General features: G+C 33.2%; 5 protein-coding genes across 5 annotated transcripts; 2 read left to right on the top strand and 3 right to left on the bottom strand.

The window, feature by feature from the left end:
* The first annotated feature begins 3,046 nt into the window (after nucleotides 1-3,046).
* On the top strand, nucleotides 3,047-3,708 carry LOC113511466 (40S ribosomal protein S24). The gene is made up of 2 exons (XM_026895091.3): nucleotides 3,047-3,204; nucleotides 3,314-3,708. The coding sequence occupies exons 1-2, from the start codon at nucleotides 3,155-3,157 to the stop codon at nucleotides 3,660-3,662; spliced, it is 399 nt and encodes a 132-aa protein (XP_026750892.1). The 5' UTR covers nucleotides 3,047-3,154; the 3' UTR covers nucleotides 3,663-3,708.
* A 1,636-nt stretch (nucleotides 3,709-5,344) lies between these two features.
* On the bottom strand, nucleotides 5,345-10,628 carry LOC113511469 (zinc finger protein 679-like). The gene is made up of 8 exons (XM_026895092.3): nucleotides 10,302-10,628; nucleotides 10,089-10,227; nucleotides 9,272-9,398; nucleotides 8,422-8,552; nucleotides 8,137-8,246; nucleotides 6,900-7,131; nucleotides 6,016-6,098; nucleotides 5,345-5,528 (listed from the first exon to the last, which is right to left on the bottom strand). The coding sequence occupies exons 1-8, from the start codon at nucleotides 10,415-10,417 to the stop codon at nucleotides 5,432-5,434; spliced, it is 1,035 nt and encodes a 344-aa protein (XP_026750893.2). The 5' UTR covers nucleotides 10,418-10,628; the 3' UTR covers nucleotides 5,345-5,431.
* Nucleotides 10,629-11,718: 1,090 nt separating this feature from the next.
* Nucleotides 11,719-31,399, bottom strand: LOC113514038 (pyridoxal-dependent decarboxylase domain-containing protein 1). The gene is made up of 16 exons (XM_052893942.1): nucleotides 31,232-31,399; nucleotides 30,790-31,163; nucleotides 30,109-30,215; nucleotides 28,915-29,046; nucleotides 27,254-27,468; nucleotides 26,781-26,852; nucleotides 26,053-26,112; nucleotides 24,597-24,788; nucleotides 23,588-23,632; nucleotides 22,629-22,757; nucleotides 21,945-22,221; nucleotides 20,918-21,068; nucleotides 19,806-19,927; nucleotides 19,085-19,271; nucleotides 18,354-18,446; nucleotides 11,719-17,695 (listed from the first exon to the last, which is right to left on the bottom strand). The coding sequence occupies exons 1-15, from the start codon at nucleotides 31,301-31,303 to the stop codon at nucleotides 18,356-18,358; spliced, it is 2,226 nt and encodes a 741-aa protein (XP_052749902.1). The 5' UTR covers nucleotides 31,304-31,399; the 3' UTR covers nucleotides 11,719-17,695; nucleotides 18,354-18,355.
* A 2,610-nt stretch (nucleotides 31,400-34,009) lies between these two features.
* LOC113510553 (NADH-ubiquinone oxidoreductase subunit 8) lies at nucleotides 34,010-36,913 on the top strand. The gene is made up of 5 exons (XM_026894010.3): nucleotides 34,010-34,169; nucleotides 34,602-34,819; nucleotides 35,333-35,473; nucleotides 36,023-36,121; nucleotides 36,550-36,913. Exons 1-5 carry the CDS (start codon nucleotides 34,133-34,135, stop codon nucleotides 36,709-36,711), a joined length of 657 nt encoding a protein of 218 aa, XP_026749811.1. The 5' UTR covers nucleotides 34,010-34,132; the 3' UTR covers nucleotides 36,712-36,913.
* LOC113510542 (deoxynucleoside kinase-like) lies at nucleotides 36,898-39,965 on the bottom strand. The gene is made up of 5 exons (XM_026893999.3): nucleotides 39,672-39,965; nucleotides 39,074-39,243; nucleotides 38,506-38,642; nucleotides 38,229-38,323; nucleotides 36,898-37,874 (listed from the first exon to the last, which is right to left on the bottom strand). Exons 1-5 carry the CDS (start codon nucleotides 39,840-39,842, stop codon nucleotides 37,728-37,730), a joined length of 720 nt encoding a protein of 239 aa, XP_026749800.2. The 5' UTR covers nucleotides 39,843-39,965; the 3' UTR covers nucleotides 36,898-37,727.
* Nucleotides 39,966-60,948: the final 20,983 nt, after the last annotated feature.

Raw genomic sequence — 60,948 nt, 5'->3', positions numbered from 1 at the left:
CATCCATTAAAAAAAAATCGAATCTATTGTGTTCTATAAAAATTTCTATGTAATAAAATGTTACCTGTTTACCCTAGTACTTACTAGGATTTGAAATCTCGCAATATGTTCCTTCCAGGTGGCAATTTACGGTAAATTTATAATTACAACGGGATTTCGCCACCAGTGAGGTATGATTTTTTTTAATGGATGACAATGGAATGGTAAATTAGTTAATTACATTGTGAGGAATTCAACACAAAATATACACGGTTTCCAGGGTAATCCGCATGGAAGTCAACCTGATAGAGTGTATTGCTAGTAATGAGGCTGATAAAGCTCTTACTAGATAAAGCATTACTAACAATCCCTTTTCCCCTGTGACAAACTTTTTCTAATGGGTGAAAATGGAATCGTAATCCTACCCTGGCTATCTGTACATGTTGGTGGGGCACCACATGGAGGTCGACATGGTAGACTATTTTTTTAATAGATGATAATGGAATGATAACACCACCTGCGCTATCGGTATACACCGGCGGGGCCCCAGTGAAGGATGATAGATGAGGATGAAGCAGGTTAGTTAGCCCATCGTGACGAATTCAACAAGAATTGTTCACGATGGTTTCCAGGGAAAACCGCGTGGAGGTCGACCTGATAGACTATATTGCTAGTAATAGGGCTGTTAGTCTCTATTATTAACAATTTCTTACCTCCTACGTTATACGGCTTAGGTTATAAGTAAGAAGGTCAGGTAAAAGAAGTCTTGGGAATCAACCCAATTTTCAAATTCGGTGCATACCTAGATAAAGCATGATTTTTCCTATTTTGAACCTATTGTACTGAAATTAAAGATTTCCAAAAAGAACATCTGTCTATTAAAATTATACTTTTAACAATTGTATTGACGGATAATTTAATAAATTAAAATGAGAACTAATAATAGAAGATGGAACCATTACAAGATTAGATTCGCATTTAGTTAAATAATAAAGTTACGCCTACAATAATAACTATTATATAGATAACCGAAACCATAAATAAAAGTTTTATGAAAATGACCCTGAGGGACGCGAGAAAGTTCAAGGTTACAACTACAAACAACATTTCCCCTCTGCTAATATTAATATATATGGCGGGTAGTAGGTATAGCTAAAGTTGGTTCCTAATATAGACTTAATATAATGTGCTTATAGATTACTAGAGGTACCTTATATTTCTTACTTTTCTACTTACTGGGCGAAATACGCAGTAAATTATTCATAATTAGTGTAATATAATTATTGTAGGTTATGTGTATTAAGATTTTCTTTTTTTTCTCATTTATTGTGACTTTGGCGAAAGCCATCAGCCAAAAAGTAACAATTACAAGGTAACAATATAAAAGTACAAGACAAATTACAAAAATTATTATAGTTATAAATTAATTATAATATACTAAGAATGTAAGATAAGTAGAAAAGTATAAGTTACAATTACATATTTAAATTTCACCAATTGTTGAAGTAATATAATTAAAAATTTCTTGGTACAAAATGATATGTTTTAGTAGATCCTGCACTGAAGTAGGAATATTTTGACATTTTAATAAATATTGACATTGACTAATAAAAAGTAACCGTTGAAGTGAGAATTTAGGACAAATAAAAAAAATATGATCCAAATCAGAAAAAATGTTTTGGCAGTATTTACAGATAGAATTATCCAATAAATTAATACGTTGCAAATGTGCAGGAAATTTACAATGACCTATCCGCAATCTACTTAATGTACTATAATATTGTCTACCAAGAAAAACATTAGATTTTTCAAACCAAACCCTCGTTGAAGGCTCAGGCGGTGTATTAAGAAGAACAAGAGAAATATGTAAGCATGTTACAAAATTCCACAGATAAAATAACAAAGGATAAATAAAAAAAAAAATAGTCACTATGACGGAAATCTCCTTTCTAAACTTTCTATTGGACGTCGTCACTTGACGTAATAAAAAATATTTGTAAGAAATGTATTTTGTAAAGAAATTTTGCACTCTAAAGTGGCTAGGTTAATTATCATATTTATTGATATAATTCTTTTGTATATATATATATTTTTTTTATTTTATTATCTTGATGTGTCAAAGTGTTGGCATAGGTACAAATGTTAGTTATATTAATATATTTCCAGTGACAACTTTTAAACAACATAGGACGAATACATACCTAAGAACTACGCTAAGAACAAGGAATTACATAGAAGGAATGATAAAATAAAAACTGTAAATCAAATTATTAATCAATGACAAATTTTATATTACTAGATTATATATTCGTCACGGTTTATGTAGAAAGTATGCAAGCATATTTGAATTTGATAGGGTAATACCAAAGGATACAAAATCTTATACAGCCGTATAACATTTTTTATATACTAACCTGCTATGAATTGACAAAAATAGCAACTGATGGTGTATCTTTTATCCTCTTTTTACTAATTACAATTAGTAATTAAGGAGAAAGGTAGCAATCATATGATTTACAGTTTATATTTTATCATTCCTCTATGCAAATCTTTGTTCTTAATCTTAGATACATACTAGTTCTGTGGTACTAATTAAAAAAAAAAAGACTATAAATGTTACCATTTATAAAATCTCAAACAAATGGGGAAAGCCAAAAATAAATATAGTTAGCACCATTATTCGTTAAAACCTTCTTTTTCTACCTTCATTAATATAATAATTAATATTGAACTGACCGGTATTATAAAATATTTCAATGATAAATTAATAGGCACCAACAGTATCTATATAGATAATAATAATTAATAATATAAATGTTATGTCAGAATAATTGTCTGAATGGTTCAATCAAAATTATAATAAAACATTTGTATCGAGTATTTAATAATTATTATCCACTTCTGAAAATAAAAGAAATTTATTATTATTTTTAAAGGAACATTACAGCTATAATAACTTTTTAATTAAATACATAGTTAACAGAAATTGAATAATATTAATAATAATTAACAATAATAGTTTGTGTACTTCGTGTCATTTTGTTAAAAAAATCTAGTTAAGTGGTAAATAGGGTATGAAAAAATTATAAGCTGGCAACATCGACTCTTCCTTTTTCTCCGAGTATTGTTGGAGACACGTGCGTCATTTACGCCGAAATTTATAAAATAAGTAAAAATGAGTGAAGGCACCGCGACAATTCGCACGCGCAAATTTATGACCAACAGGTAAACAAGCAAACCATTTATTTCAAAATGTGAACGTGTAAATATTGATGTGAAACTCCATGCACCTCGCCATGACAGGTTAAGTGGTAACGTTTTGTAAAATTTTCAGATTGTTGGCGCGCAAGCAGATGGTTTGCGATGTTCTCCATCCAGGAAAACCTACCGTCAGCAAGACTGAGATCAGAGAGAAGCTGGCCAAAATGTACAAGGTGACACCTGATGTAGTTTTTGTATTCGGTTTCAAGACCAACTTCGGTGGTGGCAAGTCTACAGGATTCGCGCTTATCTATGATACCTTGGACTTGGCCAAGAAGTTCGAGCCCAAACACAGACTAGCACGCCACGGTTTATACGAAAAGAAGCGGCCTACACGCAAACAGCGCAAAGAACGTAAGAACAGGATGAAGAAGGTACGTGGTACCAAGAAATCGAAAGTGGGCGCGGCCGCCAAAAAGTAATGTGACAGTTTAGGGCTGTAAGTAAATAAAAACCCAAAAAAACTAATTTTGTTTTTGTATTTCACCTGTTGACAGTTTGAGGTTAGACTTAGTGAAATTTTCATTGGATTTCAGTTATTCAGCATTTATTTACAATCTATGCCATGGTGTTTAGTCAGTATTACAAAAATGCCTTAATATACCTTGTGCTATTTCATGAGTGACAATTTTTACCTGAATGAACTGTATTGACACCTAATTAGAAAGATGGAAATAATTATTTATTGCTTAATTTCACACATAATAACAAAAAAACACTTTACAATAAACAAAAAAGAAAAAGCACTATAAATGGTGTCACTCAGCTATATGCTATTTTCTTGTGAACACAATGCTAATAGATATATAATATTTACTGTTTCCTCTAATAAATTACAATTGTAAACTTATTATAAATATAAACAATAACAAAAAATAATCAAAATGAGAAAACTTTATCGGTAAAAGCGATCTCTTCCAGGCAACCTTTAGATGGAGAGGAGTAATTATAAACACTTTGATCAGAGGCATGATGAAATTCTATTATTTTGATGTTCAGTGTATGTATGTATTACCGTAATTGATACCTACTTTCTTTTAATCAAATGTTGAATCCATAACTTACATTCAATAAATAAATTATGATTCTAACCTATCCCCCACACTATACTCTTTTTAGTAATGCAATCTTGAGAGAAAGGCCATAATTTTCATCAGAACAATGTTGGATAGTCAGTGAAACAATTTATATCCTTGTTAATCGCAAACAAGCTGACTGCCCACCTGATGGAAAGTGATAACCATCGCTTATAGACATGAACAGCAAGTACCATAAAGATAACGGAGTATACAGTTTTTTAAATTAATGGAAAGGTATCTTCACCTGCACTATCAGTATACACCTGCAAGGCACCAGTGGGAAGATAAGTGAAAATGGAAGAGCATACCACTTAGCTCATCGTGATAAATAAACCTGGAATTCAGCATTCATTCAGGACAATGGATTCCAGGGCGAACCACATGGAGGTTGATTTGATGGGGTATATTGCTAATAATGGGACTGGTAGTCTGCATTACTAACAGTCAAGAGTATACTGTTACCCATGATACCCTTAATGCATTGCTATTCCTTAAGCCTAATGTGTTATGGCTCTATGCCCTTCTCTCTTCGAACTGAAATGGCCGTTCACATAATTGCTTCTGGCAAAAATTCAAAATCATATTATATAGAATTATCAAAATAAGTTACAATTCAGAATCTCTATTCAGGACCTCACATGTTAATTGTTGGGGCCAAATGTGAGGTATCATTTTTCTAAAATTGAAATTTCAATTTATCATGCAATATCCTTATTTTAAGGATAATATGAACTAATTTTCTAATATTAGAATTACTTTAGTTTTTGAATTAATGATAATGAAATGGTAACCCCGTCTGCGCTATCTGTAAGCACCAGTACCAGGATGAAATAGGTCAGTTGGCTCATGACGAATTCATCATTATACACTGACGGTATATCGTTAGCGCATGCAGGGATATCACTTCTTTATCAACTATTAAAAAAATACTCCATTATAGATTATTACCCTACTGATTGTTAGGGACAAGTTTAAAAAAAATGCATTAACATAATTATAGTTTAATAAATGTTTAATTGTAAATTTAATTGTTAATTTTATGACAATAAAGTAATTTAAAGTATAACACAAGTAGTAGAATGAATTGACTATTACTTTATTCTTAAAATTAACTATAATTCTTGCAATTGCTTCACATAACTAGGCACAACTCCGGATCTCATTTTTGGCCGATTGTGAGCTTTTCGTTCATGACGCCGAATCATCTTCCTGAAAAGATAATACATTTATTTATACCTTGATATTATCCTCTTATATCCCAAACAAGACCAAAAAAGTTAGAATAGGTTCTCTTATGAAATGAGAACATTTAATTATAGTTTACAAATAGTCGTAAATCACATTTGTGATACCAAAAAAAAGTAGTAAATATTTTTGTCATTCATCATCATATCAGCCGTTAATTGTTCACTAGGCTTCCCCCGAAGGGGGGTCGCCAGTAGTTGGCATGCTTGATAGACGGATTGGCAACTGCAGTCAGGCCTTTGGTGATGTTTTAAAAGAGACACTGCTGCTCAATCTTCGACCATCATGTTCCCTTAGACGTTCTTACTACACCCACGGGGAAGGAAAGACTGCTTCTTTCTACACACGTCTATTTCTTATTAATAAAATAGAAAAAAATATTTACAACTTTTTCATACATTTAAAAAGTTTTATGAGGTATGTATTGTTAGTGATCACAACACTAACTCACCGTGTCGAAAATGCCTTCCCACATGATAGACAAGTGAAGGGCTTCGCGTTGCTGTGCTGACTCGCCATGTGATTTCGAAGTCCCTGCAGCAAGAATAAATATACAATTTATTAGTCATGTGCATCTACTATAGTTAAAAGATATAAGTGGCTCAAACATTTTAGCCTTACATAAATTTACAGGGTTCTATATGAAAAAGGTATAGAGGCCCCTTATTGTGCGACTTTGTGTGTCTGTCTGTCACAGCCCTGTTTCGGTAAATTATTTATGCTAGAATATCAATTTCAAATTGAAGTAGATTTAAACAATATATTGTCGGCTCTCACATTGCAATGGAAATAGTTATAAATATAATGTGATTTTATTTATTTCGAAGTTAAAAAAAATTCAAAATGGAATGGAATAGTCCAAGTGGAGAATAGTGAAGTGGCTTCATTTGTTATTTTATTTTTTACTGCATAATTTCTAACGTATGATCGAAAATGTAATAAGTCATCATTCCCCTCTCTTATCTCCAAAAAATAAAAAAAAATACGAATTAAAATATCAATAAGGATATAACATCAGTAGAACCCTAAATAATATTTAGAATTTTTCGTATATTTCTACTGGTATCAAGTAAAAATTACTGCACCAAATTGGATACAGTTTTTACAGTTGTATTCCTGAAATTCGAACTTGAAACCAAATAGATATATTTTATCTAAAAATTGTTTATTTCATTGATTTTCTTACTGAATTAGCAAAAAGCTAAGCATAGTTCTAGTTCTACTGTTTAATTCCTAAGTCGTTATTAAATTACATTTGAAGTTATCTATACTAGGTTATAGGTAGCAATGTTATTTTTGGGAACAATTACTGTTAAGAAACGATCCATCACTAACCTCCTTAAACTTGAACCCCTTCTGGCACAAGTGGCAGTGGTAGGCCGGTGGAAAGTGGCTGCGCCTGTGTGACGCCAAATTGGACGAGTTGGGGAAGGTGGCAGGGCAGTGTGGGCACCGCACTGGACGGTCACCTGTATGCGACCGCTGATGTACGATTAGAGCGTACTTAGTGCGGGCACGGTATGGACAACTAGTACAGGGGTAGTGGAGCTCGCCGGTGTGGATTAATCTGGAAATAAAATATTATAAAACTAGCTGACCCAGCAAACATTGTTTTGCTCCTTACCGCCACTTATTTTATTTTTAATGGGTGATAATGAAATGGCAACGCTGCCTATGCTAATGGTATACACTGGGGGGAAAGGAATTGTCAGTAATGGAGACTGAGAATGTCATTGCTAGAAATGTACCCAACCAGGTCGACCTTCACGCGGTTCCCCCTGGAAATTATCATGGTTAATTCCTGATGGATTCATCATGATGGGCTAACTGGCCTGTTTTCATTCTCATCGATCACCCTTCACTGGTGCCCCGCCAGCATATTCCGCTAGCGCAGGCGGGGTTACCATTCCATTTTCACACATAAAAAAAAATGGTATACACTAGCAGGGCACCAGTAAGGGATGACAGGCGAGAATGGAAAGACAGGTCAATTAGCCCATTGTGATTAATACACCTGGGATTCAGCACGATGGCTTCCAGGAGGGACAACGTAAAGGTCAACTTGACAGGATATATTGCTAGCAATGTGACTAGTAGTCCGCATTGCTAATAATCCATTCCCCCACCGCCACCTATTAGGTCTATTTTCTTGTCAGTATAAATAATGAATGTGTCCACAAACAAAATTGTCACAAATTTGTAAGTATATCCTTCCAGATAAAAAAAATTGCAAATTTCAGATAAAAACTGTTTGTGACTGACAGAATTATGAGGTAACAAAAATAAAAAACATACAACAGAATTGAGAACTTCTTCATTTTGAAGTCGATTGAAAAGTATCATCAACGAAAATTCTACATATTTAGTAGACTTTTTTTGTAGAAGCTTATTTAAGGACTCACAATCAATTGGTTTATACACTAGCTATCTTCGAAAACAGAGCACGTTAGTAGATAAGGGATTTTATGTGTACCTTCATTATAATGAGATGAGCCAACTGGTACATTTAACTCAGTTTTAGTAAAATATATAAATAGTTAATTTTTATACTAAAGGATAACACGCTACAGACCTATGCCTCTTCAAACATGTGACCGTCTTGACTTCTACACCACATGTTTCACAAACATAGCATTTTACTTTTCGACATGTTTCCAATTGTTCATGCTCCATAAATTCTTCCTGAAAAAGTCCAAGTATGGTCATCATGGTCTGTCATCTATGGTCTAAACATACATTGTTTAAATGACTTAAAAGATTTTAAGTAACACCAAGAATGGTTTACATGAACATGACATTTTATTTGGATTTGAGTAAGTATGTATAATTATTTTCCTCAATAATTCAATTTTCATACATGATTCTGAAATATCCGCTTACATCTGCTACAAATCCATTCTCTCGAGATGTGTGTGCCACTTTCTATAAAATAACCACCATGGTGTTTCTGGACCGTTTGTCTCTCCTGCTCGCTTGTAGTTTCGGACACTAGAAACAAATGTGACAAGTTATTTTGCTACCTTCGTGATACAATGGTGAATATATACACCAGAGGGAGACTTTGTACAAAAGTCGATTGTTTGGGTATCTCTGTCCCATTCGTGTTTCTACCGTGAAGCAGTTGTGTTTGCATGTTTCGGTTTGAAGGGTGGGATATGGCGTGAATTTACAGGGTACAGAGGAATAACATCTGAGTCCTCAGGAATGATAATGCATGGGGGGTATCATGGGCGAAACAGTATACTCTGTTATGTCCATGTTACCATTTTCCAACAGGTGGGCCGTCAGCTTGATTGCCATTTTAAGTTGTATCAAAAAATATATATGTAACTTCTTGTAAATTCTTTTTTGTTTTTATTGAGTTGTTGATTAAAGATATTATTATTTGTCTATAAATGCCTGTTTATATGTACTGATTTTTTTATTGGTATATATCTATGACAATTTCATATCATATTAACCATTATCTATCTTCTAATGAATATAAGTAACTCCCATAAATTGGGGGGCTTTGCTAACAGTTACCATGCTTGGCAGGCACGTCAGAAACTACAGTTGTTTTGGTGATGTCTTGAAAAAACACTGCTGTCCATCCCACAACCCTTAAGTTGCTATAGTCACTTCTTATGACACCCAAAGGAGGTGTAGCCTATAAAATATTGATGATATAATATAGGTAACTATGAAGAAATCTAAGAATATCATACCCATTTCCAATTCCTGTTCTAATCTCCATTGAGTGATTTCTGCTATCTGTTTTAATTCTACAGCACTGTTAACAACTGTTGCACAGGATTTGCAAATGTGCTGCGGCTTACCATCTTTGTCAGATATCTATAAGTTGATATAAGGAGGGAAAAATATATTTATTTTATTGAACACTTTATTACACTAATATTACATGAATGGAGGGAAAGGGATTGTTAGTAATGGAGACTGAGAATCCCATTGCTAGCAATATACCCAACCAGGTTGACCTCCTCGCGGTTCTACCTGGAAAATATCATGGTTAATTCCTGATGGATTCATCATGATGGGCTAACTAGCCTGTTTTCATTCTCATCTATCACCCTACACTGGTGCTCCGCCAGCGTATCCCGTTAGGGCAAGCGGGGTTACTATACCATTTTCACCCATCAAAATATTACATGAATAATTGATGGACATTTAGTAGGCATAATGTAATATGAGAGGCAGTCTTATTGCTAAACAATCTATAGCTAGTAGGAGAAATTAATGAAAGGATCACCATCATCCTATCAATAATTTAACAACTGCTGAACATAGGCCTCCCTTATAAATTAAGGGACTTTGCCAATGGTTGGCACGTTCGGCAGACGAGTTGATAACTGCAGTTAGGCTTTGGTGATGTTTTAACAGTAATGCTAGTGTCCATCTCTCGATTCTTGTTCCCTTAGTCGTCTCTTACTAAATGCATGGGAAAGGAAGCAGTGGCTCATTCTTTGCTAGGACCACACGGCGAAAGTATAGTTTATACAAAATATTAAGTATCTGTAATCTCACCTCTATTCCCAATATGCATTTAATGTTATTAGCAATATTGGTGTCTGGGTTACTTTCAAAAATCGGAAGCAATCCAGGTTTCAGGCACAACCTGCACGTTTTATCTGGAATTTGTTGATCTATAATGCCTTTTAATGGCCTGTAATAGTAAAAAATGTAGTAAAAAACAGTGTTGAATAGAATTACAATATTTTTATAAGACAGATCACATACTTAATCATTTTGTCCTTCTTTTCCGTGTTATCGTATCTCAACCATTTATTTTTCTCGAATTCTGCTTTGTCCAATTTTACGGACAGTAATTTATGTGCTAAAATTAATGTAGTCATCTTAAGTTTTAAAGTCTGTTTTATGGCCTACCGTAAAACAAGTTAAAATACATGTAGGTAGGTAATTTTGTCGCGGAAAGAATTATTTTAAATCATAGACGCTACAATAATTGTCAGTTTATTTATAAAATATAAAAATCTTAACAAAATACACTAAAATCAAAATTCAAAACAAACAAAAATTATACATAAAATTGTCACTTTCCTTTGACAATTGATTGACATTAGGTTGACAGTTTTATTTTTTATTTTACGGTAAAATAAAAAAGCTAAGTCTATACTTTACTACTATAGCTTTTACGATAACATAAATGTGGACTCCTAATACGTGTTTCATATTAGTAATTGTTTTTTTTAATGGGTGATAATGAAATAGTTACCCCGCCTGCGCTATCGGTATACGCTGGCCGGGACCTTCCTTTTCATTCACATTTATCATCACTCACTGGTGCCCCGCCAGCTTAGACCGTTAGCGCGGGCGGGGTTACCATTAATCATCATCCATTAACCCACCCAGTTCGAACAATCCCCCCTGGAAACTACCGTAGTTAATTCTTGTGACATTCGTCACGATAGAGTATCTGACCTGCTGTCATCCTTACCTATCTTTTACTGGTGTCTTACCAGCGTACTAGTATACTGATAGCTGCCCACGCTACCATTTCATTCTCACACATTACGCAATAAACTCACACTTATAAGCATATTTTATATTGGTCCGATAACTGAAATGCAAATATTAACTCTTCTTTGCATACTGGTGGAAATTCCCATCATAACATTGAATGTCCAAAAAATATATAAAGGAAGAATTTTACTTTAAGTTGATCGTGTCTGGATACCTTTTTTAATGTCCATTGCAGAAAAAAAACCATAGCTGTCAAATTTATTTTTTAACTATTTTAATTTTAAACATGAATTATATCACCTTGATTTATTTCACCAATAAAAAAAATCATGCAAAGAAGGGTTAAATACTGGTTATACAAGGAACGAATATAATAAAGGAACTCAATATATAGATATCAAAGTGGTATGGTTATTTCTATATTTATATCACCATCATTTTAGGTGTTAACTGTCCACTGCTGAAAACAGGCATCTCACATAAGGCTTTACCAGTAGTTGCCAAGCTTGGCAGACGGGTTGGCAGCAGCAGTTAGGCTTTGGTAATGTATTAAGAGGGACGCTGCTGTTCATCCTTGTTTAATTAATTTCCCTTAGTCGCCTCTTACGACACCCACAGGAAAGGAAAGTGTGGAAAAATTATTCAATATTTAAATATAAGTAAAAGAAACAAATATGTTAACATCATATATTTTTATTTCTTTTTATCAATCGATAACTTAAATTACAATTGCAGTGCTGTATCTAAATTGATGAAATAATTTCACAGCTTACAAATTAATTTGTTTTATTGGAACTTGTATGTACACTTATGTGCTCTGGTGTTGAGTAGGTATTTCGGTAACTTACAAACGGGTGATAATTTATGGTTTTTTTTATACCACTGAGGTGGCAAACAAGCATACGGCCCACCTGATGGTAAGCGGTTACCGTAGCCTCAGGCTAGGAGCACAGCAAGAAACACAGGCTCAGCGGTATCAGCGTATTTTACATTATAATCGGGGTCGGCATTAAAGAAAGCAAATATTGTATTACACCTAGACATGTCCTTGATTAAAGTTAAAAATTTCGCTTCTGATTCTAGTGAGGGTACCAGGCAATTCTGGAATGGGTACGCCAGCCCTTCCCCTTTCCCCTTTAAATACACCAATGCTTAATAGTCATCCCGGATAAAGTTATGGCCTACACAGACAAAATATCCCTTACATTTAGATCTGTCTGCTGCCCGTTTGTCCGGGCTTTAAGCCCGACGCGAGACATTCCTTAAGGTGATTTTATTGTGATCATAATAAACCACTAATAATTGCGCGTGCAGTTCAGTAAAAATAAAAAAAATTTTGCTGTCATAATGTCAATGTACATGGTTGTAATTTTTTATTCTATCGTCCGTTTGTAAGAAACCTTTTTTTTCTTTTTTACATACTATAAAATATACGATAATAAAAGGGGGAAAAAGTTTGAAAACTGATTAAGACACTTTTGTTTCTTAGACCATTGATGGTCACGCCATCTATGAACGAGAGGATAAAATCTGAATTTTCATTCCACAAACCTATCTTTAAATTTCTCTAATTTTAGAGACGGCAATACTAAAATTAGAACTAGCTCCAGAGCACTAAATCCCATTTAAAACCCACCGAGAGCACCTGAATATGGGAGCGCAATTTTGCATCCCCGTAAGAGCACCTCACAAAACTTTCACCAACTCCGTTTCAAATTCCAAAATAAACAAAATACTTTGCAAAATGTCATTAGACATTAAAACTAAATATTTGTACCAAATAATAATCATATTGTTATCACTATATACGCGAATTAATAACAAATAAATACGATCTTACAAATTGCATATTTATATTTGAAAAAAACCATGTAAATTAATAACTAAGTCATTGCAGTGAATAAATTAACATAAGATAATTATTTATATCTGCTTCACTGACATTTTAAACTCGGGAATGCCAGACTAGTTTCGAATTCAATAGGAGCTCTTATTTATGAGCGCGGTTCACAACTGTGGCCAGTATAATGTGCTGTATTACTATCAATCGTTTGTTTTGTATTTGCTGCTAATTCTTTACTATTTATTTATTATACAATTCTTATTGGATGAATGAATGAGTATGCTGTATTGAACATTTAGTCAGCGGCGGGAAAATACAAAAAAATGTTCATCTTATCCCTTTTTCGACCATAACTTATATTTATCTTTTTTTTTTATATTGAAGATGTTGCAATTTTTTATTTAATAAGCAAGTTAATTGGTCGAAATTATACGTTGAATCCTATTCCATGGCGTAACTGATAAGTCATGAAAAAAAAAACAGAAAAAAAATTATTAAACATACAAATTCTACAAAACGTCTGATCTTGAAGAAGTAGCAATTATGACAATTAAATAGACTTCCATTTTCAAAATTCCAATACAGTTCTTTTACATTCATTACTACTAAAATCTCAATTGTCACTGGCAGCATACAATACACAGAATACATTTCATTGCGTACAAAAAAGTACTGTTAATCTACCACTGCGTATTCAGAAAAAATAAACTAAGAGCTAGTTATGCAGAAATAGGCCATATTATCCGAAATATCCATATCACATTGCATCTTTCTGCACAATAGGCTCTGTGTAAAAGAAAAAAAAAAACAAAACACTATGATATTAAAATGCTGCTTACTAAGATCAATATAATTTTTATTTACATCTCTACACTCGTGTATTGCTAATTCAATATTGGTATTAAATATACATTACGCTATATAATGTTTACATTAAAATAATAGTGAAAGCATCATTTTATAATTATTTTAAATTAAAATACCTACTTAATCATTCCATGAATGTAATAATACAATAAGACATAATTACAACGTGATTAAGTATTGTTAAAATAGATACTTATTAATTATTATTACGTAAAAAAAAGAACATATTAATTTGGCATAATATTATTTTTAAAAAGTTAAATTATTAAACTTAAGGTAACATTACTCGTTGAGAAATGAGAACACAAATTGAATGAAATAAATAATAGAATCATTGGACTTATTATTAAGGCTATTTATTTAAAAAGTATAAATTAATGAAATAAAAATCGATGGAATTCAACTATATAATTAATAATTTAAATGAAATTATATAATAATAATTAAAATATAAAATTAACTTAGTAATGAATACTGAATTGGAATGAATATGACGTTCTGGATGAAGAGAACTACAATACGAATAACTTTAATGCTACTATTTTATTTCATTCTATACTATTCACATATTAGTTGTGGCTCGTGTGTGTGCGTTTTTGTAAACCATAGATTGATTAAAATAAAAAAAAAATACTCATAAAAGTAATAGACTCAAACATGTTTTACTCCATTCTAGCAATGGAACCCAGATATGGTTTCGGAGATATATTAAAAAAACAGTTAATATATTTAATTATATGTTATTATTAAAAATATACCACAATTATTTTGAAGAGGGTTGACGTCAGGCAGGTGGCCGGTCGTAAAACTAAAAACCAAATCTTTTTGTAATATGGACAAAATCATATTACGCCGACCGCAAATGATTGGGATAAGGGTAGGAAGATGATGATGAATTATTTTGAGAATAAAATAACTAATGTGCATAAGTGGTTATATAGGTAGTGTATGGAAAAATTAATTAGACCTCCCTATATTTATTTATTTATTTAACTCTTTATTGCACCATAAAGATATAAATTTACAATGACAGTTGAAAAATTCAAGTGAAATATAGTATATATTCAACTATAGAAGATATAATTATTTCAAATTGTGTTTCAAAAAACACTGACTTAAAATGTAGTGTAGTGTTTTGATTTAAAAATGAAACCAATCTGGGACAATTTGGGACCAATCTGAAAGTATTTCCTTTCTAATAAAAAAAAAATAATTCCAAATTAGTTTATAACTGACGAAGTTCCGAGGTAATAAACAATCAAATAGAGATCTTTTTGAAGTCGTTTGAAAAAAGAAGTTACAATATGCTAAATCAAAACAGGGTTCTCACAATCATTTTGCTACCACTGTAGGAACGCAAAATTCGACATGACCGTTAATAGGCTTAATAATAAAATACTCATTCAATATATTTATAGTTCTTTATCTAAGCTCGTGACTATCAAACCTTCATTTGTAGTATGAGAGTAAATTGTCTATGGTCTTTAAAAAAGTTCCTAAAAACCAATGTGTTTTACTTTTAAACAAGTCGAATATTACCATTTATATCTCCTAGAATAACTATAAAGGTGGGTATTGACTGAAAACACATCGTTATGTAATATTACAAATAAGATTTCGAATTACGAAGCACTTTGCGATGCTGACCAAAGATACGATTGGAGTTTCAACTTCGAGAACAACTGACGGAATAATCATGTGCAAGTGTCTAATACATCAGCGAATATTCACGTTAATTACATACAAATATTTTAAATGTGAAATAAGAATATAGCTTTATGGTGAAATTAATTTACATTACTTATTTTTTTTTTATATATTACTATAGCTTTTTAAAAACGCAAACTAGTATCAAAGCCGGTCTCTTTTACAAAATAATCTTATTAATAAAAGTATGTTTGCTAAACTGATGCATTAAAACTACTTATTTAAAAAAAAAAAAAAACTTTTTAAATTAGTGTATTACTTGGTAACCTGATTGACCAATAGTATGGTTATAATTTACTCGGAATAATATTAAATGTTTACAATAAAGACATTTAAAATTAAAATAATGTTTAATAATTAGTTAACCTAAACACAATTCTTAGGTTTATTGCCATATTGCAAATATTTATTTTAAATTCTATTCTAATAAACTATACGAACGCTACTGGACCGTTTTAACGTATTTAGAATACATTTCATTAACTACGCTCTAATTGTAATACAAAAGCTACAAATATAAGTTAAGCCGCATCAAAATGTAACAAGGATCATGTAATGTAACGTAATGTGATTATAGCTCTATGGTTAGCTCTATGAGCACTATATAACAAGTGATAGTATTGATTAGAAACATTTTCATTATCGTAAGAAAAAAATTACTCATTAAAGAGCCATATTTTCGTAATATTACATATCACATTACTGATGTAATGCTCCATTCTGAGCTGTAATATTAAATACAAATGCTCCTGGTGAATACACACCCTATAGCTCACGCTGTTGCGTCGAGTATCGATTATTAAGAGAACACAAAGACTTTTGCCGTCACCACACTATTTTTGTTACATTACACGATACATTACATTACAGAATACACAAGTGTGGATGCTGCTTTATTAGTTTAATCCGAAAAATAAGTACGTATTTATAAGTTTTGGGTCACGATGATTCTTTATAAAATGGTGCAAACAGTGATTGAAAATATTCAATCTATTTTGTAGTAACAAAATATTATTTTAATTTGATGTAATACTTAAAACACATATATGACTTTATTGTAACATTTACTTGGCGTCATATATGTAAATAAATTGTAACTATGTAAAAATACGAAGTCTAATGTCAATATTTAATACACTGGCAACATATTTTCCTTAAAAATGGCTGTCTATCGATAGGAGCAAAAAAAAAAATTGCCAAGTAACTTCTTATTTTTCTTATCAAACTTATTACGTAATAAATAGTTTGTAATTATTTACAGATCGTTTATAACTGCATTTAAAAATTATACACACACTTGTACAATAAAGTGTACGAAATTAGAATAAATATATATTAATTAAAATAATAATATTACTATTACAAAAGTATAATGTATGGGTGAAAGCTGTCAGTAGAACAGTCTGGTTATATAATGCAAGCTAGCATTCGGGCTGGCTCAGTCAGTTAATGTAGTGCAAATACTTCGTTTATAGACTAAAGGTTGCCTGGAAGAGATCGCTCTTAGCAATAAGGCCTATTGTTTTCTCGGTGTAATTTTTTTTCTTGTGATTGTTTGTATTTATAATAAGTTTACTATTGTTATCTTATGAAGGAAACAATGAAGAGTATCTATCTATCTATCTATTCGCAAATAAGTAAGTAAAATATTTTTTATATATTTATTATATTATTACATTTTTGTTTCTAGTTTCTATACTCAACAACTCTACAGCAGCAAAGCAAAATGTAATGGTATCAAATAACATAATTGTTTCCTCATCACTGAATAGGTTTAGATGTAAATTCTTCTGACATATAGCGCTACTAGCGATCAAGTGGCAATAGATAGAACTAACTCATAATAGTAATTTTAGTTCCTAAATCGCTCAACAGAGGGATGAACTCTGTACATGTTTATTGCTGTGCACTAGCCAATTCTCTTTTTTAAATAAAAAAAATCAAGATAAATTTAAAGAATGAGGAGATTTTTTTGCTACAGCAAACCACTTGATGTGGAGGGTGAAGCGAATCAAGCTACTGTCATGCGAGTACTGGGTGCAGACAGTAACTGTCAAATTAGCAACTTGCACTATATAAACAGACCTTAAGTAATACTAACTCCCTTACATAGTAGCAATAAATAGTAATCATATATTTATAATATTGTATTATATCTCCATATGTCTTAGGACAGAATTTTATCGTGGCACCAACCAAATTTTATAATTACTCCTCTCCATTCAAAGCTTGACTGAAAGAGATAGAGTTTAGTGATAAAGTCATTCATTGTTTTTCATGTAATTTTTTTTTACCTTTTGGAGAAAACAATAAAGAGTATCAATCAGCGATTTTAAATATTAGCCATTGATTATTAAGTATAAAGTGGAATTTATATAAATAAAGGAGTTAGTAAGTTAATTCTGACTAGTGTTTTGGGAATAAAATTGTGAGCATAGTTTTGTTTACTTAGTAATTACATTACTACACTAGCATTGATGTTTAGGACCAATGTTTGATCAAAAATAAATATTATACTTTCTTTGCCTTGTGCCTCTTTAGTGCTACGTCAGAAACAAGAAAATTATTTGGCATATTTAAGGTACTTGCCTAATACAATTTTCATGGGAGTATATTTTTTTCTTGTTTAATTTAATTTCTCCCTATTATTAAATTTTATTACTTAAAATATATACTTTTTTTATACATTATTTACTTAAAATTATTTCACTTATATTGTCTTAAAATGCCAATGAAACTCAATTGACGAATTATAATTACCTTGTTACAAATCAATAAATGTTTGATCAAACATTTGAACCAACTTTAGAAAACTAAACGAATCGAAGCCACTACATTTTGGCCAATACAATGTATGATTCGATCGTTTGTCCTAATCCATGTCTACTCACTATCACTGTTGTTCGGTCGGTTGCGGTTGCCGCGACGGGGAATGCGCACGCGCAGGTTCCTCCGACTCTTCTGTGTTTTTCTTTTGAACGAATCTGCGGATGATCATTTACAATAGCTTTATCGTTTCAATAAATATACATCTTCGTAAGGACTGAGGGTTTTGACACTCGTTTGTTCCTGCTTACTGGGGGTATTAATTTAGTATATTTTAAATTTTTTTCTAGGAGACCCGGCCCCACCCAAAAAAAGGTGATTACTATCAGAGATACTATCCGATCTCTCTCCAAATACGCCATCGCTTACCCACAAAGAGGTAGCTTATATCCTAATTTAATACAGGATATTTTATATACTGACTAGCTATCCAGCCCGGCGTCACTCGGATAAATAGAATTTTCGAAAATAGTATATAGCCTATGTTACTCGTTAGTAGTTTTTACAGATGAAAGAATTTTTAAAATCGGATCAAAAGTTTTTGACTTTGTTTATTATAAACAAACTAACCTTTCTATACTTTTCAATATTAGTATAGATTTACGCGGTTGGATATACGCAGAAGTTTGAAATTACTCAGTTAGTTATGAAGAGGGCTATGCTAGGAGATTCTCTGCGTGACAGAATCCGAAATAAAGTTATCCACAGAAAAAAAAGTAATTGACATAGCCCGAAGGATAAGCAAACTGAAATGGTTATGCGCTCGCCGAGAAGGGTCGGTAGTAAGGATACGCACTGGTAGACGTCGTCGGTGGTCTGCAGCGTGCCGAGCGCGAGGTGCAGGCGGCGGCCGCGCGGGGGTCGGGCGGCGGGCGCCCACCACTGCACCACGCGGCCCACCACCGGCACGCGCCGCAGCACGCCCTCCTGCCACAGCCGCTCCGCGTTCTCGCGCTCGATGTCCGCCTGCGCCTCCTCTATGCCTGCCTCCCACATACCACCAATAATTAAGAATTGGGGGAGGGATTGCTAATAATGGACACTCAGGGCCCAATTGCAAATAATAACCAGCCAAGTCGAGTCCCACAAGTCCTCTCTGGGAACCATTGTACTGAATTCAAGATGTATTCATCGCGATGGGCTAATTGACATGCCTTTTCATCTTCATTTATCATGCCTCACTGGTGCCTCGCCTGCGTATACTGTTGACACAGACGGAGTAGCTATTCCATTGCCATCCATTAAAAAATAAATCAGGAGCATTCATAACTTTTGGTCATCGCCAATAAGCTAATGGTCTACCTGATCAAACGTAACTATCGCCTGTAGACATGGACACTACCATAGACATACCAGAGTATATTCTGTAGCTCGTGATAACTTTATTGCGTTGACATTCCTGAGGACTAAAGTGTTATGCCTCTGTATCCTGTAATTTCATTACCTACCCTTCAAATCGAAACACAGCCATGATGATAAAATCCAATAAGTAACAAATATGATAACAATTTGTTTACCTTTTTTCAAAACTTCAGTCATGTTTGTAAGCGCCCGGGAGCTTTCTTCCACCTCCTTGCCCGCGTTCTCTACCAGCTCTAGGAGTTCATCCACATCTGTGTCCGCTGTTACCATGCCGAATCTATATAATAATACAATTGAAACTATTAAAGAAGAAAAACTATTATTATAACAGGCGTTATCTGTCCACCGCTGAACATAGACCTCCACTATGGGGGGATATTTTCAGTAGACATTATAGTATATATTGATTTTTTTTTTATGGGTGAAAATGGAATGGTAACTTCGCCTGGCCTAACGAGATATGCTGGCGGAGCACCAGTGAAGGGTGATAGATAAGAAAGAAAACAGGCCAGTTAGCCCATCATGATGAATTCATCAGGAATGAACAATGATAGTTTCCAGGGGGAACCGCGAGGAGTTCGACCTGGTTTGGTATATTGCTAGCAATGGGATTCTCCATTACTAACAATCCCTTTCCCCTATAGTATATATTTTAGTAGTAGTAGCTTAGTAGGCGGTTTGACAAGCGCAGTTAGCTAACAGAACTTAATGGTGGAAGGGTGGGCAGCAGCATCCCTCTTAAAACGTCACTAAAGCCTTACTGGGGTTGGCAAAACTCCCCTCATGGAGAAAGCTTATGCTCAGCAGTGGATAATTAATAGTCAGCTATTGAATGAATGAAAATGATACTTAATACCAGGGAGACTTTGTATAAAAGTCGATTGCTTGAGTACCTCTGTCCCATTTGTGTATTCGTGTAAAGTAGTTGTGTTTGCATGGCTGTGTTTCGGTTTGTAGGGTGGGATATGGCGTGAATTTACTGGGTACGGAGGAATAACACCTGAGTCCTCAGGAATGGCAACGCATGGGGGGTATCATGGGCGAAACAGTATACTCTGTTATGTCCATGGTACTGCTCATGTCTATAGGCGACGGTTACCACTTTCCATCAGGTGGGCCGTCAGCTTGTTTGCCATTCTAAGTTGTATAAAAAATAATAGCACATATACAACAAGAGAGAATAAAAAAAGAAAATATATCGACATTTCGTCAATAGGCTAAATATCTTTCTTTTTCGGGAAGAGAACCCCAATAGATGGACACTGACCGCACACAAGCGAGCCCATCCTCGCCGTCGCCGCAGGAGAAGGCGCCATCTGTTGCCCGCAGTGTGTCAACTAGCTGCCGGTTGAGGGAGTTGATCTCATCCGCGGACGCGTCCTCCCAGCCAGCCGGCACGTATCGCACGCCACCCAGACCTGTTCACACATGTTTGTCAGGGGGGAAAGGGATTGTTAATAATGGGATCAAATAGTCCCATTACTAGTAATATATTCTGTCAGGTCGACTTCCATGCGGTTCCCCTGACAATTATCGTGGTTAATTCTAGTTGAATTCGTCAGGATGGGCTAACTGACCTGCCTTTTTATCCTCACCTATCATCTCTCACTGGTGTCAAATCAAGATAGACCAATAGTCCTGAATTCATTCACATTATTTTTCTATCTCTTTATTTTCTACATACATATTTATTATGTACATATAAAATGCGGGGAGACTAGTCTATCTTCACATTGGGGGGAAAGGGATTATTAGTAATGGAGATTAAAAACCTCATTGTTAGCAATATACCCACCCAACCAGGTTAACCTCTTCGTGGTTCTCCCTAGAAACTATCATGGTTAATTCCTGATGAATTCATCATGATGGGCTAACTGGCCTATTTTCATTCTCATCTATCACCCTTCACTGGTGCTCCGCCAGTATATCCCGTTAGCGTAGGCGGGGTTACCATTTCATTTTCACCCATCAAAAAGTCTATCTTCACTAATAAAAAAAAAGCAAAAAGATATAATGTGTTTCGGTTTGAAGGGTGGGATATGGCGTGAATTTACGGGGTACAGAGGAATAACACTTGAGTCCTCAGGAATGGTAACGCTGGGGGGGTATCATAAGCGAAACAGTATACTCTGTGATACTGCTCATGTCTATAGGCAACGGTTACCACTTTCTATCAGGTGAGATATCAGCTTGCCATTCTAAGTAGTAGATATAAAAAAAAAAAAACTTTGTGTGCCGTCAAGCAGGCACATCGTTGCCAACAAAGGAATTAAAAAAAATACTGGGTTAGCGACCTGCCCAGCCGGGCACGTGCACGAGCCGCAGCGGCGGCCTCTGGCGCACGCGGTCTGCGAAGGCGTCTCGCAGCGCCACGGTGGCGCGCAGCACGAGCAGCTGCGCGGCCAGCTCGGCCGCCCACGCGCGCACGCGCTCCTCCTCGCCGCCCGCCGCCTCCTCCGCCTCCCCCGCCACCCCCGCCACCCCCGCCACCTCCTCGCCGCACACGCCCTCCAGCGGGCAGTAGCGCAGCACCACGCCGTACGACTCCGTCTCGCACACTTCTATACTTATCTACGCGGACGAAATATAATATACTAATACTTATTAATAAGTATAATAAGATTATAATCCAACTATGTGTGCACAAAGAATAGTACATTACTGCAGCGGCCAGCAACTGAGGCATTGATGGACGAACGTGCAAATGTGGGCCGAGGCGTAGCCGAGGCACACATACGTGAGTCACAAACACAACTGCTTCACGGTAGAAACACGAATGGGACAGAGGTAGCCAAGTAACCGACTTTTGTACAAAGTACAAAAAACATAGAATATACATAGAAATAAAAAGTTGAAAGAGCGTGATCTATTAACATAAACAATCTATATGCTTATTCTAGTGTGTGGTGTGAGGAAATTTATTTAATCGCTACCACTAATCGCTATTCGGTGGATCAATAAACGAATATACTAATTACCATATCCGCTTCCCGTTGCAGTACTTGTCCCAACCACGAGTTGAGCTTGTCATAGTACGGCGGCGGTTTCTCGATGCCGGGCGGCGCGAACTGGAACGCCACACACGCAGATGCTTTACTTATTGCTTCCTGCAAAAAAAAAAAAAATTAAATAGATCCTTTAACCATTACACACTTAAGCATTTCGAACGAGACCCTGTCGCGCATCAAATGTATTCCGATTTGCGCTATCTCGAGTACCTCTCGCCACTTATAAATATTATGTTTATATTTTTATCTGGAGTGATACCTTTTCGCCCGTTTGTATTTCTTATAGAGCTTAGTGTATATTTATTGTATGCTCGTTCGAATTTAGTGCGTGCGCCAGTGCGCCAGTTGATATCATTTCACAGAAAAACCCCTCGCATTAAGTGATTAATTAACGTTTATCTAAATTGTATCAGTAAGTACTTTGTTAATAGGATAGCTAAGTCGAACAAACTGACTGCGGTCTGTGAATTCAAATGTAATAGTCGAATATCGCCGTACTAAGGTCACATGAATAGCAAGCAGTCAACACTGATTGCAGTGTGGCGTTTTGCATAAAAAAAATATGGTGTTGCCGATCTTCCGCTGACGGAAAATAGGCACGCGTACGACCGAATAGAGGTCAGTCAGTCGGGCATTAGAATTCTAAACGTAATAACCGATCGTCCACGTAGTGTGACTGGGAGTAGCAAATTGTACCTAGTATGCCAATACATATATTGGCGTTCTGTCGCGGATGATCGGCGACTGAAAATCGCCTTAATGTTATGGCAAAGTAAGATTGATTTTTAGCTTAAATTTACGAATTATTCAAATTGACTCTGTTACTTGCTTCGTGTTTACCTGATGTATTTGAATACTCAAATACATACGTAATAAATTTAATTATAATATGATTTTGCTATATAGTTGTTAATTCATAGCATACTTACGACTATATCAACGTTAGCTGGTTCGTCGCCACCGGGCGGGTCGCTCTGCAAACAAATTCAGTTATTTTATTCATTGAATTTACAGGGTGCAGAGGGCTATCATGGGCGAAACAGTGTACTCTGTTGTGTCCATGGTACTGCTCATGTCTATAGGCAATGGTTACCACTTTCCATCAGGTGGGCTGTCAGCTTGTTTGCCATTCTAAGTTGTATAAAAAAAAAAAAAAATTTTGCTCTGTATAAAAAGGGATTTATTTGTTCTTTTACATAACATCCAGAAGCCATAAAGAAAATATAATAATATTTTACGTTCCCTTTTAAAAATCATTAAAATAAAATATGTTTTGACATTATCACACTTACCTTTTAGAGTTGTAATAAAAAAGAACTTCCATTAAAGTGTTGTAATATATTTAATAGTATCATTGATTACGGGGTAATTGTTCTGTAATAACTTCTGTAAAGAGCAGTGACTGATTTATCAGTGGGCTGTGAAAGCTGGAGCCAAGGGTAACCAATATTAGAGATAGCAAATTTAGATATTCAAGTAAGGGCGGGTAAATTTGAACAACTTGCTGGCGACAAATATGTAAATTCACCACTGTATAAAGTTAAAATAGCGACGTTGTCCGTCGTGATGTTTTTTCTTTTATGAATGAAAATGGCATGGTAACCCCGCCCGCGCTATCGGTATACACTAGCCGGGTACCAGTGAGCGGTGATAGGTGAGGATGAAAGGCAGGTCAGTTAGCCCATTATGACAAATTCAACGATAAATTGGTCACGATAGTTTCCAGGGGGAACCGTGTGGAGCTCGACCAGACAGGGTATATATTGATAGCAATGGGGACTAACCTCCCCATTACTAACAATCCCCCCCCCCCCCGTTATGATGTTCCGACTGTTGGCGGTGTGGGCAAGTCCACAGGAGTGGTCAGTACGTACCAACAGGTGGTATCGAGGGCGGTCGGCGTCGATTGCAGACGGCGAGCAGGCGGGCAGTACTCACCAGCAGGCGCAGGCGCGCGGCGGCGACGGCGGCACGCGCGGCGCCGGCGGCCCGCAGCGCGGCGGCGAGGCGGCGCGCGAGGCGGGCGGCGCCGGCCGCGCGCGCGCAGCTCCACAGCGGCAGCGCGGCCAGGCGCGCGCCGCCGCCCGCCAGCCCGGCCAGCGCCGCCAGCGCACCCTCGCGGCTGCCCGCCTGCACACGCACACACACACACACACCGCGCACTCGCATTACATACCACCAACAACTACGGGTCACGAATGTCGCTACTACCCAGAAATTTATATTTTGGCTTCCTCTGTATATTGAAAGTGAGATAAAGTCATTAAAAAGCGATCACATCATTTTACCCATGTCGTTTTGGCTCACACTAGTGGGATATCTAACTGTATTTATTTAAATTGAGTTTTTCATTTCAATATTTATGCATTAATCAATATCTGTTATTAAACCAATACAGATATCGTAACTATATATCGTACTATATTTCGCTAGCTTCTGTTAAGAAGCTGACAATGCATCTGATACAACAAAACTAACAAACTGATCTAGATACAGTAGTAACGGTTACTTAATGGAGTTAATATTAGTCCCAGTTATTAACAAAATACCCTGTCAACTTCCACGTGATTCCTCTCCCCCTCCTCAACCCTGAAAATTATTACGGTTAAATCCTGACGATTTAATCACAATAAGTCGACAGATCTCATTTCATCCCCACCTATCATCTCACAGTTATATATACCCAATTAAATCCGACACCACCGACAGGAATTTTGAGATATCATCACAGATGACATCCATCTTATTTTACTTTATATTTGTCCCAATGAATAATTTATATAAATATGAAAGCTAAACAGCTGCCAAGTAATTACAAAACTTTATAATTTTTTTATGCAACTTAGAATGGCAAAGAAGCTGGCTGCCCACCTGATGGAAAGTGGTAACCGTTGCCTATAGACATGAGCAGTACCATGGACATAACAGAGTATACTGATTTGCCCATGATACTCTACATATGTTGCCATTCCTAAGGACTCGGGTGTTATTTCTCTGTACCCTGTAAATTCACTGCCATATCCCATCCTTCAAACAGAAAAACAGCCATACAAACACAATTTGACGTTCATAAGCGGCTAAAATGTCCTACATGAATAAATGATTTTTGAATTTTTGAATTTGAATTTGAATTGCCCGAACAAACAACTTTTGTACAAAGTCTCCCTCTGGTATTATTTATTTTTAATAAATAATTCATTTAAAGTGGTAAAGGTTGTCTGTAAGAGATTGCCCTAGTGATAAGACCGCCTTTTGTACCTTTATGTGTATATTTCAATTTGTATTTATGTTACTGTATTTCACTTGAATTATTCACTTGTCATTGTATATTTTTTATTTATGGTGCAATAAAGAGTTAAATAAATAAATAATATAAATAAATAAGAACACTTACCGCATTGACACCTTTGGAGTGATCATTAGCTATGATGGGTTCTGGAATTTTATAAAATGTCTGTATGGATGGTTAAAGAAATGTTTTACTGGTTTACTGTTTAATCTAAGATACAATAGTTTTCCAGATAAATAACATACTGTACTTGTACAATTGTATCGTTGTGTTTGTAAATTGTCTTGTTTATTTTCTATATTGTATAATGCAAATAAAGTATACTCATTCATTCATTCATTCATAAATATGAGGTAACAAACATATAAAAATATAAATTAAATTGAGAACTTCCTTATTTTCTGAAGTTGATTAAAAAAAAAAAAAGTATCGTCTTCTTAGTGTCTTTAGTTGAATTACCAAAAACTGACCCTACAAATCTTTACAAATTCCTAAAAAATTTCACAGTTAAAATTCTAGATTTAAACTCTAAAAACAAATAGATCTTAAGCATGTTCAATTTTCAACCGACTTCAAAAAAATGGTTATCAATTCGGTTGTATTCTTTTTTTATGTTTCATACCTCACAACTCTGTCAGTTCTAAACCGATTTGGAAAATTATTTTTTAACTGAAAGTATATATTTACAGATTAATCCCATAGAAATTTTATTAAAATCGGATCAGTAGTTTCGTTTTTGGATCAAAATAACTGGTTTTGTGCCAATTCAAGTCGGTTTTTTTGTGGGTCACGACCTTTAATTATTATTTGTAATTTTTATTGTAAAAGGATACGACAGTCGGTAAGCCCGGTACTCCAAACCACGGCCCGGGTGTTAATGTCAGAGAATCTGGTAAACTAAAAGTCTGAAACAAATAAGAAACATTGCTCAAATAATTAAAAAAATAAAACTAGAAACGCCGCTAGAAACTATAATGGTTAATTCCTAGTGAATTCATCATTAAGAGCAAAATTACCCATTGGTACCCTGCCACCATATTTATTTATATGCTTTTGTACATCCACTTATAACACAGATATTAGGTTATAACGAAAAAGTATGCAGGTGGATTTCTTCCTTAAAGGGATTTTTTCCAGTTAATCTTGCATATATTCAAATCCATTAAAAAAGTATGATATATTTATCTACCAATAACATGCTAGAAATATAATTAAAAGTTCCATTTTCAAATTTGTAAAAAAAAATATCCTAGTTTAAAAATGAACTTTGTAGCATAGAAAATTAAGTACAATTATATATTCTCACCTGATCTCTGCCAGACACAGCTGGGAGAGCTAACGCGTGGCCTCGCACGTGCAAATGGATGTTCCTAGTCTTGCAGATAGCACCCAGGCTTGCCAGCGGCGAACTCCAACCTAAAGGGGGCGCGCCGACCTCACCGAGCACCAGTAAGGGAATTCGATTCGCCGCTACGTCTTCCTCGCATAACCTCTCCAGAGCTTCTACATCCATTCCACGACCTGTAAGTTGTTTTAATGGTAATTTGTGAGTTTGAAGAATATAAAATATATTAATTATTAGAACAAAGTCGTCTATATGGGTACCTCATCAAATCATTGAGATGACCGGAGGTAAATCCTTTCTGAAACTGATGACCGTAACCTTTCCTACTCTCCAACTATCTATTCCATTCACGATACTGGTTTCGTATAATTTTTTTGCTTTAGATTCATTGAAACCCTCGCCTCTGGAACGCGCGGAAGTCTGTCTCTCATAGCATCAAGAGACTTCAGTCTATACCGTTATAAATAAAAAAATTTATGTTCACTTTTATAGTTTATTCAAGCAGTAGGTATTATTTATTATTGTCATCTTCGTGTATAATATAGTATATCTTATATATGTGTAAGTATATCTGTTATTTTATATATTTATTTGTTTATATATATGTACTAGGAGAGAATGCTTTTAGTATTAATTCCGCTTTGTATACATACATGTACTAATGAATAAATAAATAAAAAGAAAAATATTTAATATAATATATATATATATATATATATATATATATATATATATATATATATATATATATATATATATATATATTTATTTATTTATTTATTTATTAAAATGATATTAAGAGATAAAGTGCAAGTGTGTGTAACAGTTGTCTAGTACTTGTAACTCTGTTAATTCAATAAATTAACCTATTTCAGTTAAATTATTCAGATTAATTTCATGTAAATAGCAGTAAAATAATGAATATATAAATAATAACAGTTAAATTGGAGCTAATAAACATAAATTATTATAAATTAACTAGCTTAAATTATAACAATAACTAATTTTATATTCAAGCTTATTTTGTATCAATATTTTATATTCTCCTAATTACCTTAATACTTTATGATTTCACAATATTTAGAGGACAATGCGAAAGCAAACAACTTACGAGAGCAAGTTTACAAACAAAATTACTCAATTATCAGTAACAGAGCCTCACTGGCATTATTATTATTGTTAGATAGTATTCGAGTACATTTGTCAACCAACGTCAAAAAAGGAAGACGTTCTTAATTCAATGATATTTCTTAAAATGTGAAGGTCAACTTAACAGAGATGAAGATTGAGATCCGTTTCTATTTAATAAAAATCCATTCCCCCTCCCTAGTTTCATAACTCCTGGAGAAGAGTACAAAATGATACTAAAATGACAGGAAAAAATAAGAAAGATGAACTATCGAAAACAATAATTTTCACAGTTGCTTTTATAAACTGTGAGCCATACAGAAAAAAAATGTATGTATGTATGTATATATGTATATATTTCTACAAGAAATATCTTTGTTGATATCCCATGCATAACCTACCAGGGGTTAGGAGGATAGAAGTCCCCATGTCTGCATGGAAATTACAACTTTCATACAAAGTATGAAATATTTTTATAACAGTATCTATATTACCTGATGCATTTACTGGGACAGGTCTGACACAAGCCAACGGTAGACTCAGCTGCCTACATAAATGCTGCACCACACCTAGTGGACTGGCCACACAGCTGTAGATGCAAGGAAGCCGATTTGTGAATGCCAGTGCTGAAAATAAAGAACTTTTAATAGTATCTCTTTCTCAGCGTAACTAGATGAATGGAGAAATATATGTAAAATTATTATGATATTATAAAACAAATAAAAATTGTGGAAAAATTACTCAGATCTTTCTATTGTCTTCAGGGAATTTTTGTTATCACTATAAGAATATCTTTATATTTAAACTATAATGGAGATGTCGGTAGGGGCCGCCCTAGACGGACGTATGTCGACCAAATAGTGTGTGAACTCCGACGAGCGTGTATGACAAGATGATGAATGGGAAGAAGAAAGAGGTTTGTTTGAATCGAAGCATTTGTTCCATTGTTTCTGCCTAAATGGGAGACAGGCGTGAGAATGTATGTATGTTAAACTATAATCATGAAAACCACGAGTGTGTAACTCTTCTGTAGGGGAGAAAGGGATTGTTAGTAATGGAAACTGAGAATCCTATTGCTAGCAATATACCCAACCAGGTCGATTTCTCCTCGCGAAAAACTATTATGGTTAATTCCTGATGAATTCATCATGATGGGCTAACTGGCCTGTTTTCATTCTCATCTATCACCCTTCACTGATGCTCCGCCAGCGTATCCCGTTAGCGCAGGCTACCATACCATTTTCACGATAAAAAATAAAGATGATTTCTATTCTATGCTAAACAATTTCACTAAATAAATTATTTAAATGTCAAATGTAATAATAGCATTGTTGTAATAAATGAGTAAATAAAACATTTATCATTTATTTAACAGCTAAAAATGAGGACTATATGTAGCACAAATGATATGATGCCAAAATTACAGTATAAAATAATTTATGGCACCCATGAACTATCAAAAATATGATTTTAGGAGTACAGTATTGCTTTATAAATATAACAGATTTTCACTGGATATTATCACTCTAGTCCATTAATAATAGATAAAAAAAAATATATAAATTCAAAATAGGCTGTTTCATATTATAAAAGTACTAATATAAACTGCAATTCAAGGTCATTAATATATTATATTTGTACAACAGGCATGGTGAATGAAATTTTTATAACTATATTATAAGACATACCACCATCTTCTAAGTACCGAGGATATCTGTGATGCAGCAACATTCTCGTAACACGGACCAGGCCTTCCAGGTGTTCTTGGTGATAAAATGCATTGTAATCTGTTAACCTGCACAATAAATAAAAATCCCTTACTCCTATTCTTTAGCCATCATTTTTTTTTTTTTATAAGACAAGGAGTAAATAAGCACTTACTATCAGGTGAGTTAAATGTTCACCTGATGGTAAGTGATTACCACTATGGTAAGTAAATTGCAGGCTGACAACACAAGTATTTTGAGCTCTCTAGCTCAAAACAATAATGATGACAACATTTTTATTAGGTTTATTGAGAGAGTATAGTATTTTATACATATTTATTACAATTAAAAATAAAAAGATTGCTTTTACTAGAATTTGCTCTTCATAGAAAAGCTCTTTAATAAACATGACAAAGTTTTAAATTGTTAAAAATGAGTAATAACAATTTTCTACTACAGCAATACCTGTTTACAAGATTTTGTTAATTTCTAACACTGTTATGTATTAACATGTAATCAGTTAACACAAAACATAAATGAATTTTATTGTTAAGTGTGCTATAATAATACTAATCTTATCCAGTTAATTATGACTCAAGGTAACTGATAACAGATCAAATTATGTTAATTTTTATAGTTTTTACCTATAAATGCAATACTTACCGAAACATATGAGCCATCCATCTTGTGGTTTCACATGCAATTGTCGCTCCAAGTCGCGCTGCATGAGTTCTTTCCAAACGACCAAATAAAGCAGAGATACTATGAGATAGAATGGCGGCACGGGTCACTGCATCTGTAGGCAGCAAGGGTGGCTCCACACTATCACCATTAGGGTCGGTTTTCAACACTAGTTCTTCTAAAATCTTCAATATCTCGTCCATAGAAGACTCTTGAGGCTCAAAGAAGCCGGTGCTTATTTTTCGCGATTCACACTTCTTTTCCTCTTCTGTAGCATCCTGGGCATTGACTACGGCTTCCAGCCGTCCCACCACTTCAGAAACTTGGAACTCTAGACCACCGAAAGGACGCCGGTCCTGTTGACAAGCGATAATGTTAGCAGTGTTCGTGTCTTATATAAAACATTAAATGTAGCGTGTTTTACCATGTCTACGTGAACCTCATCCCTAGGGCTGGGTTTATTGGATTCTGCGTCAGAAGCTGGTGCATCACTCATGCTGCGTGGCGGATTTTTCTCAAAAATAGTAAACCAACATGAAAATCTGTAAACGTCACTTCTTACTTCAATTTATTGTTTTGACACTATTAATTTTTTTATGGATGACTGTGTTTGACGTTATGACGATGACGTCGACGTGTTTCATTTTATCAAAACTTGCCAAATAGATATTCACAAAAAAATTAAAATGAACTAATACTTTAATGAAAGTAAATAACAAAATTGTTATTTATTTATTAGTAAAATAAATATATACTGTGGTAATATTAACTGTTAAACGTAAAGAGTTAATATCATCTGAAAATATTACTCGATTTTGTGGCATCTAAAGAATAATGCCTAGCTTATATCTTAATATTTTAATTTCATACTTTTATAAAATTTTCTATTAGGTTCATGATAAACTACATTTATAAAAATTTAGCTAAAAATCTATTAAAAATTTAAATTCAGATCAGTTGTTAGATCAAAATTTTGCTGTTATATCCAGAGAGCAAGTAATCATTATATTTTTGTTATATTTATATCGAATAGAAATTTTAATTTTAGAGGCATACAATTGTGGCACATAAACAACCTTTGTACATTTTTAAAATATTACAAAAATACTAGCCAATATGCCTGCCAAGTGTGGCAATTACTGGCAAAACCTATGTTATGTAGAGGCCTATATTCAACAGTGGGCAACTAAAGTCTACATAAAAAAATAAAAATAAAATAGCTAAAGGCAGGGCACTAGTGAAGGATGGTAAGCGAAGATGAAAGTTGGGCTGGCTCATCGTGATGAGTATTAATCACGATGACTTCTAAAAAGAACAACGTGGAGTTGGATAACAATAAGCTCGCTAATATTACAATACAGTAATAATTTTGAGAATGTTTATTACTTGTCTGTCTGTTTATCATCAAATTTCACCTTTACCCACAAACTACTCACACAAAGTAGTGAGTTTTTTATAGTTGTACACCCAAAAGACTGTGAATTCTTTGTTAGTAAATATATATGTATATGACATTTTATATACCTAAATGTTATAGATATAAAGTTAATTAGATGTGATATATTTTACCTCTATGCTAGACATAAAATATGCAGTTACATACTTCTTAAATCCATATGCACCTAGTTGCGGGTAAAAGCTATTTAAGTAATAATATAGTGACAAAACTTAAAAGTGTTTGTTATTTTAAGACAGTGAATTTATAAATACCTATAAATTTATTATTATTTATATACGTAATGACATTTAATAAGGTAAAAGATCCGTACAAATCTGCTAAAAAATAACGAACACGAATATTCGATACATTATTCCTACCTACCATTTAAGTATCTATTAATAAAATATGAATTATTTATATTTAAAGAAGTGTTTATATCTAAATTATCAACAAACAATAAAACAAATAAGAGTAAATATTTAAATGAGTGAGTGGAATGGTAGGCCCTATTATCGATATACGCTGGCAGGGCACCAGTGAAGAGTGACAGATGAGTATGAAGGCAGGCCAGTTGACCCATAGTGACCAATTGAACAATAATTAATCACTATGGTTTCCAGGAGGAACCGCGTGGAGGTCGACCTAATGGGGTGTATTGCTAGCAATGAGGCTATTAAACCTCGTTACTAACAATCCCTTTCCCCCCATTTACTTCGTATTGAAATTACAAGCTTTTAAAGCGGTATTGAATCTTTAAGTTTTAGGAGGGTTTCTCTCTCACTTTGCATATTCTACCGCTTGTACAACAGACTGTGGGCAAAAGAATTGTTCAATATGATGCCCATAGTCACTTTCTACCATCATACGACTCGCTATCGACAACTAGTTTACCAGCATCTCTTAGACTCTAGATGGTCTCGTACAGTGCTGTTTCAGAGATGTTTCCTTCCACGGACGCCCAAGTTATGGAATAAGCTGTTGTTGTATGTTGAGGTTTTCTCTCTGTGTTGAGACTACAGCATGCGGTTTTTCAAAAAAGAGATAAAGAGGTTTCTTCACGGTCAGTAACGTGCGCGTAATTTCCCAGGAATTACAAGCTGTCATAGGCTACGATAATTATTTGTCATCAGGTGGGCCGTATGCTTGTTTGACACCTTTGTGGGATAAAAAAATTCAATTAGTATTAAATTTATATTGCAATATATTATTTATAAATGTTGTGAGCAAGGGTGGACTTATCTCTGACAGAGATCTCTTCTAGTCAAGCCAATATAGTGAGAAAGCATTTCGTTATAATATTGAAAAAGTAATTTTATTTATTGATAGAAAATTTTCTTTAGAAAAAAGCGACTGTAAAATGTTGTTGTATAAAATTGTCAGCTTAGTTTTCGAAGTAGTGTTACTGTAATTGAAGCTACCTGAGAGGTGTTACTTAGTCGGCACTTTCCAATATTCTATATATTATTTTTTCTTATGATTTGAAATGTTTTGTATATTTATTTTTTTCTAACAGATTGGTAACTTTATCAACGATAACGCATAATATAGATTTTTGCATTCTGTTTATTCTGTTCAAAATCTTTGATTCAATTTCGAAATCTAGAAAGTCAAAATGAGACTTATATAATGGCCCCTGTCGGATAAAATGACAGTAAGGCTCAATTTCAACGATTTAGAATCAAAGATTTCGTAATTCCTTGTTCTTAGAATAGAACGTACTTGTTTTGGCTACATATTATGTCTATGGCTTTGGCACAATTTTTGACAGTTTGTTAATTTCATATCAGAAAAATCGATTCGTTCATTTGACGTTTTGTTGAATTTCGACTGAAGTATCAGTCAAATTCGTCGATAATATTCTATTATTATAAAATATAAACGAAAATGTCTCTAGTAAAAATATTTTCAATATCAACGCGAGGTAATGTAGCTTTACGAAGTATTACAATTATTAGATATGTGTACTTTAAGCGTAATTAGTCCTGTTACGCAACTATTGTTTATAACCTCATACGTATTTACCAGCTGACTTCGTATTATCAAATCAGTATTGTTTTCATTTAATTTTGTTATATAAAGACGATTATTACTTTCTTTGTTAACCGAATTTATTGTTTTGTTTTAAATACAAATTGGTATTTCTCCGTAAATGTAATACATTGTTTTGATGTAGTATTCAATGTATTAGTAAGAAGTATTTATAGTAATTTAGTTAGATTTTAGTACAATAAATTAATGCCATATTTTTAAACATACCTATAGAGTCGTTTGGTATAGTATTTCACACTTTAATTAAATAAAATCTAAATCTATTTTACTATAGTTATTAGTGATTGATCAATATCGTTTTCAGCTCGTACCTCTGGTACGACTGGCATGCTTATCCGCCATGCCAGCTCATCCCAAGGCAAGGTAGAAAAAGTGTACCCACCAAATAGTCCCGGTTACAAGTATGTAAATGCTGAAAATCCAGCGGAGACATTCAAAGAAATGTCAGATAGGGCAGCTCAAACAATGTTCTGGACAGAGCTTGCTAGAGGTTTTGCTGTTACCCTAGCTCATGTTTTTAAGGTACTTTCATGTTTATATTTTACTTTTTTTTAAAACAGTGGGCAAACGAGTATGCAGCTCACCTGATGGTAAGTGACTACTGGCTTATATATGGCTTAATTATCTATTTCATAATATAAAATTATAATATAATAAATTTTTTAACTAATTAATATTATTAGAATAATTATTTTCCAATATTATGATGTAGGTCATTTTACTAATATAATTTACTAGTAAGCCATTCTGGATTTTCTATGCTTTTCTCTACTAGACCTTTCTCTTAAATCACTCTATTTAGTAACCAATTAAGCATCTCGAACGAGACCCTTTCACACATTAAATGTGTTCCGATTTGCACTATTCTGAGTATCTCTCGTTTTTATTATAATCTATGAAATTTTGTTTATATTTGTAGTGTAATTGAAAATCTTGCAACACATATGAAGTTGTCCCTCCAAATAGTAGGGAGTACTTTTAAATTGCAATATTTCTTTTTATACACAAAAATAAGGCGCATACTTATATTTTTAGGAACCAGCAACTATCAATTATCCATTTGAAAAAGGTCCTCTGTCACCGAGGTTTAGAGGAGAGCATGCATTACGTCGTTATCCCTCTGGTGAAGAGAGGTGCATTGCTTGCAAACTGTGTGAAGCAATCTGTCCTGCACAGGTATGGCATTAATTAATTTTAAACAGTGTCTCAATGTTATTCCTATAATAATTTTAAAATCTTGACATCTATGCAAGCATAGCTGCAGCATGTAAACAAGTTTGTAGTTTTTCTCTGATAAAAACAATGTAATTGATAAGTGACTTATAAATTAAGGGAAAAGGACTGTTAGTATTGGGGTCTAACAACCCCATTGCTAGCAATGGTCTCTATTAGGACAACCTCCATGTTGCTTTCTTTGGTTATTGTTATGGTTAATTCTCGTTGAATTTGTCAATGTGGCAATTCACCTGTTTCATCTTCATGCTATCATCACTTACTGGTACATTGCAAATATACATTTAATTTTCACTTATTAAAAGTGACTTTTAAAAGTAGATTTTTGCCAATCTTGAGTTCATTAATCCTTTTTTTTTAATTGATAGGCTTTATTCCTGTGTTGGCCTTTTATTAATTTTGTCATCATTAAATCTCGTTTATTGCAAGATAATATAACATCGTATTGAAAAATACAGTGCAAATGTAATGTATGTATGTATTTCGTGACAGGCTATCACAATAGAGGCAGAAGAGCGCAAAGATGGCTCCCGACGAACCACACGGTACGATATTGACATGACAAAGTGCATCTACTGCGGCTTCTGTCAGGTAAAGCTTATATACTAAATTTTTTTTATTTGTGAACAAGTTTGGTGATGTAGGCTTTAATACTCTTCCAATGCTTGTGGATTTGCTATGCACAATGAAAATATTTGTATTTGTATGTTATGTTCATTACAACAGCAATTATTGACTAATGTCTCTGAATATTCCTTTAAAAATTATAGTCCTGAACATTCACAATCACAATAACGATTTCGGGTATTACAAGTTATTGAATTTTTTTTCATAAATTATAATATGTAAATAATTATTGGAATGTATAGATGCATATAAATGTCAACTAGACTTTAGTAGCAACTTAGTATTGATTAAGTTTATTCAGAGGAAACAAAGGATATTTATATATATGTTAATTGATCTCACAAAGACAAATATTTGCATTTTTTTTTATATAATTTTATCGTCAATTTCAGGAGGCCTGTCCAGTCGACGCCATTGTAGAGGGTCCTAACTTTGAATTTTCAACAGAAACACACGAAGAACTACTCTATAATAAAGAAAAACTGCTGTCAAACGGTGATAAATGGGAAAGCGAAATAGCGTCTAACATTAGAGCAGATCATTTGTATCGTTAAAAAAAACTATTTATTTCATTAGTTTAATGTAATTTTAAGACCTATTTTGGGGGCAACGGGGTCGTATTTAAATTATGAAAATAGATTGGTGTAAGTTGCAGTATTGTGTACAGTGATAGTTTCTTCAAAATAAGTCTTAAATCTAGGAAAAAAAAAAAACAATTGTTTTTATAGATAAATAAATCATTATCATCTCAATTTATTTAATATTTTATTTCATTAATTAAATGTTTTAGCTGTATAGTATGCATTATTTCCAGTAACTTCAAATGAGAAACAGTAGGGTTAAATAATCACATAAAACTTAATAAAATCCGTTTAAATATTGTATTTCTATTATCTATAACATTTAAAAACCTGTCAGAAATTATATATTGTGCTACAGTAGCAAAATAGTCTTTGTTTATACAAGTATATATTATAATAAGTAGACTCTGATTTTAATAATCTAAAAATAACATTTGGTGTCATTGTACAATAATTAAAGTAATATTCCCTGATCATGGTGCTAATTGATGTAATAAGGTATCAAACATCAATTGTTAAGCTTTTGGAAGGATATTAGCAAAACAGAAATTAAGCAAAACTTGCGTCATATGACATGGTACAATAAATTAAATCCTGCTACTTTTTTTAATATTCAAATTGCTATAATAATGTAATCTTTTATTTAGCGATAACATTATGTGCGATTCAAAAAAATAAAAATAAATAAATTACTAAATGTCTTTATAAATTTCGTTTAGTAGTTTTATAAAAAGCTTTCACAAATTGAACTAAGGCAGAAGATGAAAAATGCTCTTTGATTATCTCATATGAATGTGGTGAGTATATCATCAATTATTATACATATTAATATTTTTGTCTAACTATATATATATATTTTTAATTTCCACATAATTGGCACAGGTGAAGCATATATACAGGTACTTATTTTATAAAGGCATTAAAATAACATGTCAATTATAATAGAAATTATACAGAAATAAGGTTTTGCTAGTTGAGAATCAGCCTCATTAATTAGTATGATTTCCACCTAATATCTTGTATGTATACCTCTCTAAATCTTCTTTTACTAGATCTAGGTTTCTGTCTGCATCAATTGTTAGCACTTCACAACCAATATTTGGTGAACTAATCCAGTTTTCATAGGATTCATGGACCTGTTAATACAGATACAGAATTTTAATAGTAAATAGAATTAACAACAAATTTTTCAAATACAGAAAAGGTTACAGCATGTTTGACAAGGAGAAGGAGGGAGTGAGGGAGGGTAAAAATTATTCAAAATATGCATTATATAAATAATATTTGAACATCCCCTTTAGCTTAATTGCAGTTGTCAATCCACCTGTCAAGCATGGCAACTACTGGCAGAACTCTCCCTATGAGGGAGGTCTATGGTCAGCAGCGGACAGTTAATGGCTAATATGATGATAATACTCTCCTAGTCAGCACTAATTAAAGATTTGAACTTGAATAGATTCTATTATCACACACTAATACTACTTACTAACCTGCTGTAAGTATTCTAAAGGTACTTCTGACTCTTCAGCTCGGCCGCGTTTCATCATACGCTCCCAAACTACTTGCGGGGAAGTTTTTAAATATACTGAAAATATAATAAAAACTATATTTAAGATTTTTTTTCATCACAACTGATGAATACTGTTGATGATAATTTTAAAAAGTAATCTTTCTTCATAGTACAATATCAAATACTAGATTTTTTATGATAGTTACCACTTTCCACCAAGTGGCTATTGAGAAATTAAATAGAAAAAAGTACTGCACCTATAAGGTCTAAATTGATGTCCAAGTTTTTCTCCATAAATTCATACCAGCTGTTTAGAACGTGAAACTGGGGGTCCTCCAAGAATTTCTGTTTTCTTGCATTTTCCACAAAACAAAACCTGCTGTTTTGTACTGATCTGTAAATATTTTTATGAATTATGAATTTGAATAATGAACATTTAGTCACCTAAATGCTAAAATTAGCAGCTAAATAGCTGAATAACTTTTGACTTATTTTTGGCACTTAATGTTCTATCTATACAATCTAAGTAAAAAGATATTGTTTTTGTAGCTTGTATGTTATTACTTTAGGCTGGTTTTAAAGGTGGAACCAGAATATTCAAATAAATTAATAATCTTAAAAAGTGGCTGTTATACATATAATATTTAGAAACAGATTGAAGTCTAAAAGTGATTTATTTTATTATTACACCAGACATTAACTGCACTGCAGGACATAGGCTTCCCCCAAAAAGGAGAGTTTGTTTGGTTACATATAGCATAGCAAATTATGTCTGAAGTGCAGTAATATATTAAGTTGTTTAGTTGTGTAAAACTGAATACTTACCTTTCAAACATTTTAACAGTAATATCAGGATTAGACGGTGGGCTTGTTTGGATTTTTAATCGAGAAAGGTGTACATAATGCTGGAATGGATATGTCCACTTGTGTATATCACTGTACACCATACCAAGAAGGTTGTGACCACTAACATTGCGCCATTCATGAAGGGGCTCCTGGAAGGTCATAGGGATTAATATATAAATTATAAAAGTAGACACACTGAACAAAGGTGTTTAATTGATACCTCTAATTCTGTTATTTAATACCTGTGCTTTCAATATAAATAAATATGGCAGTGGAATTACTGGTTAGAAAGTGCATAAGGGATACTGTGAAGGTAACATACACTTATTCTCCATGTGGTTTCTCCTGGAAACCATAGTGAACAATTGTTGTTGAATTCGACATGATGGGCTAATTGACCTGCTTCATCCTCACCTATCATCCTTCACTGGTACCCCGCCGGTGTATACCGATAGCGCAGGTGGGGTTACCATTCCATTATCATCCATTAAAAAAAACACTTATTACCAATTAAACAACCAAACTAGACCACATACATTATACAAAAGCAATCTAAAGAAAATGTAATAAAACTTACCGCGTGTTTTTCTACATTGCGAAATTTATTAAAAAAATTAATACACGTCGATTTTCCCGAACCTATATTGCCTTCAACAGAAACTTTGAATGGTCTTTTGGTCAACACACGAGCAGTTTTAGTAATAGTTTTTATATTAGGCATTTTATCGGAGATTAATAAGGGAGGCATGGAAAGTATATTCTGAAATCTCAAAATTTCATAAATAATGGCAAAATTTAATCGCAAAATATTTTATCTGAATCAAGCATAAAATATGGAAAAATAGCGCCAAATTAAAAAATTTTGTGCTGTCAAAATATTACGCTGTCGATTTGACAATTTGATATGTCAGTCGTGATGTACTGACAGTGACTGATGACGTTAATCTATTATTTTTAAATTACTTACGGCTGTAAATTCTTACATACTGTAATGATTATAATAAATTTATCGATTTTAAGGTATAGCCTAAATACCTAAAGCAGTGTGGAGATTCTATTGAGGATTCAAAATAAAGCTAATACATTTAAGTTCAAAAGACGTACGTTTGACTTGTTTATTATTACTCCTATCTTATAAGCAAAATATAAACTTACTAGATAATTTTATAGAAAAAATTTCTTTATTAAAATTGTATGGGTGAGTGGCAGAGCTCATTAAATAATGGAATAATGAATGCATTGTGGTAGTCACTACGGCAGAGCCGCAACAGACTTCCGCGCGTTGAGCTTCTATTGTCTCTGAGGTTTTTATACTTGTTGGTTTGTGGACGAGATAGAGCTGTAGGGTACCGTAATATTTTTGTCATTTATTGAAAATTATTACATAAAAAATCTACGATATCAATGTACAAAATGTGTAAATAAATCAATTACTACCTCATGGCTTTACTCGCGTGACATAGATTAAAAAGATCTAGTAAATTAGCATCGTATTTACAAATTTGCGCATTAAAAATTGGACAATCAACATTTGGCGTTATAACACACAGTTGAATCAATAAATTGAAAATCAGAGACTATAACTTACTGTTATTATGTTCTCTCCTGAAATCAATCTTGTATAGGTATATTCTGGGTATTATATTAATATATTCAAGCTATTCAAGCCGACACATTGAACTAGTATCGAAATTATTTGAGCTTATAGGTATTATAATTATCGTAAAGCAATAAAAGGAATTTTCTAAAGTCACTGCAATACATTACAATGTATATAGCACAGATTAAAGAGTTCTACATAATCATAGACAAAGAATAGAATCTACCGGCCTGACCAGTCAGGCAACTTCAGTGACTTTATAAGAACTTAATCATTTTAGAGTCGATTTCATACTAAAGAATGATCTGCGAGAGGTATTTTAGTAGAGCAGGAAATATCGATGAAAAATCGTTGGGATGCTTTCGTTGAGGTATCGTACTGGCCAGTGACGATTCCATTTTATTACTTCTATTTATGAAATGAAAAGCAAAGAGACTATAATATACAGTCATGTCGGATGCAATATTTTTTCTCAACTATTTTTCAATTAAATGGAACAGTGCAGTTTAATAATTTACAGTGCTTTGTTAATAAATTGATTAAATGAATTAGATCAAGCTCAATGAGCTGGTATCAAACATGAAATAGTATTTCCATTTTAGTATTACTTCTAGGTGATTCGTCAGTTTTTTTATGGAACTTAGAGTCGCTTTTCTCTATTCTACGTTGCATAAAAAAGACTTAAAAAGAGTTGACGTTTAATTATAAATAGGTAATATTCTCAACGGTATCACTAAAATTATCATTAAATTGTACAATGTAGATATATATTGTTTTGGTATTACGACTGTGAATTAATCTTAAAAAAAGAAATAAATAAAAGATGCTGGTTCACTTCAAATTAGTTTAGTGTTCCATTGTAAACAACTTACTATGTCTATACGCCAGGCCTTTGTGGGGTGGGCAGAGAGAAACGAATAATTAAGACTTTTATCCAAACATATCTTGCTTTATCCATTTTAGTAAATCATTTTATGTTTGTCGAACTAGGTATATAGGATTCGAAGATTTGAACTCCCTTCTAAGATAGTTTGGACTGGTCTTCTTGCATCGAACCAATGTTGTTTTAGATTATCAATGAATTGTAAATTTCGTTAGTTACCATCACGGAACCCTCTAGTTAAAGATATCGTTCTCTGCTTGTAATTATTTTAATCTCAAGACCACAGATATTGATTGAAATAGATGAGGCAAGTTTATGTAATACGAATGTTTGTTTACTTATTAAACCTAATGGTCATATGAAACCTATGACTGTATTTTTATGCAACTTAGAATAACAAACAAGCGAACGGTCCACCTGATGGAAAGTGGTAACTTTCGTCTATAGCTATGAACGTTTTTATTTTAATTTGGCTGGTGTACAAAAGTCGATTGCATGAGTACCTCTGTCCCATTCGTGTTTCAACCGTGAAGCAGTTGTGTTTGCATAGCTGTGTTTCGGTTTGAAGGGTGGGATATGGCGTGAATTTACAGGGTACAGAGGAATAACATCTGAGTCCTCAGAAATAGCAACGCATGGGGGGTATCATGGGCAAAACAGTATACTCTGTTATGTCTATGGTACTGCTTATGTCTATAGGCGACGGTTACCACTTTCCATCAGGTGGGCCGTCAGCTTATTTGCCATTCTAAGTTGTATAAAAAAAGCAAATTTTTTGTTCTATTTTTTTGTCTGAATATGTTATAACTGCACAAAACTCCACCAAATCTATCACATTACGACATTAATCATCATCATTAATTTAGTCGTTACTTTTCTACTGCAGACCTTAGATCTGGATAAGGAGTTGTCCTGATGACTACGATCTTGATGATGATATCTAATGGGGTGTCGTTTTAAACTATATTTGGCTGTACAAGTTCGTCATTTGATAAAAAAAAAAATTCCCAATATTCAGCGGTCAGTAGTTTCTAGGGTAACTAATTGCATTGCAAATCTATCTAGATGAGGTGGGGGAGGGGGGAATCATTAGTAATGCGGTCATTTGTCAGGTTCTCACCTATCATCCCTCACTAATACTCTGTCAGCGTATATCATTAGCGCAGGCGGGAATACCTTTTCATTATCATTAATTAAAAATAAAGAAACTAAGTGTTTTGTTAATTAGTTAGCGCTTAGTAAATGAAATTAAATCTAAAACACGGTAAATTATAAAGGTTTGTAATGAATTTGTAACAAAAATACTTAACGATACTTGCCAAATTTAGTAATCAAACTTGCGTCATCTATTCATCACAGTATCATTGTTTTATATTAAGCCCTGAAAATACGATTCTCGTACAATGCCTACAGTGCACTTTTTGGATGAATGGCTGTTGACATTCCATTGTGCGACAGAGACAATAGATGTGTGAAATGATTTTCGTGTTTCATTCTCATTGTTTGAATTCTCGTTTCAACAATAATTGCTGGAAATTGGTGTGGTATAGTAATATGTTGAATGCGCCGTTCCGTTATTAGCTTGAATCTGATACATATTTGGCAAAAAGGTTCAATGTTTTTGGCGAACGTAAATTGGAACGATATTACATTCTTGAATTTATGAATATAATAAATAACAAATATATAGTTTTATTAGCTGTGTGGCCTAGCATAGAATAGGCAACCCATTCCTTTCCCGTGGATGTCGTAGGATTAAGGGAATCTAATGGTCGAGGTGTGGGCAGTAGCGTCCATCTTATAATATAATATAATAATATAATATCTTATAATATAATAATAAAATATCACTGAAGCTTAACTGCAGTTGCCAACTCGCTTGCCAAACATGGCAACTGATAAACCCCCCTTTGTGGGTAAGGCCTATATTCAGCAATGGACAGTTTACGGCTGATATGACGGTATAGTTTTATTGTTAAAAGTTTGATAAGTACACATTATACATATAGTTAGACAATATAGTTAAGTTTAACTTGCGTGTAGTAAGTTAAACCGGTAGTTGTTACATTATATAAAGTTATTTATTCATTCATTAAAATATATAGTTGAGAAAAACACGTAAATAAATCAATGTGTTTAATCGTTCGACTTTAAAAAGAACGAGGTTTTCAATTCAGTTATATTTTTTTGCTATGTCTGTGTCTGTATCTAAGTCTGTATATATATATATATATATATATATATATATATATATATATATATATATATATATATATATATATATATATATATATAAGTTTATTTTTAAATGAAAATAACTAGTTACTTTTACTTTTGTCACAATGAAGTCGGTTATTTTTTGTAGGACAAATCTCTAATTATTTATATTACCAAATGCAGGTTTTGTACAAATGTCAGTCGAAGATTGAGGGCTAATATGAAAGGTTGTAGAACTTCTGTTAGTAATGATAGTGGTCAAACTACGCGTGTTGACAGTCACACACATACTAATTGGTAGCGGAAATAAACAAAACACTCAAATAACCAGTGATCCTTAGACTATCTCCATAGAAATACTTCGAGAAAAACGGATCAAACATCAAGTAACTAAGGAGCGTCCATATGCAATCTCTTTATTTTTAAAAAGTGTTGCCATACGTAATTGTAATGAACAACTAAAAAATATAGGGATACCATATATGCAACAGATATTTAATATATTATAATCTGAGATAAAAGATATACTTAGATGATATAGATAGAGTGTCTACATAGAGATACTTCGAGAAAAACGTATCAACTTTTTCATACAATTATACGTGATAAATAGTTACGAGTGATTTCTTTATAACTTCTATTATATATTTATTTTGTCTTATAATTTCTGCATCTTTTTACTGTGTAAACATTTATTTTATTTATTAAACAATACATCAAGATACATTTTATGTTTAAGTATATAGAACACTGATATAAAAAAACGAGTCAGCTAATTTGATTAATTAGTTGACAAAAAGTTGACCTATTTTAGAGGCTCGATGCTCCATCTATATAATATAAGCCAGTAATATTGATTTTACAAAAAAATACATTTTTCTAGTTACAGCTAATGAATGTTTCATGAAATAATTTTATGTGAAAATTATAAGTTGAATGCTTAGGTATTTTGTTTTGTTTGCTACTTTTTTATTTTCTTATTTTTATTTATTTATTTAAAATTCAATGCACAATTATATAAGTAACTGTATATATATTTGCAATAAGGTGTATTATTGCTATTAATATACTTTATCGGGTAGACCTCCACGCGGTTCCCTCTGGAAACCATTGTGACTAGTTTATCGTTGAATTCGTCACGATGTGCTAACTAACCTGCCTTTTCATCCTCTCCAATAATCCCTCACTGGTGTCCCACTAGTATATACCGATAGCGCAGGCGGGGTTACCATTCCATTACTATTCTAAAAAAAAACACCTAATGGCGTTCTCTATTATTCAATCATGAGGCAAGTAGTTAAGTAGGCGGTGCATTAAATTTTGTTTTTAATATTTGTGTCAGGCACACATTTTTAAACATAGACAATATTCTGTGATTTGGTGATGTGTACAAAGATTTATTAAACGAAGGTAATTTAATTATAAGGGAATCGATATACAATTATGAATTCCTTTGCTCTAGTTCTTAATTTGAAAAGATTGCAAATAAAAAAAATAAAATAAAAAAAAGTATTTAGAGAAAATAGCCAACAATAAAGTCAATGTTCCATGCGAACGTCGAAGGGTAGGGATGGTTAACAACCGTCCACAATGGATTTAGATAACGATCCGTTAACGTTTACTGCTAAACACTGAAAGCGGTCCGTCTCAACAGAAAGAAAATGACGCGTGACTCCGACCAAATAAACGTTTATTGTTTTTATTGTGATTATATAAAAAATTAGATGTGTAGTCTATTCTAATATAAATTCACAGAAGTATTAACAAATTGATATATTCAATCATTTATTCGATTTTTAGTATGCACTAGCGGCCCGTCCCGGCGTTGCACGGGTGGACATTTTAACATTTTAAAAAGTGGCCATTAAAGCTGTACACGCGATAGAAGCTTAAAAATGGAGTAACTTCTCCCGTTTTTCCAACATATTCCTTCACTGCTCTGCTCCTATTGATCGTAGCGTGATGAAAAGTATAACCTGCCCAGGAGTATGAAGAATAATTGTACCAAGTTTCGTTAAAATCCGTCGAGTAGTTTTTGTTTCTATAACGAACATACAGGCAGACAGACAAAAATTTTACTAATTGCATTTTTGGCATCAGTATCGATCACTAATCACCGCCTGATAGTTATTTTGGAAATATATTTCATGTACAGAATTGACCTCTCTACAGATTTATTATATGTATAGATTTATCTTTATAAACAATATACCATAAATATCTACAACAGTACTATTGGATCTAAATATTGGTGATCAGCAAACTGTTTTAAAGTTGGGTTAATATATATTATATAAATAAACAAATGAATAATATATATATATATATATATATATATATATATATATATATATATATATATATATATATATATATATATATATATATATATATTATCGTTAAAGCAATCTCTTCCACACAACCTTTGGGTAGAGAAGAAAAGAAAAAAAAATCAGTAGCTATTTAGCGTAAGAAGTGTATCTAGTAAAAAAATTGCAATTTCATTATGCAGTCTCTGATCAGTGTCCTGTCCGCAACTGTAATGTCCCCTGTCCATTTTTAATTTTTTACTCACTCCCAACATTCCCCTCCTTTTTCCTCAATCCTTTCCTTTACACTGTAGGTAGTGGATACCACCAACAAATGCATTCCTAAGAAGGGTTGGGGTCATAAAGGCGGCCGGTCGTAAAAGCAAAAACTAAAACCTTAGGTAATATGAATAAAATCAAATTGTACCGACTCCAAATAATTGGCATAAGGGCCTCTGCCCTTTATTATTATTATTTATTTATTTAAGAAACACCAACAGCATATTGCAATATAACATATATGCCCTTACATACCTTACAGCCTAAATGGTCGTGTACAACGTGGTTTCAGAGATGTTTCCTCCCACGAACACTCAGGTTATGGAATGAGCTCCCTGCCGAGGTTTTCCCAAGAGACTACAGCATGGGGTTCTTCAAAAGGGGGGTAAAGAGGTTTCTTCAGGGTCGGCAACGCGCGCGTAATACCCCTGGTATTGCAGTCGTTCATAGGCTATGATAACCGCTTACCATCAGGTGGGCCGTATGCTTGTTTGCCACCTCAGTGGTATAAAAAAAATCATCATCTAGAGAGATGATGATGTTTACATTTTCATTAATTGGTATGAATTCGATCACATTTACATATATTTATCTATTTGTATTGTTGTGTTAGATCTGTTTATATATATGTATATATATAAGTATCATGTATTATCAATTCGTTATATATTCTGGAATAACAACGCACTTTGTTTATTTTGTTTTATACTACTTAGAATGGCAAAAAGCTGACGGTCCACCAGATGGAAAGTGGTAACCGTCGCCTATAGATATGAGCAGTATAGTATTTTTTTTTGATGGATGAAAATGGTATGGTAACCCCACCTGCGCTAACGTGATACACTAGTGGAGCACCAGTGAAGGGTGACAGATGAGGATGAAAACAGGTCAGTTAGCCCATCATGATAAATTCATCAGGAATTAACCATGATAGTTTCCAGGGAGAACCGCGATGAGGTCGACCTGGTTGGGTATATTGCTAGCAATGAGATTCTCAGTCTCCATTTCCCTCCAGCAGTATAGTCTTATATTCTCTATGGCAATACCATGGAAATAACAGAGTATACTGTTTCGCCCATGATACCCCCCATGCGTTGCCATTTCTGAGGAGCTGTTATTTCTCTGTACACTCATTCACTGTTATACGCCATTTAATTTTAATATTAACATTTCTGCCATTTTACTCTATCATTAATTAAATTAATAACAATATTTATATATGCTTACGTACATAATGATTTTATTCTGTTATATTAATTAATATTTTTTTATTTATTCTTTAAATGTCTCTAATCTTTATTAATTTTTGAGATATTTTTAGACATGTAATCTTTAGGTAGGTACCTAAGTAGTATCTGCCTATTATATTATGAAATATTATCTAGAATGACAGACGTGCATGGTGTTAGTCGATCATGCACAAGCTTATTAATGACCATATAATTTTATACATAGTACATTTAAATAAATACACATAATGTTAGCAGAGATTTAAAAGAGTAACTGTTGAGTTTATTGCGGGCTCTTCTCAACAGATAACAACTTTTCGAACTTTGCAGTAGAGTTAAAAAAAATTGCAATTTTCATTGAATTATAATAAATAAATAATTTCCATGTAATTTGTTACAATGGTACAAATGATTTATACCTATAATTCAAGTATATTGTAATCTAATAATTAAACTTTAAGCGGGTTGTCATCGTCAATCAAAGTCAACAGCTAAGCAGCGGCAGCGCCATCTCGAGGGAAACAAATTAAACATAATCATGTATTTCCTTTGCGCCATTGTTGTAGTGAAATAGATATGTTTGGGTAAATAGCAAAGCTGATATGGAAACAATTGATGATATTTTTTTTATACAACTTAGAATGGCAAACAAGCTGACGGCCTACCTGATGTAAAGTGGTAACAGTCGCCTATAGACGACGTTAATCACTCAGCATATAGTAACATCAGAGAAATTCGCTGTGTATTGTCGGCCTTTTAGGAAGGAATATGTTCAAAAGTAGTTTCTATATATATATATATATATATATATATATATATATATATATATATATATATATATATATATATACCTGAGCATAAGTATTCTGATACTTCCCTATGGTTAATATAGTATATGTTGTATATGGGAGAGATATATGCTTTTATAGCATTAAGTCCGTATATATATCATACACATATATGTACTAATAAATAAATAAATAATTAATCTATGCTGCATATATATATGTAATAAAGAAAACTTTGTTGCTAAACAAAGACTAAGACTTATATAATTAAAAGTAATGGTTAAATTCTTGACAGCAGTAAAACGATCAACTGTGCAGTTTCATTCTGTATTTCTTTAGGTACCCACTTTGTAACTATTGGAAAGCGACAAAGAAGAAACAATGTAAACATACTGCAATCGGCCAATATATACAACTTGACAGACAAACACATAGGACTTTTAAACTTGTAATACTTCTTTTTTATAGTTAAAAAGGAGTTTTAATTCCAAATAAATAGAAATTGTAGCTACTTAGATTTTTTTTATACCACGAAGGTGGCAAACAAATATATAGTGGAAGGTAGGGGGGAAAGGGGTTGTTAGAAAATAGTGGGGTCTAACTGCCCCATTGAAATATACCCTATTAGATCGACCCCCGTGCGATTTTCTCTGGAAACCATTGTAGTTATTGTGGAATTCGTTACGATTGGTCATGATTTGCTTTCATCATCATTATTAGTTGATTTTTTTTTATACGACTTAGAATGGTAAACAACCGGCCCACCTGATGGGAAGTGGTAACCGTCGCCTATAGACATGAGCAGTACAATGGACATAACAGAGTATACTGTTTCGTCCATGATACCCCCATGCGTTGCCATTCTTGAGGACTCGGGTGTTATTCCTCTGTACCCTGTAAATTCACGCCATATCCCACCCTTCAAACCGAAACATAACCATTTCATTATCATCCAATTGAAAAAAAAAACAAGCATACAGCTTGTTTGATGGTAAACGATCATTGTGTCTCTGGACGCCTGCAACACTAATGATCACATGCGCGTTGCCGACCCTGAAGAAATATTAACGTACCCATTTTTGGAGAACCTAATACTGTAGTTTTTAGGTTGGAAAATCTCGGCAGGGATCTCTACTTTAAACTCATATACTGTGCTTCGAAAAACTAAAACAAAAAGCCACTAGTAAGCAGAATACGGAGTCACATATGCACGAGGCTACTCTCTCTAACTGAGTTACTTTCATTAACTAATAGCTCGGAAAAGTCCATTTATAACTGACGATACGAATTCATTTGCCATCGATTTTTAAAAAGAGAATGTTCTCAATTTATTTTTATCATGTTAGGATATATTTATTTATTTATTCATTAGTACATATATGTGTACATGGCGGACTTAATGCTAAAAGCATTCTCTCCCAGTCAACCACAGGCAAGTGTCAGAATACTCGAATGCGGTACTAGTAATTATTAATATACACATATATATATAAATAACAAATATACTTACACATATAGAACATATACTATATTATACACGAAATTAAGAATAATATAAAGTACTTACTGCTCGGATGAAATAAAAAAATGAGCATGAACGTTTTTTTAAAGGAAGTTTAGTCGGTAGTCTCTTAATGGTGTCAAGAAGCATGTTCTAGAGTAGAATGTAGGAGAAAAGAATATGAAGCGAAACTAGTACGGTATATACGGTAAAACCTCAAAACAATGATAGGGACAATAACGGGTCATTGTCCATTAAACAAACATCTATACACAATAGGAGCCACAGACAGCCCTCTATGTCGAGGCTGTTTCAACGCCGAAGAAATGGCAGCTCACGTAATCCTGGAATGTGAGGCTGTGGCCCATCAACGTTTAGAAATCCTCGGAACGGTGAGGTCGCTCCGTGAGGCCTGTGAAGAACCCAGGAAGCTTCTGCGCTTCTGGACGGAGCTAGGTTGGCTGCACTAGCCACGACTCATACGCACAATGGCCCAAATGAGAGGCTAAGTGCGGAAAATGGAGTCCCTTTCACATTCACATTCACATAGTACGGTATATACGTGAGTCTTTAAATCAAACGCGTTCAGTTGATTAAGTGTGATTCATTAACATATATACGAATTTTTATAACTATATAAATAAAAATAAATAAGCGCTTTACTTGAGAACGGCTACCATTATTTGGCCTATTTTTTATAGTATTTATACTTGGCAGAACATAGTCTAGTTTACGTAAAAAAATATTTAAAAAAATCGTACGGAAAAGTGAAAAATTACACTCGGGTGAAGCTGGGGAATATAATAAAATAACAATTTATTTGCCAGAAATATAGTTACGTAATATGATGTTACAGTTTGTTTTTTAATGTTTAGTATGTCATATTGTAGGTGTAGGTCCCGGCATAGAATGGACCACCCCTTACTTTCTCTTGGGTGTTGTAAGAGGCGATTAAGGGAGCTTATGGTGGAGGGATGGGCAGCAGCGTCCCTCTTAAAACATCTGTATAAGCCTAACTGCGTATGCCAATCCGCCTGCCAAGCATGACAACTACTAAACTACTGACAAAACCCTCCAAGCGGGCTTATGTTCAGCGATGGCTTAAAGGCTGATATGATGAAACAGAAAAATCAATCGATTAAGAACCTTCTTTTTAAAGTCGGTTAAAATGGTTACCCTCCTCTTTGCTAAATGCTGTGGCTAACACTGTCCATAAATTTAGACCTGTTTCAATATTTACCAACCACATTATGTAGTGTAATAAGAAATAAATAAATAAATATAAGTGCACTAATATATAATGAGATAAAATCGAAAATAAACTAAGTACATAATGTTGTGTACAGTAAATACGATAAACATCAAAGAAGGCCCGGTAAAAGCCTTATTTTCGTTCATTACCTAAAAGTCTCCGAATTCCGATTTAGATCTCACGATCAAACGTTGGAAGAGGATAATCCTTCTTTTAACTCGACTATGGCAAATGGCAAAATATATTGGAATAAATTCTATTAACGTTCAAACTAAATGTTTGATTTTTGGACGTTAAAAATTATAGTTATGTTGTTGTAAATAAATTAAATCGAATATCAATTTTTACCTGAGGGAGACTGTATAAAAGTCGTCTGTTTAGGTACCTCTGTCCCATTCGTGTTTCTGATTTCAAGCAGTTGTGTTTGCATGGCTGTGTTTCGGTTTAAAGGTTAGGATATAGTAATGAAATTGCAGGTTACAGACGCACTAAGGTGTTAACCTTAGTCCTCAGGAATGGCATGAGAGGAAAGATCATGGGTGACACAGTATACTTTGTTATGTCCATGGTACTTACTGTTCGTGTTTACAGACGACGGTTACCACTTTCCATCAGGTGGGCCGTCAGCTTGTTTGCCATTCTAAGTTGTATAAAAAAAAAGATTAAAAATAAAACAATAAAATTATATCCAGAAGGCGAAAGTAAAGTATCACACTAAAGATTTTCTTGAGAAAATTTAAAAATGTCTGTACAATTTTATATGTGTGACACGTATTAAATTATTGGCTGAGCAAAATGAGTTATAGTTAGTTTTAATTTGGATAGAATTTGATGAAAAAAGTATGCACGGGGAGTCGAAGAAATCATTCATGAATGTTAAATAAGCTTTCTTTATTCTTTATTGTACACAAAACATACTGTTAATTACAATTCATTATAAACATAATGTACAAAGGCGAGCTTATCTCTAATAAGAGATTTCTTCCAGCAAAACCTTTCCGTGTTAATTGTGTTATTTTAAAAATAAAAATAAAAAGCTTTACTATTTATTTTAACTTTCATTAACTACATATTTAGCTATGCGTTATGTTTTCAATTATTATTGCAATAAAAATAAATTCTATCAATGCGAGTGATTTGTAGAGATAAGAGTAAAAAAAAGAAATAAGTAGCCAGGAAACTTGGTAATAATTGTTATTTTGTAAACACCTTTTGTGTAGTTGAATTGTTCAGTTCAACAATAGTTGAGTTCCTTGCTTGTTTTTTCCCAGCTAAAATTGCATACTGAATTTGCAGTAGATTCATAATATGAAAATTGTGTTTTACCAAAAACCCGACTTCAAAATTGGGGCAAAACCAGTTATTTTGATTTGAATACTAAAATACTAAACCGTTTTTGATAAAATTTCTATGGGACCAATCTGTAAATATGTCCCTTTAGATAGAAAATGAATATTCCAAAATAAAATTACAACTGACTGAGTTATGAGGTAACAAACATAAAACAATACCTAATTGGAACCTCCTGTTTTTGAAGTCGGTTCAAAATGATATAATAAATATATATATATATATAATGAATATATATATATATATATATATATATATGTATATGTATATATATTTTTTTATTAAACTTAATTTTCATGTTGTACAACTGCGTCAACTTTAAAAAAATGACTTTGTATTCCACCAAATTAATAGCATCCCCTAAAAAAACAGACCATTACAAAAACACTTTAACGCACCGCGTCATTCAAGATAGGGCATTGTCACTGGTGATTCTGTAAAACTTTTGCGCATTCCATAAACCCTTGGAGGTGGTATCGCTTCCCGCTTTATTTGTTGCTGGGGGCACAAAGGAATCTTGCAAAGTTTCGAGTTTCCAGGTCAAGAGGCTGGTATGTCGCCTGTTAAAGGTTGAATTATAAGGCGCACTTGAGGACTTGATGCCTGGGGACCGTTGTTACTCATATTTCTGACTTGATGAATACCGACTCCAATAAATGCGAGTTCATAACTCGGATCGAGTGTTCTCCTGAGGTTGATAAAAAACAGGTGAGGTTCGAGTCGAACTTACACGCCGGGGGTCCCCGTACATAAATATATATGGCATAAAATGATTTTTATTGTACTTCTCATACGAAACACCAATCTAATAGTTATTATTATTGATGCTACAATTCGTGATTTTTTATTCTGGGCCATAATTATGGTTAAAAACTGGGCCACAATAAACAAGCTTGTTTTTCTCAAATATGGTCTTAAAAACGGTGTTAGTTAGATACTTTCCTTATAAAATATAATTATTTCAGATCTTTCGCTTTAGAAACTTCGTAGATAAGAAGGGCGATGGATATTTATCATATTCTTTATTTAAATAAAAAAAATTACAAATCATAAAAAAAGTTTTAAATTTGTACAAATGAAACGCTTTCATATAATATCCCTTGGTCTAGTAAATCAAATTTAAAATTTTGGGTATCTGTTTTGTATCCAATGCGGGCTAATAAAAATATCCAAATTTCAAATTGATAGTATTAGTAGTTGCTGATTTTTATATATAATATTATATTATGTAATTAAATACCTATGTTTATATATGTATGTTTAAGTAAATGATAGACTCGACTTGAGATATAATGCCTTTACAGACAGACGGACAGACAAAGTCGCACCATAAGAGTTCCTTTGTACATTTTCGCTACGAACCCTAAAATAACAGTTTACTTCAATATAGATGTTTCATCGGAAACTTTCTGTGCTATTAAATCAACATTTCCGTACAACTACGATATTTTTTTTGTGCGAAACGCGAGTAATATTTTATGTAAATTTAATTTGTATACAGCGAAAGCATGTTTTGTAAAATTTTTGACAGCGAAAATAGTTTTGTGGTAAGTCACGGAAATCGTCTCGCTTATCCTTTAATAATAGCAGCAAATGACAGAGAAATGATATCAGGGTTGCTTCAATCATATAAAACATCTAGATCTAGTCATTGTAAGTTGTTTTTAAAGTTTTAAATAACTAATTTTATTTATTAATTAATTTAATATTACATAATATATATATATATATATATATATATATATATATATATATATATATATATATATATATATATTACATATATAACAGAGAACATCTAAATGTAGTCATTTTATATTATCTTCAAAGTTTTTAAAAACTCATTGTATTTATTAAATAATTAAATACAGATACGTCAAGTCGTGTGCGTAAGTTTATAGAACATTAATAAAAAAAAAAAAAAGAGTCAGCTAATTTAATAAAAAGTTGACACGTTTTAGATGATCGATGCTCTATCTATATAATCTAAGGGATTATTATTATTATTCTCCTTCTCTGATTGGTGACTCATTTAATTAGTTATAAAGTTTCAAAAGTTGTTTAAACTCTCAACAAAAATTATCTCAACGCAGAAGTTAAGCGGAAACCTAATTTACGTGCTGTAATGCAGTGCAGTTTATCATTATGCCACGGAAATTGGAAATTATACAAGTTAGAATCGAAATGTTTGTTATTTTTTTTAACTGAATTTATAAAGTCTTTCTTTATAAATTCAGTTAAATTAAGACTTTATTATTAATTAATAAAGGTCCTCAATTCGGTTGAATGTTTTTTTATCATTTTTATCTCACAACTCCGTCAGTTGTAAACCGATTCGGAAAATTCTTTTTTTATTCTGAAAGATTATACTTATAGATTGATCCCATAGATGTGTTATTAAAACTGGTTTCGTACTTTAGTTTTTAAATACAAATAATTCGTCTTGCTATAATTGAAGTCGGTTTTGTTTAGTAGGACACAACCTTAATTTTTCTGTGACAATCAAGCATACGTCATTCTTCGCACAGTCGTCACACGAATCTGTTGAGAAAGATTTATTCAGTGTGCAATAAATAAAACATGACTTTTATGACTTTGATATAAGGATCATATTTTATCAAAGCGTGTTTTCTAGCAAAAAAAAAAAAACATGAAACCCTACGTACACGACGGCATTAATCAAACTTCTATGAATGTTCAAAGCGATCCCTTGAGGCAAGGGCGAGCATGAACTTGTTCGTGTCGAAATAACTTGGTGGATTTCAAATCCACGTAATTAATTCGTAATAATGTTTTGATTGACTAGAAGTGGATTGACGTACGTTGATAATAACGTTTTTTTTTATTAAAACTTTACTGACCAACAAAACGTGGTACAAAAATACTGACTTACCCATAATGACCGACATTATTTATTAAAACTTTTTTTTATGCGTGTTGGCAGAGGAAAGTGGTAGACTTTGTACAAAAGTCGTTTGCCATTCCTGAGGACTCACCTCTCTCCCATTCGTGTTTCAACCGTAAAGCAGTTGTGTTTGCATGGCTGTGTTTCAGTTTGAAAAGGTGGGATATGACGTGAATTTACATATATATATAAATATATCAACACCTGAGTCCTCAAAAAAAAAGGAATGGCAACGCATGGGGGTATTTTAGGTAGTGCAATAAATTGATGTCACTGCAACGTCATGTTCAAAGGAACATGGCATATAGCTGAGTGATATTTATTGTTAAATATTTTTATGGTACTGCTCATGTCTATAGGCGACGGTTATCACTTTCCATCAGGTGGGCCGTTAGCTTGTTTGCCATTGTAAGTTGCATAAAAAAAACGTTCTTCTGAATATTCCTTAATTATGCAATCTTAACAACAGCAAACAATCTAGTACATACAATATTATACTGTAATCACCTATTGGAATAACAATAATTTACGCGCCGCTTTCTCCTCCAATTAATTTCTGCGGTACCCCTCGTCCGTATCTCGTCCCTCCACCATTTGCACGTCTGATTACGCCTTATCTAGTTAATGAGATTATTACTGGATAACATTAGAGCGAGATGCTTTCTCGAAAGGATATTGTGTTGGGAGAATCGGCTAAAATTAATTCTCTTGTCTTACGTCAGTGGATTACCTTTGTTTCGAATTATATTTTTTATATGACCTGCAATGGCAGATAAGTAGATAAGTTGACGGCCCACCTGATGGAAAGTGGTAAACGTCGCCTATAGACATGAGCAGTATTATGGACATAACAGAGTATACTGTTTCGCCCATGATAATCCCTATGCGTTGCCATTGCTGAGGACTCAGGTGTTATTCCTCTGTACCCTGTAAATTCACTGCCATATCCCATCCTTCAGACCGAAACACAGCCATGCAAACACAACTGCTTCACGGTAGAAACACGAATGGGGTAGAGGTGCCCAAGCAAACGACTTTTGTACAAAGTTTCCTTCTGGTATACAAAAGTATACATAAATACATAACAGGGTATAGGGACGTAACAGGTTAGACTTACTATGATTGGCCATTGTGTATTCTCTGATATTTATAATGATTATCATATCTATAGGCGACCAATACTACTTTCCATTAGGTGGGTCAGCGTCAGCTTGTTTGCTCTTCGCATTTGGATAAAAAATATTCTATGTTCATGCTCTTCAGAGCGAAATATTTATAACAGGCCCAATGAAATTTCCCGGGCAAAGTACCGGCGAGTCGCATAAAACTTTATCACTCAACATTTATCTACTGCGTTGGACGCAACTGTAAGATAATTTTTATTAGGAGTTTGCCCAGTGTGTAAAGAAAAAGACAATAATATTAATATAAAACTAACATAAAGATATATAAATATATATTACTCCTGTCCATCCAAATATTGCCTGGAAGAGATCGCTTTTAGCGATAAGGTCGCCAATTGTTTTCTCATTGTGATTATTTCTTGTAATTGTTTGTATCTATAATAAGTTTACTATTGTAATCTTTTGAAGGAAACAATAAAGAGTATCTATCTAACTATAATTTAATTAAAAAATTACGAGAATATCGCGTAACATGCACTATGGGGGGATTTATATTGCTAGCAATATACCCTATAAGGTCGATCTCGTTTCATATAGTCCAACCATCTTTTTGAGTCTTCCTCTGCACTTTTAACCATCCACATAAATACGTAATACCTTTCTTACTATAATACCTTCTTCCTTACGCGTCACATATTCATACCATGATAAACAACTACATTTCATCTTCTCCATTACTCACTAAAAAAAATTGCTCATACAGAAAAGTTTAATATCACAGGAATGGGAGACAACACATTCCGGGCAGGCGAAACCGCGGCAAACAGTTAGCTTATATAAAACGCAACTGAATTTCCGAGCGCGGAATTGCATAACTTGTTTTGGTTAGAACCCCGTTTGATATGAATATGAAAATACGCGCAGCGGACGAACATTTACCGACCGTTACATTCCTTTGACCATGATTAACGTTTATTAGGGACAGAGTCCTGTTAAAATATTATGCCTATTTATTTAAGAGATTACGCGACGGTCGACTACAGTGATGAAAGGCATAAGTCATATACCCCGGAGGCAGTTTTTGGTATGCAGATACCTGTATTTTTATATTTAGGAAAGATTTTAGGCTTTTACGGGATGAAAATGGAATGGTAACTCCGCATGCGTTATCGATGATGCTGGCGGAGCTCCAATGAGGGATGGAAGGGATATGTGAGGATAAATTCAGGTCTGTTGAGTTATCGGGACAAATTCACCAGGATTGAATTAGGATGGTTTTCAAGAACTGCGTGGAGGTCTACCTAATAGATTAGCTAGGTAGCAATGGGGCCGTTAGTTTCCGTACTAAAGATACTCCTTTCCCACAAAGATTTCAGGCTGGTGATGCGCATATGTGTTTCTGTTACTGCAGGTGTATATCTGACGGGTGAATACAGATAACAATAGTAATAATGTGAGGGTAGTCGAAATAATTGCGTGGGTTGTGAGAAGAAGACGTCGATTAGTTCAGTCTTGCCGTGACCACGACACACGTCGGCAATAAAAATTAGGTGTGTAGCTACTATTTATCTACAATCGCGTCGCAATAACTCCCGATTGAGAATTTAAAATATGTGCAAACAACGCGAAAGTTTAAAATTAACTAAGACTATAACAACATTCATGTAAAGGTTTGCTATATATTTGATTGTAATATATTAAATTATTAAATGTAGTGGAAAACAAAATATAAGTAAAATCGTTGAGTATTTTGTGTACTGTAAGAATTAACCTAAATGAGGACATTTTTTCGTATTACAAAAAAATAACACAAAGCTACTGTGTTATTTTTGTTTAGATACAAATATTTAATATATTTGAAAAGAATACACTAAATATGACTGTCAACTGTAGTTTTATTATTTTTGTTGAATATTATTTATTTCATCTCGCTTCTTCGTCTAAGATGTTTCTATAACGAGACCTCGCGTGTTTAAAATCCATTCACTGTATGAGGGAATAAACACGTATCATGGGAACTAATGCTCCTGAACATTACCCTTCTTGTGGCGAGGTTGTATAAAAAGACTGTAGAATCATTTATACGTAACTACATAAATCTGATAAGTAAAAGTTTAACAATATGATCTATATATATATATATATTTCTTAACAATAATAATGATATTGTTACTTATTTGCGTTGGTTTAGGATAAGAAGTAATCAATTTATTAACTCTTATCGCATAAAAAGTTCATAAATTAGATTATATCCTGTATATAATGAAGTAAAAATGTTTAGCATCCTTCCATTTTTTCAATCAAACTAAAAGTTCTCATCAAAGAAACACGAATTAATAAAATTAAAAAACATCTTGTCTTCAATATTAACACGACGAGTCCAGCTATTAATACAGGACGTTTAAAATATTTTATCATTTTTAAATTTCTGATTTACGATATTTCTGTCCCAATAAATTCCAAATACATAATAATTAATTGATTTAATAAATTGATTTCTTTATAAAATATAAATATTTGCATTTCTACATCGCTTAAGACAATTAAACAGGTGCCAAACTTACTACTGTATTTGTAAAAATTTTAATACTGCTTAATGCAAATAAATAAATTTATTTAATTTATTATTATTATATATTCTCCTTGTATATAAGTAAAGATTGTGTCCCACAAAAAAGACCGACTCCAATTTTGTTAAATATGTCAAAATTGTTGCAAAATATGTTATTCTGATTAAACACTAAACTGCTGAACCAATTTTGTTAAAGTTTCAATGAATCCAATATGTAAGCATATTCTTTTAGACAAAAAAAATATCGAAATCGGTTTACAACTTATCGAGTTATGAGGAAATATACATATAAAAATACAACTGAATCGAGAACCTTCTTCTTTTTGAAGTCGGTTGATAATTGATTATTATCATAAAAATAAATCATGTGCTATCTGAACAAGGAGTCGAGAGACTTCGAAATTGCGTGTATGCATGGAGCCAATTTTAGTGGATGAAGCAATGCCTGGAAGAATAAAGGCTTTTAGTACTCGATTCTCTGTGCTTAATGGACTTGGCGTATCTAAATATAAACAGATAGGAAGCCTTATATTTGTTGTAAAAATGTTAGCGTATATACCAATGTGCATATATATTTATATGAATAAATGACAATGAGTATATTTATGATACAGTTGTACAAGTACAATAAGGCAGTCTTATTACTGAAAGATGAGTTATACTGAAAAATTAATAACATTACCCAAATGAAAATTTTTAAAGACTATTTAAGTATTTATGAAGGATTTTTTCTTAGATTGGTGGACAAATAATTGCAGTCTGTTTTTTTAAGACTTACTGAAAAAGTTATTAATTTGTTTGGAGCTATTATATAAATGTTTTTTTTATGCAACTTACAAAGGCAAATAAGCTAATAGTTAACATGATAGAAAGCAGAAACCATTATAATATTTCAACCATTTCAATACCATGGACATATCAGAGTATATTGTGTCGTCCATGATACCTTTAATGCTTTCCCATTCTTGAGGACTAAGGTATTATATTTCTGTACCCTGTAATTTCATAAACATAACCCACTTTTCAGGGAGGGAAGGTATTGTTAGTAACGCGGAATACTAGTTCCATTGCTAGCAATATACCCTATCAGGTTAACCTCTATGCGGTCCCCCTGGAAACTGTCATACTGAATTCCAGGTGTATTCATCACGATGGGCTAACTGACCGGCCTTTTCATCGTCACCTATCATCTCTCACTAGTGTCCCGTCAGCGTATACCGTTAGAGCAGGTGGGATTATTATATTATACCATTCCATTATCATCCTCATCATCCCTTAAAAAAACTCCACCTTTTAAATCGAAACTTTATTAGTAATAAATTAACAAAATTAATATTAAAGCAAAATTTGTCCAACTATTTTGAACATCAACGGATTGTCTTATGGACGGGACAATTATTCGTGTCTTTACATTTTCACTAAGTTTTATTAATACAAACTGTAGTAAATACTCACATACTGTTAATTCTATAAACGTATATGCACATACATGTGTACATTAGAATCGACTGGCCATGTACATTCGCCCCGAGCTCTCTAGCTCCCGAAATAAATTGCCTCATTTGCAGTACAACACTCGAGAATAAATTAAGCACGCTGGCAAAATCAGCATTTTGTTTTGTAAGCATCCATTTTAATACACTTCAAAAGCGAAGGCGCCTTTGTCGTAACAGAGATGGCTGTTAAATTCGATATTATTAAGATGTTTCAAGATATTTAAATGGATTTAATGTTATAGATTAAGTTGTGTGAACGTCTAATCTTTAGAAGTATTGGAGATTTGTATAATTCGCCCCTATAGGTGGAATATTGCAAATATTTATAACTAATTTAAATAAAGGAGGA

This window comes from Galleria mellonella, unplaced genomic scaffold (assembly GCF_026898425.1).
Source record: "Galleria mellonella isolate WM207_F2 unplaced genomic scaffold, CSIRO_AGI_GalMel_v1 utg116, whole genome shotgun sequence".
In the NCBI taxonomy this organism is placed as follows: Eukaryota; Metazoa; Arthropoda; class Insecta; order Lepidoptera; family Pyralidae; genus Galleria; species Galleria mellonella.
Note: the sequence above shows the minus strand (reverse complement) of the source record. Positions and strands in the feature narration are given on the sequence as shown.

Coding starts and splice junctions, on each gene's coding strand:
- LOC113511466 (XM_026895091.3), top strand. CDS start 3,155: ATGAGTGAAGGCACCGCGACAATTCGCACGCGCAAATTTATGACCAAC. Junction 3,205..3,313: donor CGCAAATTTATGACCAACAG/GTAAACAAGCAA, acceptor TAAAATTTTCAG/ATTGTTGGCGCGCAAGCAGA.
- LOC113511469 (XM_026895092.3), bottom strand. CDS start 10,417: ATGACTACATTAATTTTAGCACATAAATTACTGTCCGTAAAATTGGAC. Junction 10,228..10,301: donor AAGAAGGACAAAATGATTAA/GTATGTGATCTG, acceptor TTACTATTACAG/GCCATTAAAAGGCATTATAG. Junction 8,247..8,421: donor AGCGGATATTTCAGAATCAT/GTATGAAAATTG, acceptor GGACTTTTTCAG/GAAGAATTTATGGAGCATGA.
- LOC113514038 (XM_052893942.1), bottom strand. CDS start 31,303: ATGAGTGATGCACCAGCTTCTGACGCAGAATCCAATAAACCCAGCCCT. Junction 24,789..26,052: donor ACTCCAAAGGTGTCAATGCG/GTAAGTGTTCTT, acceptor GTGCGTGTGCAG/GCGGGCAGCCGCGAGGGTGC. Junction 19,928..20,917: donor GATGGGCTCGCTTGTGTGCG/GTCAGTGTCCAT, acceptor ATTATTATATAG/ATTCGGCATGGTAACAGCGG.
- LOC113510553 (XM_026894010.3), top strand. CDS start 34,133: ATGTCTCTAGTAAAAATATTTTCAATATCAACGCGAG. Junction 34,170..34,601: donor ATTTTCAATATCAACGCGAG/GTAATGTAGCTT, acceptor TATCGTTTTCAG/CTCGTACCTCTGGTACGACT. Junction 35,474..36,022: donor AAGCAATCTGTCCTGCACAG/GTATGGCATTAA, acceptor ATTTCGTGACAG/GCTATCACAATAGAGGCAGA.
- LOC113510542 (XM_026893999.3), bottom strand. CDS start 39,842: ATGCCTCCCTTATTAATCTCCGATAAAATGCCTAATATAAAAACTATT. Junction 38,324..38,505: donor CATCAATTTAGACCTTATAG/GTGCAGTACTTT, acceptor TTATATTTTCAG/TATATTTAAAAACTTCCCCG. Junction 37,875..38,228: donor CTTTAGAATACTTACAGCAG/GTTAGTAAGTAG, acceptor CTGTATTAACAG/GTCCATGAATCCTATGAAAA.